Raw genomic sequence first — 57171 nt, forward strand, 5'->3', positions numbered from 1 at the left:
GGTGGGGGAGTGTTAAATTGTGGGAGACTCAGGTGGGGTGGGGGAGTGTTAAATTGTGGGAGGGTCAGGTGGGGTGGGGGAGTGTAAAATTGTGGGAGACTCAGGTGGGGTGGGGGAGTGTAAAATTGTGGGAGGGTCAGGTGGGGGGGAGTGTAAAATTGTGGGAGACTCAGGTGGGGTGGGGGAGTGTAAAATTGTGGGAGGGTCAGGTGGGGGGGAGTGTAAAATTGTGGGAGGGTCAGGTGGGGGGGAGTGTAAAATTGTGGGAGGGTCAGGTGGGGGGGAGTGTTAAATTGTGGGAGACTCAGGTGGGGTGGGGGAGTGTTAAATTGTGGGAGACTCAGGTGGGGTGGGGGAGTGTTAAATTGTGGGAGGGTCAGGTGGGGTGGGGGAGTGTAAAATTGTGGGAGGGTCAGGTGGGGGGGAGTGTTAAATTGTGGGAGGGTCAGGTGGGGGGAGTGTGATACTGTGGGATGTCAGGGGGGGGTGGGAGTATTAAATTATGAGGACTTCAATTCACTAGATCCGTATTTTGTGTTCAACAGCTCATCATATCTACTGTATAAAAAGACGTAAAGGTAAAGCCTACGGTAGCTATCATACCAGATCCAAATGCCAATGTCGCGCGTGCGACAATCTCATTGGTCTATTTTAGTATGAGCTGGATGGACGCTGTCTCGAGTCCATTTCCCTTCACATGGGAGACAACGATTCGTCACAAGGGGAGATAACTAAAATAGTTGGGACGTAAATAATTTGTTTGTTCTGTGACATCCTCAGCTGTGCCTGGCTGATCAACTTGACCTTCACATTGGAAGCTAAATTGAACACTTTGGGGCGACATTTTTTTTTAAATCGTGGGTATTCCGAAATGTTTTCTAAGATTTCAAATGTTATATCAAGCAGAATTTGGTTGTTGAGTCTCTATTTGTAGTTCAGTGTTTCTTTCAGATCTTTCAGATTTGTTTCTCCGGGGAGCGGGGGGGGGGGGGGTCACTTGAAAGTTCTTGGGGGAGGGGGACAGACACTGATAAAATTATATATCTTATAAATAAATTCTACTTCTATTCTACTCAGTCTTCTGTCCACACATGTAATACATTCAGCCTTATGTCCACGTAGGATATATATATATATATATATATATATATATATATATATATATATATATATATATATATATATATATATATATATATATATATATATATATTGATTTGCTGAAACAATCAGTCACCTACTAGTTACTATGGCAACATTTGAAGACCTAGTACCAAAAAGCCACCTTGTACCAGATGAAGAAAAGATATTTTTTATCACACTGCTCTCGATAACAACCGTGCGCTCGTCGATATTCAAGCTCTCATTAAACTAATGAATCGCGGACATCGTTCACAATCAAATCTCCATTAGCCGATAACAAGAGCGGGGGGGGGGGGGGGGGGTACTGTTGCTTAATTAACCACACGTGCATTTTTTTACCATGACCACATTAAATACAGGCGTGATTCAGTTCAAGAACTAAATACACATGTGGATCAGGTCAAGACACATTAAATACACATGTGGTTCATGTCAAGACTCACATTAAATACAGGTGTGGTTCATGTCAAGACTCACATTAAATACATGTGGTTCATGTCAAGACTCACATTAAATACAGGTGTGGTTCATGTCAAGACTCACATTAAATACATGTGTGGTTCATGTCAAGACTCACATTAAATACATGTGTGGTTCATGTCAAGACTCACATTAAATACATGTGTGGTTCATGTCAAGACTCACATTAAATACACATGTGGTTCATGTCAAGACTCACATTAAATACATGTGTGGTTCATGTCAAGACTCACATTAAATACACATGTGGTTCATGTCAAGACTCACATTAAATACAGGTGTGGTTCATGTCAAGACTCACATTAAATACATGTGTGGTTCAGGTCAAGACTCACATTAAATACATGTGTGGTTCATGTCAAGACTCACATTAAATACATGTGTGGTTCATGTCAAGACTCACATTAAATACATGTGTGGTTCATGTCAAGACTCACATTAAATACAGGTGTGGTTCATGTCAAGACTCACATTAAATACATGTGTGGTTCATGTCAAGACTCACATTAAATACAGGTGTGGTTCTGGTTAAGAATTTGACGAAGCTTGAAATTCGCTGGCTCAAGACAGTTAGTCTATGTAAGTGCTCCTAACTTTGATAGGCCTTGATAATCTGTACTAGCAACACATGAACTAATGAGTGCATTTAAAATCCCCTCTATTTTCCAGCGTAACTGAACAACGAAATGAAGCGAATGTTAAGAAGCCGGAAATTTAGAAACTGTCTAGCTTTCAGAATGTTGATACCAGTCATCTTATCACGTGACATAACTGCCACAAAACTACATTAACAAAAATAAATTGAAATTGATGACATAACCAATCGTATAGCTGACCCTTTGCAAAAGTTGACAAAAACTTTTGGCAATTTCAAAATGATTGGATAAAAGTAGTAAGCCACTGGAATAAAAACATATTTTCCTAAACCTTTTGTTGAGTTTTGCAAACATTAAAAGTCTGACTGGTAGACAGGAAGAACAAAATGTAGTTCGACACGGGATGTTTCCTGGACAATGATACTTGAAACATCTGAGGGAGGTAAACAATAGTAAGTATTTATTTTACATGCCAATTTACGTTTTTCTTCATAAAGGCGGGATGTCTGAACGAAACACAGGATCTGACACATGCAAACACTACAACAAGAGGTTTACATGCGCATTAGAACAGGACCACTAACATGTACACAACAGGACCACTAACATGTGGACAACAACAGGACCACTACCATGTACACAACAACAGGACCACTAACATGTACACAACAACAGGACCACCAACATGTACACAACAACAGGACCACTACCATGTACACAACAACACGACCACTAACATGTACACAACAACAGGACCACCAACATGTACACAACAACAGGACCACTACCATGTACACAACAACAGGACCAATAACATGTACACAACAACAGGACCACTAACATGTACACAACAACACGACCACTCACTTGTACACAACAACAGGACCACTAACATGTACACAACAACAGGACCACTAACATGTACACTACAACAGGACCACTAACATGTACACAACAACAGGACCACTAACATGTACACAACAACAGGAGCACTCACATGTGGACAACAACAGGACCACTACCATGTACACAACAACAGGACCAATAACATGTACACAACAACAGGACCACTAACATGTACACAACAACAGGACCACCAACATGTACACAACAACAGGACCACTACCATGTGGACAACAACAGGACCACTAACATGTACACAACACCAGGACCACTACCATGTACACAACAACAGGACCACTACCATGTTGACAACAACAGGACCACTAACATGTACACAACAACAGGACCACTACCATGTACACAACAACAGGACCACCAACATGTACACAACAACAGGACCACTACCATGTGGACAACAACAGGACCACTAACATGTACACAACAACAGGACCACTAACATGTACACAACAACAGGACCACCAACATGTACACAACAACAGGACCACTACCATGTGGACAACAACAGGACCACTAACATGTACACAACAACAGGACCACTACCATGTACACAACAACAGGACCACCAACATGTACACAACAACAGGACCACTACCATGTGGACAACAACAGGACCACTAACTTGTACACAACAACAGGACCACTAACATGTACACAACAACAGGACCACCAACATGTACACAACAACAGGACCACTAACATGTACACAACAACAGGACCACCAACATGTACACAACAACAGGACCACCAACATGTACACAACAGGACCACTAACATGTGGACAACAACAGGACCACTAGCATGTGGACAACAACAGGACCACCAACATGTACACAGCAACACGACCACTCACTTGTACCCAACAACAGGACCACTAACATGTACACAACAACAGGACCACTCACATGTGGACAACAACAGGACCACTACCATGTACACAACAACAAGACCACTACCATGTGGACAACAACAGGACCACTAACATTTCCACAACAACAGGACCACTACCATGTACACAACAACAGGACCACTACCATGTACACAATAACAGGACCACTAACATGTACACAACAACAGGACCACTAACATGTACACATCCATAACCTTATTGTACCCGTGACATGAGCCAACTTATCACCTAACGATTCTACACCGCCCCTCCCCCACCCTTCGATCCATGTCACTGCCCAGCCCACGGTCCTAGAGAATGGCCGCCTCCACACACAACGGTCACAGAGTCACTCGTCGCTCACCATCAGTTCCCCGTCACCGCACGTTCACATAACAAAGCGAGGTGGTTGTGTACTCGCTCAGCTGTGGTTAGCACGCTGTTGGCCAGCAGGAATTTTACGACAATTTTAATGTCAACACGTTGTTTAAATAGACAGTTTTTTATTGAACTTTTTAAATGGTGTTCTTGTGTACAACAGTAAAAACGTTGAAAACTTTGACGTGATACACCATTTACGTAGGATGTGTGCAATATATCATGTGTTTGCGGTGAGTTTTATATTTTTCTCATGTTGTACTTATTATTCAGTACTTATTTAGGTAGAACATTCAAAATACAGGAAGTATCATAACTGATTTAAAAGCACGTACACACACACAAACATATATATATATATATATATATATACACACCTACCATTTGTGATTATCACCGTTTTATACATCGAGATCTGTTTTAATGATCTCGGCATATGAAGGGATAGTTTGGTCAACATTTTACCCAGCCGTCCTTGTTTCCTTAACGTAAGTCAGGTACCCAATCACAGCTGGGTGGATTCAGTTACGTCATACAGATACGAACTCGGGATGCGAACTCGTGACTTCCGAGATGGGGTTCGTGAGCTCTACCCCCCGACCACTCAGTCACCTCAAGCAAAAAATAGTAATTTTATGCTCCGTCGATTTTTACACAACATATCTCGAACCATATTCTTTTGATATTCGTACAAAAACGTCTCTATTGATATATATCATACATCACGTCTGTTGTCTATCTAATATACATGATATCTGATTTATATCCATCACACGTCTGTTATCTTTATATCATACATCACGTCTTATATCTATCATACATCACGTCTTATATCTAACATACATTTTTCTAATATGTCATTCATCATATCATATATAATCTCTAATGATATCAACACACCCCATATTTTAAACCTCCTGTCCTATCTTAACTCGATTCAGACAAATCTATGTTTACAAATCTTCATTAAAGTTAGCTTCATTCATTGAATTAGGATCCTAAAATCTCCAGTAAAGCTAGTTTCAAGCCATAGAATTAGGATCCTAAAATCTCCAGGAAAGTTAGCTTCATTTATAGAATTAGGATCCTAAAATCTCCAGTAAAGCTAGTTTCAAGCCATAGAATTAGGATCCTAAAATCTCCAGTAAAGCTAGTTTCAAACCATAGAATTAGGATCCTAAAATCCCCAGTAAAACTAGTTTCAAGCCATAGAATTACAATCCTAAAATCTCCAGTAAAGCTAGTTTCAAGCCATAGAATTAGGATCCTAAAATCCCCAGTAAAGCTAGTTTCAGGCCATAGAATTAGAATCCTAAAATCTCCAGTAAAGCTAGTTTCAAGCCATAGAATTAGGATCCTGAAATCTCCAGTAAAGCTAGTTTCTAACCATAGAATTAGGATCCTGAAATCTCCATTAAAGCTAGTTTCTAACCATAGAATTAGGATCCTAAAATCTCCAGTAAAGCTAGTTTCTAACCATAGAATTAGGATCCTGAAATCTCCATTAAAGCTAGTTTCTAACCATAGAATTAGGATCCTAAAATCTCCAGTAAAGCTAGTTTCAAGCCATAGAATTAGAATCCTAAAATCTCCAGTAAAGCTAGTTTCAGGCCATAGAATTAGAATCCTAAAATCTCCAGTAAAGCTAGTTTCTAACCATAGAATTAGGATCCTGAAATCTCCAGTAAAGCTAATTTCAAGCCATAGAATTAGAATCCTAAAATCTCCAGTAAAGCTAGTTTCAGGCCATAGAATTAGAATCCTAAAATCTCCAGTAAAGCTAGTTTCAGGCCATAGAATTAGAATCCTTCTTTACACAAGCCCTAACCTAGCAAGTTTTGACCTGTAGCATCAGAATCCTCGTATATCCAATACATTTTTTAACCAAACATTGTTGTGGGCGCTCACAAAAAACGTTCTGTTCACCCAGCTCGCTGTTGAATACAAGGCTGTTTGTATACGTCTTCTCTCTTTAGAAAAACAGATCAACAAAAGGGTTTATAAAAAACGCAATGGAACTTTTAGGGTTTGAAAAGTTTCTTTTATAAACTCTTTCAAAGCAAGAAATTTAAAATGCTCTTCAACGACAGCTTTAACTTCAGTTTAGTATCGATCTCCAGATGGAGCAGTTTAACTAGAGTATCGATGTAGATTTGTAACTGTTTAAACTATAGATCGATGTAGATTTTTAGTAGTATAGATTACAGTATCGATATAAATTTGTAGAAGCTTAAACTAGAGAATCTATGTAGACTTGTAGCAGAATAAAGTACAGTATCGATATAGATTTATAGCATAATAAATTTAAGTATCGATCTAGATTTGTAGCTGTGTTTAGTATCAATTCAACGTTGTTTTTTTTTGTTTAGAAAGGTTAGATTTAATGTGTGATTATTTAAATGCCTGATATTGGTGAATCATTTGAACTTTTTCAAATGTTACTCGATTTAACATATGAAAAGTTCAACAAAAAAAAAACAACTTAAAATGCATTAGCTTAGACCTGAATCACAAACAAAGCCATTTTGCCAATAAATGATATAGATGGTCGACATCAAGTATAAAGACATCACCGCTAAAAGTTGGACATATTTAATACAAAAACATCATCAGAACATACCATCAGACATCTCTACCACCCACATTTCTAAAATAGCCACATATTCCTTCTAGTTCGAGCATTTTTTACTTCTCACTCTTCTTTTTGTTATTACACGACCAAACTTTTCCCATACCACCTTACTCTTTGCTGATTACCTTACACTTTTTCACCCAATATTTTACAGTTTCACCCAATATTTTACAGTTCGACCCAACATTTTACAGTTTCACCCAATAGTTTACAGTTTCACCCAATAGTTTACAGTTTCACTCTATATTTTACAGTTTCACTCTATATTTTACAGTTTCACCCAATATTTTACAGTTTCACCCAAAATTTTACAGTTTCAATCAATATTTTACAGTTTCACCCAATATTTTACAGTTTCACTCAATATTTTACAGTTTCACCCAATATTTTACAGTTTCACTCAATATTTTACAGTTTCACCCAATATTTTACAGTTTCACCCAATATTTTACAGTTTCACTCAATATTTTACAGTTTCACCCAATATTTTACAGTTTCACCCAAAATTTTACAGCTTCAATCAATATTTTACAGTTTCACCCAATATTTTACAGTTTCACTCAATATTTTACAGTTTCACCCAATATTTTACAGTTTCACTCAATATTTTACAGTTTCACCCAATATTTTACAGTTTCACCCAATATTTTACAGTTTCACTCAATATTTTACAGTTTCATCCAATGTTTTACAGTTTCACCCAAAATTTTACAGTTTCACCCAATATTTTACAGTTTCACCCAAAATTTTACAGTTTCACCCAATATTTTAAAGTTTCACCCAAAATTTTACAGTTTCACCCAATATTTTACAGTTTCACTCAATATTTTACAGTTTCATCCAATGTTTTACAGTTTCACCCAAAATTTTACAGTTTCACCCAATATTTTACAGTTTCACCCAAAATTTTACAGTTTCACTCAATATTTTACAGTTTCACCCAATATTTTACAGTTTCACTCAATATTTTACAGTTTCATCCAATATTTTACAGTTTTAACAATATTTTAGCAGATATTAAAATGAATAAATTGCTAATGTGATTACCCGCCTAGAGTGCCAAGTATGTTGAAATGTGCGTGTGATAAATGATATCAATATGCTGGAGCCGCGCCTTACATGATTGAGTGGAGGAAATCTAGAGCCGCTTGTCTGTTGTAGGGCTGCTAGAGAACGGATTAAAGCAGTTGGTGAGGATCTGATTATTGTCTGCTTCACTAAACCTCAAATTAAAAACAACTTTCTACAGGTACAGCACAATTTCTTTGTTGGCATATTGCGTTGTCAGTAATGTTTGTAGGCAGTAGGGTGGCTGGGTTGGTTAAATGGTTTTGGGGTGGTTGGGGACGTCCGTTTGGGGTGGTTGTGGACGTCGGTTTGGGGTGGTTGGGTACGTCGGTTTGGGGTGGTTGGGGACGTCGGTTTGGGGTGGTTGGGTATGTCGGTTTGGGGTGGTTGTGGACGTCGGTTTGGGGTGGTTGTGGACGTCGGTTTGGGGTGGTTGTGGACGTCGGTTTGGGGTGGTTGGGGACGTCGGTTTGGGGTGGTTGGGGACGTCGGTTTGGGGTGGTTGTGGATGTGAGTGTGGGGTGGTTGTGGATGTCGGTTTGGGGTGGTTGGGGACGTCGGTTTGGGGTGGTTGTGGACGTGAGTGTGGGGTGGTTGTGGATGTTGGTTTGGGATGGTTGGGGACGTCGGTTTGGGGTGGTTGTGGATGTTGGTTTGGGATGGTTGTGGACGTGAGTGTGGGGTGGTTGGGGACGTCGGTTTGGGGTGGTTGTGGACGTGAGTGTGGGGTGGTTGGGGACGTCGGTTTGGGGTGGTTGTGGACGTGAGTGTGGGGTGGTTGGGGACTTTTTTTTTGGGGTGGTTGTGGATGTTGGTTTGGGGTGGTTGTGGACGTGAGTGTGGGGTGGTTGGGGACGTCGGTTTGGGGTGGTTGTGGATGTTGGTTTGGGATGGTTGTGGACGTGAGTGTGGGGTGGTTGGGGACGTCGGTTTGGGGTGGTTGTGGACGTGAGTGTGGGGTGGTTGGGGACGTCGGTTTGGGGTGGTTGTGGATGTGAGTGTGGGGTGGTTGTGGATGTTGGTTTGGGATGGTTGGGGACGTCGGTTTGGGGTGGTTGTGGATGTTGGTTTGGGATGGTTGTGGACGTGAGTGTGGGGTGGTTGGGGACGTCGGTTTGGGGTGGTTGTGGACGTGAGTGTGGGGTGGTTGGGGACGTCGGTTTGGGGTGGTTGTGGACGTGAGTGTGGGGTGGTTGGGGACTTTTTTTTTGGGGTGGTTGTGGACGTGAGTGTGGGGTGGTTGGGGACTTTTTTTTTGGGGTGGTTGTGGATGTTGGTTTGGGATGGTTGGGGACGTCGGTTTGGGGTGGTTGGGGACGTCGGTTTGGGGTGGTTGAGGACTTGGGTTTGGGGTGGTTGGGTACGTTGGTTTGGGGTGGTTGGGGACGTCGGTTTGGGGTGGTTGTGGACGTGAGTGTGGGGTGGTTGTGGATGTTGGTTTGGGATGGTTGGGGACGTCAGTTTGGGGTGGTTGGGGACGTCGGTTTGGGGGGGGGTGTGGTTTTGGGGTAGTTGGTCTTGGGTTGGAGGTAATTGGGGACGTCAGTTTGGGGTGGTTGTAGACATGGGTTTGGGGTGGTTGGGACTTGGGTTTGGGGTGGCGATTATTTAACGCGGGTTGAATATGTGGTGATGGGTGTGGCTTTCTGCTCACAGTCCGATATTTTCACAATCTTTTCTTTGACTAAATTCTAATTAAAGACGGAAATAAAAAATAAAGGCATATTCGAATGTAGAAACACATTTCTAACTATTCACCCGGAAAAGTGTTTATGGTTGTGCCGAGAAGGCATAAAAACAATGACGTCACATGTAGTTTAAACTGCGGAAAGTCAACAAAACTAATGGCGTCAGCTTCCAATTTTAGAATATGAAGAAATGAATTATTTCATTAAATTTTGGTTTAGATCTATAGATCTACATATCAAGTCGTACGCTCTGAAATGTATACTATTTCTCGGCTAAAAGTAATTCAAATTTTATTTTTATTTTTTTTTTTTTTTTATTTTTTTTTTTTTTTCTCTCTCTTTTTTTTTTTTTTGCCTCAGACATGTAATTTACAGCGTCAGTTGTGTGTGTTCGCTTTAGTATTACAGTTTTCATCACCGGCTTGTGAGGACTGACACAGATTTACAATAGTAATATTTCTTTCTTACTTGTAGCCTACTTTCATTCATTTAAGATGGTTTACTTATACATAGATCTAATACAAAACGTCTAAATATAAAGAAAAAAATATTTAAAAACCACGTTAAAAAACTACATAAATACCATTGAACAGCCGGGTTTTTAATTATTTAAGTCTCTTAATCAGTGTTGCATTTAATATGGTATTGTGTTGATTAATAATGTATATAATTTGGTTTTTCTGTTATGTATTGTTAGCCTGTGTTATTTTAAATGTGTCAGATTTTTCGCTAATATGGATCAACATGTTATAAAGCACAATGCGTTTGACCAATAACTATTTTGTAAACCATTTTTCTCAAACGAGTATAACATTAAAATATATAGGCCTATAATTTACGTGTAACGGGTACCGACGGCTAGTAGTTACATAATGGCTGGGTATATTTTACTTTCTCGTATATACGAAGAATTGAGAAAGTCTTGTAATCGTGCAAAAAAAAATCGAGATTTTTACAAATCTCGACGTTTTACACCTCACTGATACGGAAAAACATAATTTTGCAATCTTGTCCGTATGTCTGTGTGTCTGTCTGTCTGTCTGTCTGTCTGTGTGTAAACACGATAACTTGAGTACCGTTACAGCTAGGTTGATGAAATTTCATATATATATCAAAATCGTAGATCCGTATCAACTTTTGAGCGATTTTCGATAACCGGAAGTGGTACTTTTTCTACTTTGAATTTTTCAAAAGCCTGTAATTTGAGTACTATTTCAGATAGATAAATGAAATTTCACAGGTAAGTAAAAATCTAATTCTCTACCTTCTGTCAAATTTTGAGCAATTTCCGTTGAACGGAAGTGCTATTTTACACTATTTCCGATTTCTCATAAATCGCATGTAAATTTATAAAGTACTAATAACATTGCGCACTATTATGCACATTTTGTTTTGGCATTCGCTTGGTGCGCTATTCTTTTTTCTATGAGATTCTATTCTATTTTTAAAAGTTTAAGTAATTAAAAATCATGTCTATATTCCAAGTTATATAAGAATATTCGAGAAAGTTTAGGGGAGATCACTCCTGGTTTATTTTCCTTCTTTTTTCTGCTTACAATAAAGCTTGTTATTTTTTAAAGTTTGTAGATGCATTATTATAATATATTTATATTTTTGTAATACATTTTCAACAGTCGTTTAATGGAACGAGTTAACGGAGAGTTGAAAAAAATGAATCTTTTATCTAAGATTTTTAATACATTTTAAGGTTATATGCATATGTTAGATTATCAAATGGCGAAGAGAATTTTAAATCCCACCCTCAGATGCTGTGGTATCGAACGCATCTTTTCGCTCAATTCAATATTTCAAAATATGATTGATATTGTTTTTCTGACTAGTATCGATGTTACATGAACTCCTCGATACTCAAGTATCGAGAGCTTCATACAATTTGTGCCTGTTGAAGAACTGAAGGCTCTGCCCTAATCTTTTAACTCCCTTGACTAGTATCGATATAGTCCACGACCTCTCCGATACTCAAGTATCGAGAGCTTCATACAGTTTGTGCCTGTTGAAGAACTGAAGGCTCTGCCCTAATCTTTTAACTCCCTTGACTAGTATCGATATAGTCCACGACCTCTCCGATACTCAAGTATCGAGAGCTTCATAGAATTTGTGCCTGTTGAAGAACTGAAGGCTCTGGTCTAATCTTTTAACTTGACTAGTATCGATATAGTCCACGACCTCTCCGATACTCAAGTATCGAAAGCTTCCCACGATGCTTGCCTGTGGAAGAACTGAAGGCTCTGGCCTAATCTTTTAATTCCCTTGTACATTACAGAGTGCTGAAGAGTTGGCCACAGTTCCCTCCCCTTCTAGCCTCTGTCATTTCTCAAGAATATTTAGAGGGAAAACCATTAGCCGTCCAAGACTGTAAAAAACGGAGCGATAAAAAATAGAATGTGCATCATTAAAACAGGATGTGTCCCCGCCGGATTCTACTTGCTACTACTTGGGTTTCCTAAACCATCATGGCGTCGTCTGATGGGGTAGCCATAAAACCATCTTGGTCTGAAGTTCTGATTTAGATGGTAGCCTTAATACCATCTTGGTCTGAAGTTCTGATTTAGATGGTAGCCTTAATACCATCTTGGTCTGAAGGTCTGATTTAGATGGTAGCCTTAATACCATCTTGGTCTGAAGGTCTGATTTAGATGGTAGCCTTAATACCATCTTATTCGTAAGGTCTGATTTAGATGGCCTGAAGTTCTAATGTAGACGTTAGCCCTAAAACGATCTGGATGCCGTCCAGGCATGTTTAAAAACTAGAGATGTAAAAACTGTGGAAGAAGTTAAAATTGTTTTGGTTTTTATTTTCACTTACTCAAAAAGAAAACGAAATTACACTACTTTATAGTTTATCGAACATTTCCACGCAGATACAGGCGATAAAATGAGGTAGTAGTGCACAGTTCAGATAAATGCGTCTCCTGAAAACGGACTAAAAAGGCTCTGTATCTTTCTCACACTTGGTTGTAATCCCACACACTTCACCTGGTATGGGTGGTAGTTCTTCTGTGGTGTTGTGACTGTGATGTTGGGACTAATGTTGTGACTGTGATTTTGTGACTGATGTTGTGACTGTGATGTTGTGCCTGTGATGTTATGACTAATGTTGTGACTGTGATGTTGTGACTGATGTTGTGACTGTGAAGATGTGATTGTGATGTTGTGACTGTGATGTTGTGACTGTGGTGTTGTGACTGTGATGTTGTAACTGTGATGTTGTGACTGTGATGTTGTGACTGTGATGTTGTAACTGTGATGTTGTGACTGTGATGTTGTGACTGTGATGTTGTGACTGTGATGTTGTAACTGTGATGTTGTGACTGTGATGTTGTAACTGTGATGTTGTGACTGTGATTTTGTGACTGATGTTGTGACTGTGATGTTGTGCCTGTGATGTTATGACTAATGTTCTGACTGTGATGTTGTGACTGTGATGTCGTAACTGTCATGTTGTGACTGTGATGTTGTGACTGTGATGTTGTGACTGTGATGTTGTAACTGTGATGTTGTGACTGTGATATTGTGACTGTGATGTTGTGACGGATATTCTGACTGTGATGTTGTGGCTGTGATGTTGTAACTTATGTTCTGACTGATATTGTGACTATGACGTTGTGACTGTGATGTTGTGACTGTGATGTTGTGAATGTTCTTGAAAAATTACTTCATCTTGATATAATTCTAGACGAGTTGCGTCAACGATCTTAGTTAACAAAATTGTCAAACAAATAAAAACATGCAACGAAAGGAAACACAATTTAGATAGCTTGCTTTAATTGCACAAATCTTAATGTTTTAAAACTTTTTTTCTCAAATTATTTAGCAATGGGAAAATTCTTAAATTTTTTCAGATTTTAAAGTGGAATTAATGTAAAGAAAAAGTAAAATCAAATACTTATGAAGGTTTTGCCATATCCAGATCTGTATGTGGTTTCTCATGGCGCCTACATACATGTATGTAATAGTCAAGGGTGCTAACAAATGTGGTTATAGTGTTAGTTGATATCTAGTGTTTCCACGTGTGGTTGTGGTTGATATCGCATGTTTCCACATGTGGTTTCACCACTTACAGGATGCACTATTCTCTGACGTATCGATCATGCTTTCATTGATTACCGGCTGTTAGCTCAATGACAATGATACCCCTGAGCCTTCTATATCAGGATTCAGTCATCGATTGAACAACGCTTCATGTTTTAGTTATCGATTATTTTACTTATTAATCCATACCAGACACAACAGAAGAGTATTGATCATAATTTACATCTAAGACCAATTTAACAGACGACAGTAAAGATCTTGTTTTCGTAAATCAACAATTTAACAGACGACAGTAAAGATCTTGTTTTCGTAAATCAACAATTTAACAGACGACAGTAAAGATCTTATTTTCGTAAATCAACAATTTAACAGACGACAGTAAAGATCTTGTCTACGTAAATCAACAATTTAACAGACGACAGTAAAGATCTTGTCTACGTAAATCAACAATTTAACAGACGACAGTAAAGGTCTTGTTTTCGTAAATCAACAATTTAACATTCAGGTAGAGAATCACATCTTCTTTCCCACCAATGCAACACTGAATGAGTTAATTAAAAATTACTGTGTCTAGAAGGTTCAATTTCAGCCAAAAACAGTTTGTTTTCTTAACCATTTCCATGAGCGTTAATTTTTTCTTGAATTTTACCCCTTTGAACATCTATTATACTAACACTATCTAACTAACGTAACTAACAAACTCTATTACACCAACACCCTGTAACTAGTAAAAGAATTTACACCAACACCATGTAACTAACAACATCAATTACACCAACACCATGTAGTAACAAAGTCTATTACACTAACACAATATAACTAACAAACTCCATTACATAAACACCATGTAACTAACACAATCTATCAAACTAACACCATGTAACTAACAAATGCATTACACCAACACCATGTAACTATTAAAATATTTTACACCAACACCATGTGATTTAGCTAACAAAACACCTGTTAATCCCTTTCTTGATCTAAACACGTCACTCTTTTGTGGATAATGCTTAGGTTTTTTCTAGAAGCGTCTTGTCCAAGTTAATTAGGAACGCTTCATTGTGATTGGCCTACACTTGTAGAGCTAGTTAAGGACAGTCGGCCTTTTGGCAGTCGGCCTTTTTAACAGTCAGCCTTTTGACAGTCGGCCTTTTGGAAGTCGGCCTTTTGACAGTCGGCCTTTTGATTGTCGGCCTTTTGGAAGTCGGCCTTTTGACAGTCGGCCTTTTGACAACCTGTTATAAGACAGGCACGTGATCTTAATGACTAATGTTGGTCTTGTATTACTCTCCTCCCTCTCCCCCACCCTCCACCATAACCGACACCTGTTTATGCTGTAGGTACTTTTAGAACTTTGTATGAACTTGATAAAATGTTTTTCATACTGCTGGAAGAAGAGATGATTGCCCTTTGGATAATTCACGAATGTTCACAGTCACCAAGTAGAAAACCTTTTAACCGAGGGTAAATCAATGATTCGCATTTGTTTAGTTTGGTCTAACAACCGAAATAATGGCGGTAACAGCCGTCTAGCTCCCCATCTCCCCCATGCTGGAGATATAATTGCTCCGGCATAATGCCCCAGAATGATTGCTCTATTGATTATTGTGTCACTTAAAATACTTTAAATTGTAACCGAAAAACTCGACGGCTCAAATAAAATGACACGTTCATCGCCATTGATGAAAATTACATTTTTAGTAACCTAATTTTATCTTGGTCGTTTTATAGACACGCGGGTGCACACTTTAAAGTCTTGTGAAATATTGTTGTACTGTCAACTTTTTAAAACTGTATTAAATAATGCTCATAGAATGACTCGAATGAAAATAACATTTTTGTGTCGTGTTTGACTTGATATTTTCCCTGCTACAGTTTAAAGTTCAGTGTTTGTTCTGTACAGCGTATAATCTGAAATTTTAAATAATTGATTTGTACCTGTCAGTCTGAAGTCGATAGCTATAAATATTTATAAATACTACAAACTAGAGGCTTGTGACATCTCATTATAAACATACCAACAGATCACGTGACGTGTCACGTCGTATTACACACATACCAACTACATCACATAACGAGTCACGTCGTGTTTCACAAAAACCAACAGATCACGTAACGAGTCACGTCGTGTTACACACATACCAACTACATCACGTAAGGTGTCACGTCGTGTTACACACATACCAACTACATCACGTAAGGTGTCACGTCGTGTTACACACATACCAACCACATCAGATGACATGTTACGTCGTGTTACACACATACCAACTACATCATGTAACGTGTCACGTCGTGTTACACACATACCAACTACATCATGTAACGTGTCACGTCGTGTTACACACATACCAACAGATCACGTGACATGTCACGTCGTGTTACACACATACCAACAGATCACGTGACGTGTCACGTCGTGTTACACACATACCAACAGATCACGTGACGTGTCACGTCGTGTTACACACATACCAACCACATCACATAACGAGTCACGTCGTGTTACACACATACCAACCACATCACGTGACGTGTCACGTCGTGTTACACACATACCAACCACATCACGTGACGTGTCACGTCGTGTTACACACATACCAACCACATCATGTAACTTATCACGTCGTGTTACACATACCAACCACATCATGTAACGTGTCACGTCGTGTTACACACATACCAACCACATCACGTAAGGTGTCACGTCGTGTTACACACATACCAACCACATCACGTAAGGTGTCACGTAAGGTGTCACGTCATGTTACACACATACCAACCACATCACGTGACGTGTCACGTCGTGTTACACACATACCAACCACATCACGTGACGTGACACGTCGTGTTACACACATACCAACCACATCACATAAAGAGTCACGTCGTGTTACACACATACCAACCACATCACGTGACGTGTCACGTCGTGTTACACACATACCAACCACATCACATAAAGAGTCACGTCGTGTTACACACATACCAACTACATCACGTAAGGTGTCACGTCGTGTTACACACATACCAACTACATCACGTAAGGTGTCACGTCGTGTTACACACATACCAACCACATCACATAAAGAGTCACGTCGTGTTACACACATACCAACTACATCACGTAAGGTGTCACGTCGTGTTACACACATACCAACCACATCACATAAAGAGTCACGTCGTGTTACACACATACCAACTACATCACGTAACGTGTCACGTCGTGTTACACACATACCAACCACATCACGTGACGTTTCACGTCGTGTTACACACATACCAACCACATCACATAAAGCGTCACGTCGTGTTACACACATACCAACTACATCACGTAACGTGTCACGTCGTGTTACACACATACCAACCACATCACGTGACGTTTCACGTCGTGTTACACACATACCAACCACATCACATAAAGAGTCACGTCGTGTTACACACATACCAACTACATCACGTAAGGTGTCACGTCGTGTTACACACATACAAAAAGATCACATAAAGAGTCACGTCGTGTTACACACATACCAACCACATCACGTAAGGTGTCACGTCGTGTTACACACATACTAACAGATCACGTGTCGTGTCACGTCTTATTACACATACACCAAGGTGATGACATGAACAAAATTAGATCTAGTGTAAATTCGATCGCTGCTTCAACCAGAAGGTTTTAACTAACTGAACTGATAGCCAAAAGATTCCGTTGTAGTGAAATTTTTTACCTGACAGGTTGTATGTCGGTACAGCTGCATAGGTCAACCAGGTGACAGTAAAACTTTAAGCTGTGATAAAATCAAATACGTCACTGTTTTATATGACATCATGTGATAAAATCAAATATGTCACTGTTTTATATGACATCATGTGATAAAATCAAATATGTCACTGTTTTATATGACATCATGAGATAAAATCAAATCTGTCACTGTTTTATATGACATCATGTGATAAAATCAAATCTGTCACTGTTTTATATGACATCATGTGATAAAATCAAATACGTCACTGTTTTATATGACATCATGTGATAAAATCAAATCTGTCACTGTTTTATATGACATCATGTGTTAAAATCAAATATGTCACTGTTTTATATGACTGCAGGTGACGAAATAATAAAAAAAAACAACCTCCACAATGACTGACGTGTCATGAAGTCTTTAGACAACGATTTTGCCCAACGGCCGCTTTGTGAGGCTTCACACCCCGATGACGTCACGACGGAAGAGGAAAGGCGAGATGACGTAGCTGTTCTGTCCAGCGAAAACGGTCTGACTGCCAGCCGGCCTTTACACGGTAACTATCTGTTTGTAGTGACGTTTTGAACTGACCACAACTTCAGTGTAACTACCACTGGTCAGTACTTGAATATAACGACCACTGGAAAAAAATCACTAAGTCAATAAAGTCTACAATCACTAAGTCACAATCACTAAGTCAACAATCACTAAGGGGTCATCCATAAATGACGTCACACTCGTAGGGGGGAGGGGGGGTCCGTAATTTTGTGACGATGTGTGATTAGGGGGAGGGGGGGGGGGGGGTTCAGATGTTGCGACGTCACATTTTTGCATTATAAAAAAGCAATGTTAGAAAACGAATTTTAGACGTTATTTCGCGTTTTAGATAACTGTTTTAATAAATTGTAATAGTTTAGACAAGATTTTGGAAAAATATCGATGTTTTAAAAAAATTCAACTGCAATTTTGAGGGGGGTTGTAGGTTGAGGTGTGACGTCATTTTAGGGGGGGGGTCTGACTTTTTGTGACGACGTGTGACGGAGGGGAGGGGGGGAGGTAAAAATCGTCAAAAAAAGCGTGACGTCATTTATGGATGACCCCTAAGTCACAATCACTAAGTCAACAATCACTAAGTCAACAATCACTAAGTCAGCAGTCATAAAAGTCAACAATCACTAAGTCAACAATCACTAAGTCAACAATCCCCCTGTATGAACCAGCTACCCCATCAATGTATAGCTCTCTAAACGACCGTCTCGTTACCTCTGGAATGGCCGTCCAATTAGAAGCCATTTCTTCCTCCATCTGATGGTGAATCAATGAGTCTCGATCGCAGGGAGGTAACTACAACTTATTTCATTTGCTCCCATCGATCAGAGAGTGGGAATCGATCTGACATTAGTGCTGTTCTATATCCTCATTAGCTATTGATTAGTATCGATTGTTTGTTAAACGATTCGAGAGTCTTAGAATAAACCAAACAGACAGACCATTTTAGCATGAAATCAGACATAAACAAACTGACTGCAAAGTCAAACAGACTATTTCAAGCATGAAATCAAATACAAACAGTCTGCAAAACTAATACACAGACCATCAAGCATCAATCAAATATTAACACATTTTGCAACGCCAAACTGACAGGTTTGACTAGATCTAAAGTCTGCTACGGTACAGGTAGATAGGAGGCGAGCAAAGGTCAATCAGTTGTATTGCAGATTTCCAACCTTTTAATCATGGTATGGACGTACGTGTTAGCTATAATACAAGTTGACATAACTGCTCACTTCAATAAATTTCTTAGAACCGACTAGAGGATAGAGACATACCTGCTCACTTCAATAGATTTCTTAAAACCTGCTACAGGATAGAGATATAACTGCTCACTTCAATAAATTTCTTAGAACCGACTAGAGGATAGAGACATACCTGCTCACTTCAATAGATTTCTTATAAGGAGAAGAATAATTTTAAAACATGTTCAAATGTAATTAGGCAAGAATATACATAAAGACGTTTTAATTGTTCTTCGACTAATACTAAAATTACCTGCTTAAAGTTATTTTAAGTGTCCATGTGCTAATGATATTTCTTGTTATTTATCATGTGATTAATTCCCCTGTCCTCTATCTAACCATCCAGGCAAGAGGTCGCTGTATCTGGTACACCAAAGACTGCCGAAACTCAACTGTCGCTGGAGGCAGGGGGCTGTTCTAGGGCTGGGGATACTTCTGACTATTGTAGCCTTGACCTTGGTGGTGGTCGGCGCGGTTAGGTCAAGGGAACACTCCACCCTCAAATTTATTCATGTGAGTCGTTTTTAGCATTTCAGATAAATCATGTACGTAGTGCGCATAGTACGGACACAACACTGAAGACACGTCATAATGTCCACATACAATACAGTATGACACGTCATAATGTCCACATACAACACAGTTGACACGTCATAATGTCCACATACAACACAGTAGACACGTCATAATGTCCACATACAATACAGTAGACACGTCATAATGTCCACATACAACACAGTAGACACGTCATAATGTCCACATACAACACAGTAGACACGTCATAATGTCCACATACAACACAGTTGACACGTCATAATGTCCACATACAACACAGTAGACACGTCATAATGTCCACATACAACACAGTAGACACGTCATAATGTCCACATACAACACAGTTGACACGTCATAATGTCCACATACAACACGGTAGACACGTCATAATGTCCACATACAACACAGTAGACACGTCATAATGTCCACATACAACACAGTAGACACGTCATAATGTCTACATACAACACAGTTGACATGTCATAATGTCTACATACAACACAGTAGACACGTCATAATGTCCACATACAACACAGTAGACACGTCATAATGTCCACATAGAACAGACACGTCATAATGTCCACATACAACACAGTAGACACGTCATAATGTCCACATACAACACAGTAGACACGTCATAATGTCCACATACAACACAGTAGACACGTCATAATGTCCACATACAACACAGTAGATACGTCATAATGTCCACATACAACACAGTAGACACGTCATAATGTCCACATACAACACAGTAGACACGTCATAATGTCCACATACAACACAGTAGACACGTCATAATGTCCACATACAACACAGTAGACACGTCATAATGTCCACATACAACACAGTAGACACGTCATAATGTCCACATACAACATGCAGTCTATGAAGCAGTAGGTGTGTCTGTCGAAAATCACCGAATGACACCAAACACTTGGATTGATGGCATCTAGAACTGTTTATTTCTGAAAATATTTCTAAAGACTGAGGTTATGGACGTTGTACGCCCCCTGTCAGTCAAACTTAGTTTTTACTCAAATACTCTCATCTACGCTCGTGTGTTTTTGACCTCTAAACGATCGATGCACTTTGTATTTGGCATTATATGTATGGCAACCTTTTGAACAGCTCCATAATGTATGTGCTGTTAAAGAAGAAATATGGGTGTTGAGGTGAGTGGGAGTAATGTGTTATAGTTGGAATAAAGTGGGATATTGGGAGTAATGTGGGAAAGTGGGAGTGTAGTGGGATAGGTTGAGTAAAGTTGTGGAGTTAAGAAGGATGTGAGAGGGAAAAGAGATAGTGGTAGTTAACAGTTAATATGAGGAAAAAAGGGATAGTGGAAGGAAGGAGGGCAATGGTGAAAGCTACTGGGTTAAGATGGATGAAATTGTGAGTAGCAGAAAAAGTACATGAAAAAAAAATGAAACATATTCATAAAAAATACCGCCCTGAAATGCCTTGACCTTTATCATACACAAATTACGTTACGAATTTAGATCCTTCGTGAGAAAATATGCGGCCCTAGGCCACATGGTACTAGCTCGTCTGGCTTTTCTCGTCCTCGGGGGGTGGGAGCTCTGAGTACACAGGCTAATAATTGGACGGTATCGGGCCAATGTTCCAGAGAAATTTGATTGGGATCTTAGGTTCAAGCAGATCCGCGTCTAATGTGATTCTCGTTTAGTCAATACAGGGCTAGTCTGGTACTAGGGTATCATTATTGGTGGGGTGGTATGATGGGTATAGGGGATAACCAGGGGTGTTAAGGGGTGTATAGGGGGTGTTAAGGGGTGTATAGGGGGTGACTAGGGGTGTTAAGGGGTGTATAGTGGGTGTTAAGGGGTGTATAGTGGGTGTTAAGGGGTGTATAGTGGGTGACATGGGGTGTTTAGGGGTGTATAGTGGGTGTTAAGGGGTGTATAGTGGATGACCAGGGGTGTATAGTGGGTGTTAAGAGGTGTATAGTGGGTGTTAAGGGGTGTATAGTGAGTGTTAAGGGGTGTATAGTAGGTGTTAAGGGGTGTATAGTGGATGACTTGGGGTGTTAAGGGGTGTATAGTGGATGTTAAGGGGTGTATAGTGGGTGTTAAGGGGTGTATAGTGGATGACTTGGGGTGTTAATGGGTGTATAGTGGATGAATTGGGGTGTTAAGGGGTGTATAGTGGGTGTTAAGGGGTGTATAGTGGGTGTTAAGGGATGTATATTGGGTGTTAAGGGGTGTATAGTGGGTGTTAAGGGGTGTATAGTGGGTGTTAAGGGGTGTATAGTGGATGAATTGGGGTGTTAAGGGGTGTATAGTGGGTGTTAAGGGGTGTATAGTGGGTGTTAAGGGGTGTATAGTGGATGACTTGGGGTGTTAAGGGGTGTATAGTGGATGACTTGGGGTGTTAAGGGGTGTATAGTGGGTGTTAAAGGGTGTATAGTGGGTGACATGGGGTGTTTAGGGGTGTATAGTGGGTGTTAAGGGGTGTATAGTGGGTGTTCAGGGGTGTAGAATGAGCGACCAGGGGTGTTAAGGGGTGTATAACTAGTGTTAAAGGGTGTATAGTGGGTGACATGGGGTGTTTAGGGGTGTATAGTGGGTGTTAAGGGGTGTATAGTGGGTGTTCAGATGTGTATAATGAGTGACCAGGGGTGTTAAGGGGTGTCAAGAGTCCAGCCGGTGTGTTTGTTGCAGCCATGTTAGATACAATGACCAGGAGTTGAGTGAAAAAACAAAAGAATGAATTCAACTCTAGGTCCATGTTTGGTTTGTCATATCAGAGCGAAATGTGTTTTTGTAATTGTGCCTGTCTTGTCACCAGGTGAAGCAGCCAATAGACCTTAAAGCTCTGATGTATTTAGGAGACGAAAACTTTACCTTTGGTGAGTCCATCTTACATTAAAAACATTGGTCTGTCAAGCTTTTATGAAACGCCTTTGATAAGTCAAAATTTCAACAACTGGGTTACACTAGGTGACACCATCCAAAGGTTGGGGGGGGGGGGTGTCAGCCCGATTCTTTTAACGTCACGTAATAACCGGCCATAACATAAACCACGCTAGAGGTCAGTTTTCCTGACATAACGTAAAAACTGGCTTTAACATAAACCACGCCACATTTAATTTGTTCCAACTTCACGTAATAACCGGCCATAACATAAACCACGCTAGAGGTCAGTTTTCCTGACATAACGTAAAAACTTGCTTTAACATAAACCACACCACATTTAATTTTTCCCATCTTCACGTAATAACCGGCCTTAGAAGATACAAACCTACTGGAATACATACTAGGTTTACATAAATAGAAACGCCATTAAATTCCATTAAATAATTTTTTATTTGAGGAACATTGAAGTATATTCAACAAGACTAATTGATCGAACCAATGTTAAACGATCGATTACTATGATTGATTACATTAAATTTAATGCATTCCTGTCAAATGTAATCAGGCAGAAAAAAAACGCTTATTTCTTTTATAAGTTTAATTGAAACAAAAAGAAAAACAAAAATAAGCCTGCATGATAGAGACCTTTTCTTATGTCAATAGAGAATGTTTATAGGGGTAGGATTCGAGAATATTCGAGCTGTCTCCAATTGTGGCGACATATGAGTGAGTTGAGTTGTGTTGGGTCCTCGTTTGTACAACATATAACAGACCTGGTCCATATTACACTATGTAATACATACACAAACATACACATTACACATTATACACAACATTTCTTCTCTCTTTTTTCCCTCTCCCATATATATATATATATATATATATATATATATATATATATATATATATATATATATATATATATATATATATAGATAGATATATATAGATATATATATATAGATAGATAGATAGATAGATAGATAGATAGATAGATAGATAGATAGATAGATAGATAGATATATATTTATTTATTTATTTATTTATTTATTTATTTATTTATTTATTTATTTATTTATTTATTTATTTATTTATTTAATTTTATTTTTAATTTTATTTTTTTATTTATTCATTTACTTTTATTCATATTATAGTGTGTGTGTGCGTGTGTTCTTACATTTTTGTTATTTGAATTTTTCTCTGTATTTCTGGTCTTACAGTAGGCAAATAACAATTGAAGCACCTTACGTGTCAGACTATCCAGTTAGAAGCAAATCCATACCAAGCCCTGCTACTGCTTAATGAAATTTCCTTTTTATAAAATTCCTCAAGCGTTTGAATCGTTTCCAATCATGACTAGATTCACTGACCCCGAATTTCTCACTTCACAAATTTGATCGCGTGAAATGAATGGTTTTTTTGCGCAATGGTCGGGGTGTATCTGTAGACGTCAGCTAGGGTCATGTGTATCTGTAGACGTCAGCTATGGTCATGTGTATCTGTAGAGGTCAGCTATTGTCATGTGTATCTGTAGACGTCAGCTATGGTCAGGGTGTATCTGTAGACGTCAGCTATGGTCATGTGTAGACGTCAGCTATGGTCATGTGTATCTGTAGAGGTCAGCTATTGTCATGTGTATCTGTAGACGTCAGCTATGGTCATGTGTATCTGTAGACGTCAGCTATGGTCATGTGTAGACGTCAGCTATGGTCATGTGTATCTGTAGACGTTAGCTATGGTCATGTGTAGACGTCAGCTATGGTCATGTGTATCTGTAGAGGTCAGCTATTGTCATGTGTATCTGTAGACATCAGCTATAGTCATGTGTATCTGTAGACGTTAGCTATGGTCATGTGTATCTGTAGACGTCAGCTATGGTCAGCGTGTATCTGTAGACGTTAGCTATGGTAATATATATCTGTAGAAGTCAGCTATAATCTGTGTATATCTGACACATCACGTGAACAATTTGGTTTCGTCCCGTTATGGGACACATACAATGAGGTACTAGAAAAAAGATCTATGGGTTTTTGACCTGATCAATAAATTGAGTATTTCTAAAACTTAAAAATGTTAATTAATCATTTTAGCTCGTTTGTCGTTAAAAAACAACACTGTACCCATCGTATGTGTAAACGTTAAATGACCCATGGTATCTGGCACATATCCCAAAAGTTAACTTGCCCCTTGTACCTGGCGATGTCCCAAAAGTTGAGTTGCCCCTTGTACCTGGCGATGTCCTAAAAGTTGAGTTGCCCCTTGTACCTGGCACATGTCCCAAAAGTTGAGTTGCCCCTTGTACCTGGCACATGTCCCAAAAGTTGAGTTGCCCCTTGTACCTGGCGATGTCCTAAAAGTTGAGTTGCCCCTTGCACTTGGCACATGTCCCAAAAGTTGAGTTTCCCCTTGTACCTGGCACATGTCCCAAAAGTTGAGTTGCCCCTTTTACCTGGCAATGTCCCAAAAGTTGAGTTGCCCCTTGTACCTGGCGATGTCCTAAAAGTTGAGTTACCCCTTGTACCTGGCGATGTCCTAAAAGTTGAGTTACCCCTTGTACCTGGCGATGTCCCAAAAGTTGAGTTGCCCCTTGTACCTGGCAATGTCCTAGAAGTTAAGTTGCACATTGTACCTGGCATTGCCCCCAAAAGTTGAGTTTCCCCTTGTACCTGGCGATGTCCCAAAAGTTAACTTGCCCCTTGTACCTGGCGATGTCCCAAAAGTTGAGTTGCCCCTTGTACCTGGCACATGTCCCAAGAGTTGCCCCTTGTACCTGGCACATGTCCCAAAAGTTAAGTTTCCCCTTGTACCTGGCACATGTCCCAAAAGTTGAGTTGCCCTTGTACCTGGCACATGTCCCAAAAGTTGAGTTGCCCCTTGTACCTGGCACATGTCCCAAAAGTTGAGTTTCCCCTTGTACCTGGCACATGTCCCAAAAGTTGAGTTGCCCCTTGTACCTGGCACATGTCCCAAAAGTTGAGTTGCCCCTTGTACCTGGCACATGTCCCAAAAGTTGAGTTTCCCCTTGTACCTGGCACATGTCCCAAAAGTTGAGTTGCCCCTTGTACCTGGCACATGTCCCAAAAGTTGAGTTGCCCTTGTACCTGGCACATGTCCCAAAGTTGATACAACTCTACCAGACGTGACCTCTACTCCCCACAGCTCAGCTCGTGTCTCTCAGAAACGTTGCAGTAGACAAAAACGCCTTTCAGTCATCCGTGTCAAAACGAGACCAAACGGAAGAAGCACAAGGGCTTGCTGGGCGTGCTGTTGACGGTGACGTCACTTCCTGTTCTGCAACAGGTTATTTAAAACTTTATTATGTATGCAACAGTTAGTAAAACGTTATTATTCGTTTTTTTATTAATTCAAAATGGTAATGTTAAGAACAAAACGTTAAATAGAGTAGCATACACCTCTTAATATAAGCATATTTTTAGCGCAATTTCCATACTGACAATTGTTTTTAATTAGTAATAGGGCTGGCGTATTACAAACAATAGAAGAAAATTGCGTCTGGTCAATTGCTGACCTTTTTTTGTCAAAAATAGCTTTCAGTTGTACGACAAGACTTGGAATTTAAGGACATTTTTGTGTTGGTTAGCGAAATAAAAGCGTTGCCAATAGAGTGTTCAATATATGCTTTAATACTGACCAATGACAAACTCAGGTACAACAAGCATTAATACTGACCAATGACAAACTCAGGTACAACAAGCAAGCTTTACATATTGACCAATCATAAACCTATCAATGTCTGGTTAATTGACAGGTCTAGAGCGGTCGCCTGTTTGGTTTGTTGACTTGCAGTCTGTCAAGGTTGTGAGGAGTGTCCGCATTCTAGGCAGCAGTGTCAACAGTAAGTAGGCAATAATATATGTGTACACAGTATGTAGGCAATACCATAAAACAAATATAATTTTTTATAATTGTAAGCTCTTAAATGCACATAAAATAATTTAAAATTCGTTCTTAAATACAAAACATTTTTTAAAATAACGTATTAAAGAACTGAAAGACTTTTTATTTCTGTTTATTTAGTGCATTTGATAGCTAATTATACCGTTTTCAAATTATTCTTTTTTCTTTTTATTCTTCTTTCTTTTATTCTTTTTACTAATTCACTCCTCGTGAAATGGACACCACATAGGACTAAAATATTTGCTATAAAACCGGATCATTAGCTTGTGACCACTAAAAGGCAATTTTCAGGGGGTGTATATCGTCACGTCCAGTCAAGCATGACATTATGTGCACTAGTCAACTCATGTCACGTCCAGTCGAGCGTGACATTATGTCACGTCCAGGCTTGTGTCAATATGTCTGCACTAGTCATGTGTGTAAAAAAATCTGTTACATGATGTTACACCCATATCACCAGAGCTACATGATATCCAAGTGTACGTCAGCCCACTGAGTAACGTGACCACGGAGACACAGAGGTGTGGTCAGCTGGGGGAGGAGGCCAAACTCACGGAGGCAAGGGTCGCCTGTGATCCTCCTCTACAGGGCAGGTGAGTGGCTCTAAAGAGAGGGGGTGGGGTGGTGTTGGTGCATCTTGTGTTGGTACATTGAGGGTGAACATGGAAGATAAAACTAACATGTATGTTACATGGTCAACATATGTCATCCAAACCTTCTATGGAACACAAAGGTAACACAGAACACCTCCTCAACCCCACAGGACCCCCCCCCCCCCCACACCCTGCAGGAACCCCCTCCCCCACCCCACCCTGCAGGAGACCTCCCCAGCAATACAGGAAAACACAACCCTACAGAACCCCCTCCCCCACCCCACAGGAACCCCCCCCCCCACCCTGCAGGAGAAATCCCCAGCAATACAGGAAAACACAACCCTACAGAACACCTCCCCCACCCCACCTGCAGGAAAACCCCAGCCTACAAGAAAACTCCCCCACCCCACAGGAAACCCCCTATCGGTTAACGAGACGGCATGCACACGCCAAAAACATTTCCTTTCATGCCAAAATCGATGAGTTGTGTTTGATTGAATTCGGAAATTGGCTGTTGCTTCAAAGGTTTCCGATGACGTGGAATTGGGGTCACATTCTCGCCGTAGGAATTTTTTCAAGGATAAAATAATAGCTTCCAGTTTCATAGGCATAAGGTCAATGTGTTGGGGTGGGTATGTTGGGGCGTCAATGATAAAATAATAGCTTCCAGTATCATAGACATAAGTTCATCTATGTTGGGGTGGGTATGTTGGGGCGTCTAGACATGAGGTAATGTGTGTTGGGGTGGGTATGGTGTTAGGGGGGGGGGGAGGTTATTACAGTAATATTACACCAACATTTTATTTCTCTCGTTAATTTTTTTCTGTTTCGCCTAAAACCATTCTCTTATGGTCAAACGAAGCGACCCTTAGCATCCAAATTTACAAGTATTATATATGTTACGGTCAAAGCCCGCATTGGCCGGCAAATGTACGCATTGGCCGGCTCTCTTGGCCAAAGCCCGAAGAACTTAGGACTAAGAGCGTATTACGTACATTGGTCGGCCATTGTGCACACTGGCCGGGATGTCCTGGCCCAGGTCCTATCTAGACTAAGTTGTGATCGCCTTTTCATTATACTGGGTGCAGTTTCATTGTGAGTAACGTATTGTTTGGCTCTTGTTTGGATAGCATTCTTTATGCAATGCGACATGGACTAAAAGGACCGTCAGATCAAGAGACAGACATACCAGATGGCTGTCAAAAGAAAAAAAAAATGTAAATCCATGTTAGTAGATGGGCTACAACCATCGCATCTTCACAATCAGTGGCGTAGCCGGGGGGGGGGGGGTTGGTTAGGGGGGTCAGACCCCCCCCCCCCCATAGACCCCTCGGTAGATACATAAAGGTTGAGCGAAAGTCTAATAGGGGGTGCAAATGAAAAGTTTGAGGGGGGGGGGGTGCAAAAGTTTGAGGGGGGGGGACGCAAATGAAAAGTTTGTCCTCGGGGGCCTGGGAGGGACGCTACGCCTCTGATATATACATTTATAATGCGGAAAAAAATTTAACCCCCCCCCCCCCCCCCATGAGACGATCCTGGCTACGCCACTGTTCACAATCATTGACCGGCGGCCAAGGCTACACTCGCTGCAATTGCACAACCCAGTGCACAACCAAGTGTTGTGTTGACTAATAATGTAGGCTATATAATTTGGTTTAATTTTTCTAATAGGTATTGGTAGCCTATGTTATTTTAAATGTGTCGGATTTTTAACTATTAAGTTATATCTTTGCTTTGTCACAAATATTTTAGCGTGTAGTAAAGCACATAGCGTTTTAATAAAAATATTTTTCTCAAACAAGTATAACATAATATAAGCCTATAGTTCATATGTTACGGGTACCGACAGCTAGTTTTAAGAATAAATAATGTCTACGTTCTAGACATTCTGCTATTGTGTTTTTTGTTCTGTCAAAGTTATAAATAAAGATAGGAAACAATAGAAAGTAAGACGGAGTAATGATTATAGATTAATCTCCCTTTAAAACCGGCAGCCATTGAGATGTAGATGGCGCAGCATTGAATGGATTCCCAGAACTTTCAGTGTGGCCATGAACGTGACTGTTTCATCTCTTGATCACACCATCAAATTCACGTACCACAGTATACAGGGTTCTCATCTGCTCAACTTACACTGCTTAAACTAATTATCTCCCCTGAATTAGATTTAATTATTCTAGTTATTTTATTTTGGCTAGATAAAAAGAAACAAGAAAGAATCTAATAATGTATGAAACAGCACATGCGATCAGCTTACTGTAGCTATAAATGTCACCTGTTTATCACAATGATTCAAAATTTTAATTATCTAAAAATCGGGCTTTAGAACAACATATCTTGTACTCATCTGTCATTAGCCTCTAACTTAATCCTCCTACTTTAGCCTGTGACTTTAGCCTGTTACTTTAGCCTGTGGCTTTAGCCTGTGACTTTAGCCTGTGACTTTAGCCTGTGACTTTAGCCCCTGTCGTTAGCCTGCCAGCCACTAAATTAAGATCTGAAAATTGTTTTCCACAGGTACGTCATAATCCAACTCCAGACACGGTCAGACACGTACGAGAGTCTGGTCCTGTGTGAGGTCATGGTTTTCCTCTAGTCCTGTGTGAGGTCATGGTTTTCCTATGTGAGGTCATGGTTTTCCTGTAGTCCTGTGTGAGGTCATGGTTTTCCTGTAGACCTGTGTGAGGTCATGGTTCTCCTGTAGTCCTGTGTGAGGTCATGGTTTTCCTGTAGTCCTGTGTGAGGTCATGGTTTTCCTGTAGTCCAGTGTGAGGTCATGGTTTTCCTGTAGTCCTGTGTGAGGTCATGGTTTTCCTGTAGTCCTGTGTGAGGTCATGGTTTTCCTGTAGTCCTGTGTGAGGTCATGGTTTTCCTGTAGTCCTGTGTGAGGTCATGGTTTTCCTGTAGTCCTGTGTGAGGTCATGGTTTTCCTCTAGTCCTGTGTGAGGTCATGGTTTTCCTCTAGTCCTGTGTGAGGTCATGGTTTTCCTCTAGTCCTGTGTGAGGTCATGGTTTTCCTCTAGTCCTGTGTGAGGTCATGGTTTTCCTCTAGTCCTGTGTGAGGTCATGGTTTTCCTGTAGTTCTGTGTGAGGTCATGGTTTTCCTGTAGTCCTGTGTGAGGTCATGGTTTTCCTGTATTCCTGTGTGAGGTTCTCGGTTTCATATAGAAATGCATCTAGAAATAAACTTTTACTAGACAACAGCAGAGAAAACTGATACCAGCTATAGATTGTGAAATACTTTTGTTTTGCTGGAGGCACACAATGACCTTCACTGAATGTATTCTATTGTTCTTGCTGTTGTTGTTTGTTTATTTGAAGAATTTAATTTGAATGAACAGAAAATCATATAATATCATGTTATGTGTACTGGTGAATATAGAGCAATAACAGTCTTGGTGCCAATTTTTGTGGATTTTTACAAGCATGTTTCAATACAATGTCTTTGTATATATATATATATATATATATATATATATATATATATATATATATATATATATATATATGTGTGTGTGTGTGTGTGTATATGTGTGTGTATGTGTGTGTGTGTGTATGTGAATGTTTGTAAGTGTGTTGTGTGTGATTTTTTTTAATTACCTGCGGGTATTTAAGTATGAGAGCATGTAAGGGTATGTGGACAAATACATAAGTTGACGTCACTAATACTAGCTCTGTAAAAAAAAAAAGACATGAAAATTGTACAAACTTGAAGTTATGAAATACTTTGTTTTATTTAACAAAACTAAAACACTTGCCACCTCTTGATGTGATTTATAGTTTGTATATATTAGCTTGAATTATTGGCATCATTCTGTTAACATACGTTCATAGGACATGTTAACATTGAAGGTGGATAACCTCAGTCTCGCTGGTACATTAGTCCTACATCAGCCCTACATCAGTCCTACATGTCCTACATCAGTCCTACATCAGCCCTACATGTCCTACATCAGTCCTACATGTCCTACATCAGTCCTACATCAGTCCTACATCAGCCCTACATGTCCTACATCAGTCCTACATGTCCTACATTAGTCCTACATCAGCCCTACATCAGTCCTACATGTCCTACATCAGTCATACATGTCCTACATCAGTCCTACATCAGTCCTACATCAGTCCTACATCAGTCCTACATCAGTCGTACACCAGTCCTACATCAGTCCTACATCAGTCCTACATGTCCTACATCAGTCCTACATCAGTCCTACATGTCCTACATCAGTCCTACTTCAGCCCTACATGTCCTACATCAGTCCTACATGTCCTACATCAGTCCTACATCAGTCCTACATCAGTCCTACATGTCCTACATCAGTCCTACATCAGTCCTACATCAGTCCTACATCAGTCCTACATCAGTCCTACACCAGTCCTACATCAGTCCTACATCAGTCCTACATGTCCTACATCAGTCCTACATCAGTCCTACATGTCCTACATCAGTCCTACTTCAGCCCTACATGTCCTACATCAGTCCTACATGTCCTACATGTCCTACATCAGCCCTACATCAGCCCTACATCAGTCCTACATCAGCCCTACATGTCCTACATCAGTCCTACATCAGTCCTACATCAGTCCTACATCTGTTCTACATCAGTCCTACATCAGTCCTACATGTCCTACATCAGTACTACATCAGCCCTACATCAGTCCTATATCAGTCCTATATCAGGCCTACATGTCCTACATTAGTCCTACATCAGTCCTACATCAGTCCTACATCAGTCCTACATCAGTCCTACATCAGTCCTACATGTCCTACATCAGTCCTACATCAGTCCTACATCAGTCCTACATCAGTCCTACATCAGTCCTACATCAGTCCTACACCAGTCCTACATCAGTCCTACATCAGCCCTACGTCCTACATCAGTCCTACATCAGTCCTACATCAGTCCTACATCAGTCCTACATCAGTCCTACATCAGTCCTTCATCAGTCCTACATCAGTCCTACATCTGTCCTACATCAGTCCTACATGTCCTATATCAGTCCTACATGTCCTACATCAGCCCTACATATCCTACATTTCCTATTTATCCTTATTGCAGTTGAAGATATATTTTTATGTCATCCACCTATTGGTCTCTAAATGCTTTCAAATATTGACAGACACGCACAGTGGGTACGCGGAGCTTTGACCACAGGTGTTTTGACCACAGGTGTTTTGACCACAGGTGGTTTGACCACAGGTGCTTTGATCACAGGTGGTTTGACCAGAGGTGGTTTGACCATAGGTGGTTTGATTACAGGTGGTTTGGCCACAGGTGGTTTGACCACAGGTGGTTTGACCACAGGTGGTTTGACCACAGGTGCTTTGTCCCAACTAAACATGGATCAAACAATTATTATGAACATTTCTTGATGCCCGTGTAACAGGCTGCTGCCTCCATCTTGGCCGGCCATCCGTAAGGTCCATTAGGCTGGGCTGAAAGTGGAGTATGAAACAAGTTACGATATACGTATCGCTGTTCGTTGTCTTGTCTCATGTAACAGTCCGAGGTGTTACACAATCGTTTCAAGTGTTGTTAGACCCCATGCCAGCAATGAACCACTACAACAAGGTAGTGATAAGGTAGTGACAGGTATTAACAAACTTCCAACACATTTACACAAATACTTCCAACACATTTACACAAATACTTCCAACACATTTACACAAATACTTCCAACCCATTTTGACACATACTTCCAACACATTTACACACGAGCTCATCAATTCTGTGGTCACAGCGAACCCTACAAGCTAGATTTCTCTTTAACGTGCTATCAACCAAAACATTATTGGTATTGACATTTTCAGAAGATAGGAACTCAAATGAAAATTGTGATCATTAATTGTATTAATTGCTAAATTAATTAAAACTAAATAACAGTTTATTATTTTTTTAAAGTGTAAAAACCATCAACAGACTAAGTTGATGTGATCAATATTCAGCTGTGGTCAAACCACCCGTGGTCAATTCCCCACTGTGGTTAAATACCCTGTGGTCAATTCCCCACTGTGGTTAAATACCCTGTGGTCAATTCCCCACTGTGGTTAAATACCCTGTGGTCAATTCCCCACTGTGGTTAAATACCCTGTGGTCAATTCCCCACTGTGGTTAAATACCCTGTGGTCAATTCCCCACTGTGGTTAAATACCCTGTGGTCAATTCCCCACTGTGGTTAAATACCCTGTGGTCAATTCCCCCACTATAGTTAAACCACATGTGGTCTGTTGTGGTCAAATCGTATGTGGTTAAAGCATCTCTAACCGCCTATTTGACATTTGACCAACAGCTTTTAAAACACATTACGAACATTTGACCAATAGCTTGTAAAACACATTACGAACATTTGACCAATAGCTTGTAAAACACATTACGAACATTTGACCAATAGCTTGTAAAACACATTACGAACATCTGTATTTCTCATTCATTATTTACACATTCCTGGTCGACAATGTAGTCGAGTGTTTTGTTTTTAATTGAAATAAATTAATTAACACCTAAACCTCTGTTGTTGTGTGTGTGTGTTTTTTTTCAAAGAATGACGGACATTTGGATGTAATTATCATCTTACTGTGGATGTAGTGTAGTGGGTCTTAAAACTTCTGCCTAATTTCTAACTTATCTGTCGACCACTTCATAGATAATATAGAAAAAAGTAATTCAAATCAGTTTAGTAGAAATATAAAAAAAAACATTTTAAAAAAAATGGAACCTGTCTGAAATGCCCATGGAATTTTTTTAAGAACTAAATTGAAGCTCCTAAAGAAAGACCTATAAACACAATATCTTTAAACACTATATGTAGCAAATGATTCATCACTCTGTGAAATAATCTGATTATTTCATAATAATCTGATTATTGGGACTGGCTTTAGTACTCAGGTCAAGAATAATTTGTTTTCCAAAAAAAGAGTTGGCCAAGTATTGAAGGTATTGGGACAGAGGTTTTAAAAAAATGTTGGCCAAGTATTGAAGGTATTGTGACAGAGGTTTTAAAAAAGTTGGCCAAGTATTGAAGGTATTGGGACAGAGGTTTTAAGAAAATGTGGCCAAGTATTGAAGGTATTGTGACAGAGGTTTTAAGAAAATGTGGCCAAGTATTGAAGGTATTGGGACAGGTTTTAAGAAAATGTGGCCAAGTATTGAAGGTATTGGGACAGGTTTTAAGAAAATGTGGCCAAGTATTGAAGGTATTGGGACAGAGGTTTTAAGAAAATGATCCTGAAATTGAATTGAGAGAGAGCTGTTCTAAATGAATTAGAGAAGGATGGCCTGATGAGCAGAAAGGTCAGTCTGGAGATGGGCGTGTTGTTTCAAAGATTTTTTTTCTCCCTCCCAGGTTCCCGTGGAGAGTGAAACAGCATATTAGACCGTTAGAAAAAAAATCGATTACAATTTGTTTCGGCCAAACAAAAAAAACGGAAAGGAAAAACCTTGGTCACAATTGTATGAGCTGCTGGCGCTATTTCAAAGCTCAACCTAAGAATTGCGCTTTAAACTTGAATACGTATCATAAGCATTCATTGATCGCTACTGTTTTGCTGCATCGAATTCACTCGCGTGTCGAAGTATGAACTGTTTAAAATGCGTCACATAAAGGTCACCCCAACCACGTACGTCAATTTAAAGAGCTCGAACTGTCTAAACGAATGATTTAGCATTATACCAATCTAGAAAAAAAAATCTCACCATTTTTACTTTCTCGTATATACGAAGTAGGCTATAGAGAAAGTCTTGTAATCGTGCAAAAAAAAAAATCGAGATTTTTACAAATCTCGACGTTTTACACCTCACTGATACGGAAAAACATAATTTTGCAATCTTGTCCGTATGTCTGTGTGTCTGTCTGTGTGTCTGTGTGTCTGTCTGTCTGTCTGTCTGTCCGTGTGTAAACACGATAACTTGAGTACCGTTACAGCTTCGTTGATGAAATTTCATATATAAGTATTTTATCGAAATCGTACATCCGTATCAACTTTTGAGCGATTTCCGATAACCGGAAGAGGTACTTTTCCCACTTTGAATTTTTCAAAAGCCTATAACTTGAGTACTATTTCAGATAGATAAATGAAATTTCACATGTAAGTAAAAGATCTAATTCTCTACCTTCTGTTAAATTTTGAGTAATTTCCGTTGACTGGAAGTAGTAATTTACGCTACTTCCGATTTCTCAAAAAACTAATATAAATTTTAAAAGTACTAATAATATTGCGCACCATTATGCGCTTTTTTATTTGGCGTTCACTTGGTGTGCAATTAATTTGTCTACGAGATTTTATTCTATTTTTAAAACTTAAAGTATTTAAAATGGATTAAAAATCATGTCTATAGCCCGAGTTCCCAACCCCTGTTATTTTATATAAGAATATTCGAGAAAGTTTAGGGGAGATCACTCCCGGTTTATTAACCAAATAATTACAATGTAATTTAAATTCATTGCATCCGTGATTTCTAAGCAATTCTAAGACGTTAAAATAAGAAAACTAGCACTAAAATAAAGAAAGAGTTTTGAGCATTGTAAGGTGTTGCATAACATCAAGAGGTGTGAGAATTGTAAGGTGTTGTATCAGAGTTGTGAGAATTGTAAGGTGTTGCATCACATCAAGAGGTGTGAGAATTGTAAGGTGTTGCATCACATCAAGAGGTGTGAGAATTGTAAGGTGTTGTATCAGAGTTGTGAGAATTGTAAGGTGTTGCATCACATCAAGAGGTGTGAGAATTGTAAGGTGTTGCATCACATCAAGAGGTGTGAGAATTGTATCAGAGTTAGGTCGGCGTGGTCGAGTCGGTAAAGCTCATGGTTGCTAAACCGAAAAGTCTCGAGTTCGAACCCTCGGGCAGATGAGGCTCGTTAGCTGGGGACAGCCACTCTTCTAGCAGAGACAACTCCAAAATTAAACAACTGCTGCCTTGTAGTTTGTTCTTGGTTGGACAAAGGCTATGGAAGCAAATCCAAAAAGAAAAGCAGGCTGAAATCGGAGTCAATGGCCTCAATGGCGCATAACCAGTTGACACGTAACGCTTAATTGTGTTGGAGGCGTGGTCGAGTCGGCAAAAAGCTCATGGTTGATAAATTCGAACAAAGTCTCGAGTTCAAACCCACTGGCAGATAAATCTCGATCCCCTTCAACACTAATAATTAAGAACGAAGAAGAAGAAGAAGAAGAAGTATCAGAGTTGTGAGAATTGTAAGGTGTTGTATCAGAGTTGTGAGAATTGTAAGGTGTTGTATCACATAAAGAGTTGTGAGAATCGTAAGGTGTTGTATCACATCAAGAGGTGTGAGAATTGTAAGGTGTTGTATCACATAAAGAGGTGTGAGAATTGTAAGGTGTTGTATCACATAAAGAGGTGTGAGAATTGTAAGGTGTTGTATCACATCAAGAGTTTGAGTACAATAGGTGAGAAAAAAATACGATAATAAAATTTGCATTCCTAAACAAAATGTTCAACTAAGTTTGCCATCATTGTAATTAACTTTAATTTTCTAAGTTTTAAATATTCCGTTATATAAAAGGTTACTCCAATGATACATTTGAATTATTTAAAAATATAATGGTGAAAGCGTTACTTGATTTTAGGAACTCAGACTTATTCTAGAGTAAACATATTGTCTAGCATAAGGCTAAAGATATATCCATAAGTGTGTAGCTTAAGGCTAACATTACAATCGACGTGTATTGTAGCATAAGTGTACAAGTACACCTAGAAGTAAATTTGAAGGATTCATGCTGGGGACAATTACCGCACGACACTGACAAAAGCTGTTGAAAGATTTTGGCGTCTGCAATTATCTCGAGTAAATCTCATCATATCTGGTCTGGCGGGCATCCGGCCACGTGACGTGTGAGACCAGGATAGCGGAAGTCTGGAGGCAGCAATAGAAGTATGATGGAGCCAATGGTAGGAGATGGCAGCAATAGAAGTATGATGTAGCCAATGGTAGTTGTAGATGGCAGCAATAGAAGTATGATGGAGCCAATGGTAGGAGATGGCAGCAATAGAAGTATGATGTAGCCAATGGTAGTTGTAGATGGCAGCAATAGAAGTATGATGTAGCCAATGGTAGTTGTAGATGGCAGCAATAGAAGTATGATGTAGCCAATGGTAGTTGTAGATGGCAGCAATAGAAGTATGATGGAGCCAATGTTAGTTGTAGATGGCAGCAATAGAAGTATGATGTAGCCAATGGTAGTTGTAGATGGCAGCAATAGAAGTATGATGGAGCCAATGGTAGGAGATGGCAGCAATAGAAGTATGATAGAGCCAATGTTAGTTGTAGATGGCAGCAATAGAAGTATGATAGAGCCAATGGTAGGAGATGGCAGCAATAGAAGTATGATGGAGCCAATGGTAGCTGTAGATGGCAGCAATAGAAGTATGATGTAGCCAATGTTAGTTGTAGATGGCAGCAATAGAAGTATGATGGAGCCAATGGTAGCTGTAGATGGCAGCAATAGAAGTATGATGTAGCCAATGTTAGTTGTAGATGGCAGCAATAGAAGTATGATGTAGCCAATGGTAGTTGTAGATGGCAGCAGTAGAAGTATGATGTAGCCGATGGTAGTTGTAGATGGCAGCAATAGAAGTATGATAGAGCCAATGTTAGTTGTAGATGGCAGCAATAGAAGTATGATGTAGCCAATGGTAGTTGTAGATGGCAGCAATAGAAGTATGATGTAGCCAATGTTAGTTGTAGATGGCAGCAATAGAAGTATGATAGAGCCAATGTTAGTTGTAGATGGCAGCAATAGAAGTATGATAGAGCCAATGGTAGGAGATGGCAGCAATAGAAGTATGATAGAGCCAATGGTAGCTGTAGATGGCAGCAATAGAAGTATGATAGAGCCAATGGTAGCTGTAGATGGCAGCAATAGAAGTATGATGGAGCCAATGGTAGGAGATGGCAGCAATAGAAGTATGATAGAGCCAATGGTAGGAGATGGCAGCAATAGAAGTATGATGGAGCCAATGGTAGGAGATGGCAGCAATAGAAGTATGATAGAGCCAATGGTAGCTGTAGATGGCAGCAATAGAAGTATGATGGAGCCAATGGTAGGAGATGGCAGCAATAGAAGTATGATAGAGCCAATGGTAGGAGATGGCAGCAATAGAAGTATGATGGAGCCAATGGTAGGAGATGGCAGCAATAGAAGTATGATAGAGCCAATGGTAGTTGTAGATGGCAGCAATAGAAGTATGATGTAGCCAATGGTAGGAGATGGCAGCAATAGAAGTATGATGTAGCCAATGGTAGTTGTAGATGGCAGCAATAGAAGTATGATGGCACTGGTAGGTAGATCAAGCTAAAGACTAGGTAAATAAATATGACATCTATGTGGGGGGGGGCGGCACTGGTAAGTAGATCAAGCTACAGACTGGTTGATGAATTTGACATCTATGGGGGTGGGGGGGGGGCACTGGTAGGTAGATCAAGCTACAGGCTAGGTAAATAAATATGACATCTAAATGGGGGGGGGGCACTGTTTGGTAGATGAATGTGACATCTAAGGGGGGGGGACTGGTAGCAGAGGCGTAGAGAGGGGGTGGGTGGGCGGAGGGTGCGGACCGCACCGGGTAACACCATTTAGGGGGGGGGGGGTGACACCAAGGCAAAAAATAGCAAAATATATAGAGAAAAACTTGAGAGGGTTGCAAATCGAAAGTTTGAGGGAGGGGGGTACAAATCGGAAGTTTGAGAGGGGGGAGGTGCAAATCAAAAGTTTGAGAGGGGGTGCAAATCGAAAATTTGAAATTTTGTTCCCGGGAAGGGTTGCTATGCCTCTGGGAATGACATCATTCAGTGCCGCACCGGGTGACACCCGACCTCGCTACGCCACTGACTGGTAGGTAAATCAAGCTACAGGCTGAGTTGATGAATGTGACATATATGGGGGGAGCACTGGTAGGTAGATCAAGCTACAGGCTAGGTAAATAAATGTGACATCTAAGATGGGGCACTGGTAGATAGATCAGGCTAAAGACTGTGTAGATGAATGTGACATCTGAGGTGGGGGGGGGGGGCACTGGTGGGTAGATCAAGTGTATGAGACAGGAGTATGTCACACAACTTATGTGTTACAAGTGTATGTCACAAATCTCTCTATGTCACACATCTCTCTATGTCACACATCTATCTATGTCACACATCTGTGTATGTCGCACATCTCTTTATGTCACACATCTCTTTATGTCACACATCTCTCTATGTCAAACATCTCTTTATGTCACACATCTCTTTATGTCACACATCTCTTTATGTCACACATCTCTCTATGTCACATATCTGTCTATGTCACACATCTATGTATGTCGCACATCTCTTTATGTCACACATCTCTCTATGTCACACATCTCTCTATGTCAAACATCTCTTTATGTCACACATCTCTTTATGTCACACATCTGTGTATGTCACACATCTCTTTATGTCACACATCTCTTTATGTCACACATCTCTTTATGTCACACATCTCTCTATGTCACACATCTCTCTATGTCACACATCTGTCTATGTCACACATCTATGTATGTCGCACATCTCTTTATGTCACACATCTCTCTATGTCACACATCTCTTTATGTCACACATCTCTCTATGTCACACATCTCTCTATGTCACACATCTGTTTATGTCACACATCTCTCTATGTCACACATCTCTTTATGTCACACATCTCTCTATGTCACACATCTCTCTATGTCACACATCTCTCTATGTCACACATCTCTCTATGTCACACATCTGTTTATGTCACACATCTCTTTATGTCACACATCTCTCTATGTCACACATCTCTCTATGTCACACATCTCTCTATGTCACACATCTCTCTATGTCACACATCTCTCTATGTCACAAATCTCTCTATGTCACACATCTCTCTATGTCACACATCTCTCTATGTCACACATCTCTCTATGTCACACATCTCTCTATGTCACACATCTCTCTATGTCACACTTCTCTCTATGTCACACATCTCTCTATGTCACACATCTGTTTATGTCACACATCTCTCTATGTCACACATCTCTTTATGTCACACATCTCTCTATGTCACACATCTCTCTATGTCACACATCTCTCTATGTCACACATCTCTCTATGTCACACATCTGTTTATGTCACACATCTCTCTATGTCACACATCTCTCTATGTCACACATCTCTCTATGTCACACATCTCTCTATGTCACACATCTCTCTATGTCACACATCTCTCTATGTCACACATCTCTCTATGTCACAAATCTCTCTATGTCACACATCTCTCTATGTCACACATCTCTCTATGTCACACTTCTCTCTATGTCACACATCTCTCTATGTCACACATCTCTCTATGTCACACATCTCTCTATGTCACACATCTCTCTATGTCACACATCTCTCTATTTCACACATCTCTCTATGTCACACATCTCTCTATGTCACACATCTCTCTATGTCACACATCTCTCTGTCACACATCTCTCTGTCACACATCTCTCTATGTCACACATCTCTCTATGTCACACATCTATCTATGTCACATATCTGTGTATGTCACACATCTGTGTATGTTTCACATCTGTCTATGTCACAAATCTCTTTACGTCACAAATCTCTCTATGTCACACATCTCTTTATGTCACACATATCTCTATGTCACAAATCTCTTTATGTCACACATCTCTCTATGTCCCAAATCTCTCTATGTCACACATCTCTCTATGTCACACCTCTCTCTATGTCACACATCTCTTTATGTCACACACCTCTCTGTCACACATCTCCTTATGTCACACATCTCTCTGTCACACATCTCTTTATGTCACACATCTCTCTATGTCACACATCTCTCTATGTCACACATCTATCTATGTCACACATCTGTTTATGTCACACATCTCTCTGTCACACATCTGTGTATGTCACACATCTCTCTATGTCACACATCTCTCTATGTCACACATCTATCTATGTCACACATCTGTTTATGTCACACATCTCTCTAGGTCACACATCTCTCTATGTCACACATCTCTCTACGTCACACATCTCTCTATGTCACACATCTCTCTATGTCACACATCTATCTATGTCACACATCTCTTTATGTCACACATCTCTCTGTCACACATCTCTTTATGTCACACATCTCTCTGTCACACATCTATCTATGTCACACATCTCTTTATGTCACACATCTCTCTATGTCACACATCTCTCTATGTCACACATCTGTGCATGTCACACATCTCTCTATGTCACACATCTCTCTATGTCACACATCTCTCTATGTCACACATCTCTCTATGTCACACATCTGTCTATGTCACACATCTATGTATGTCGCACATCTCTTTATGTCACACATCTCTCTATGTCACACATCTCTTTATGTCACACATCTCTCTATGTCACACATCTCTCTATGTCACACATCTGTTTATGTCACACATCTCTCTATGTCACACATCTCTCTATGTCACACATCTCTTTATGTCACACATCTCTCTGTCACACATCTCTTTATGTCACACATCTCTCTGTCACACATCTCTCTATGTCACACATCTCTTTATGTCACACATCTCTCTATGTCACACATCTCTCTATGTCACACATCTGTGCATGTCACACATCTCTCTATGTCACACATCTCTCTATGTCACACATCTGTGCATGTCACACATCTCTCTATGTCACACATCTCTCTATGTCACACATCTCTCTATGTCACACATCTCTCTATGTCACACATCTCTCTATGTCACACATCTCTCTATTTCACACATCTCTCTATGTCACACATCCCGGTGTATTCCCCATTATTGTAGAACTGTACGTCATACAATTGAGATATGAGAATTTGCCAACAGCCCTGTCAAAGACAATCAATACCCCTTGGCTAATCTTGTTTAGAGGAAAAGCTTGTTTACCATGAAACTAAAAGGAAACTTCTTCCCGAAATCTAAGGGAAAGAAACCACATTCTACAGAATAACTCGATTGGATTTTCTCAAAGCGATGCAGCAGCATCTAGCAGCAGCCCGGCCAACATAGCTAATTTCATTAATCAAGAGCAGCATCTAGCTGCAGCCCGGCCAACATAGCTAATTTCATTAATCAAGAGCAGCATCTAGCTGCAGCCCGGCCAACATAGCTAATTTCATTAATCAAGAGCAGCATCTAGCTGCAGCCCGGCCAACATAGCTAATTTCATTAATCAAGAGCAGCATCTAGCTGCAGCCCGGCCAACATAGCTAATTTCATTAATCAAGGCATCTGTCTGGTGACATTCAAGTTTGCGTTATTCGACGGACGGACGCTTATAGCATTCGACGGACGCTTATAACATTCAGGGACGCTTATAACATTCAGGGACGCTTATAACATTCGACGGACTGACGCTTATAACATTCGACGGACGGACGCTTATAACATTCAGGGACGCTTATAACATTCAGGGACGCTTATAACATTCAGGGACGCTTATTACATTCAACAGACAGACGCTTATAACATTCAGGGACGCTTATAATATTCGATGGACGGATGCTTATAACATTTATGGACGCTTATAACATTCAAACCAGACTAAAAACTGGCAAGTGGAGCTAAAACCGTGTCATATTTTTTTAAATAGAAATAGCTCTATACCTACTATATTTAAAAAAAAATAGATATAGCTCTAGATCTATCACATTTTTAAAAAACAGATATAGCTCTAAATCTACTATATTTTAAAAAAAATTATTTGATAAATAAAATTTAAAAGTAGTTTTAAAGTACTTCACAAGTGCACAATGTTTTATATGTTGTTGGTGTTCTGCGTTCACATAAGGATTTTCATATATAAAAAAACTTTTGCAAAATAATTATTTTTAAAGATCCGGATAACTAGACTTTATGCTCGCCAAAGATCTATGTTGAGCTGGTCAAATATTATAATAAGAACTTTTTAGAGTTTTAAACTGCTATTTTGATATTGTCAACATTTGTAGAAAGAATAAACGCCAGCAAAAATGACTTTTTACGTTACGAATCTTTATTCAAAGTAGGGGAATTAGTTTTCTAGATAAACCTTACATTATTTTGTTCATTTTACAATTAAATAATCGACGTGAGTCAAACCGTCAATCAAACTAAACATAGTTTTTAGAGAAGTTGACATGTAACTTCAAATCAATTGGAGCTGTAGTTGACAATCCTTAACCCTCTTTCTCTGATAGATGTGATGAGTTCACACATCCTTAACCCCCCCCACCCACCCACCCACCATCTTCGATAGACGTGAAGTCACACATCCTTAACCCTCTCCCTCTGATAGACTTGATGAGGTCGCACATCTTTTAACCCTCCCCTCCCCATATTGAAGAGAAATCCAATTGGACGAGTAGGACTTGAACAGCCCTGTAGTTATCGAGCGTCTCCATACGCTGACAGTCGCAGGTTCACATCGATTTTTGAAATCTTTCAATTATCCTCAAAATCTTTTGGGAGCTAATGTGACAGGTAGGTTTTGGGAGAATCTCTCCATTTCCTCTCAGATTAGAGCCATACTGGAGGGGAAATTTAACAACATACAAACGTCAAGAATATGACGTTTTTATGAGTACACTTCGACTCAAACCTCCCACCCCCCCAGGCACACACACACACTCACACTCACACACACACACACACACAGATATAAACATTTGAATAGAAATAAATGTTATACTTCTGTATATGTTCTTGTCAAAAAAAATCGACAAAAATAAAATCAAAGGGTAAAAGAAACCTTAAATACCACCAAATTATAAAATAATTTTACATAATATGATCTGTTTGAATGTCATACATATCTGTTGAATTGTCCTAATGTGACAACTGTTGAAATGTCCCACTAGGACATTGGTTGAAATGTCTTGATGTGACATCTGTTGAAATGTCGCATTACGACATCTGTTCAAATGTCCCACTATGACAGCTGTTGAAATGTCCCATTACGACATCTGTTGAAATGTCCTAATATGACATCTGTTGAAATGTCCCAATATGACATATGTTCAAATGTCCCACTAGGACATCTGTTGAAATGTCGCATTACGACATCTGTTTAAATGTCCCACTATGAGATCTGTTGAAATGGCCCATTACGACATCTGTTGAAATGTCCTAATATGACATCTGTTGAAATGTCCCAATATGACATCTGTTGGAATGTCCCACTAGGACATCTGTTGGAATGTCCCACTATGACATCTGTTGAACTGTCCTAATGTGACATCTGTTGAAATGTCCCACTAGGACATCTGTTGAAATGTCTCACTAGGACATCTGTTGAAATGTCCCACTAGGACATCTGTTGAAATGTCCCACTAGGACATCTGTTGAAATGTCCTAATATGAAATCTGTTGAAATGTCCTTATATGACATCTGTTGAAATGTCCCACTATGACATTTGATGAAATGTCCCACTAGGACATCTGTTGAAATGTCCCACTAGGACATCTGTTGTAATGTCCCACTAGGACATCTGTTGAAATATCCAAATATGAAATTTGTTGAAATGTCCTTATATGGCATCTGTTGGAATGTCCCACCAGGACTTCTGTTGAATTGTCCTAATTTGACATCTATCCCACTAGGACGCCCCCTGTACACTGCTGGTAGAAGTTACCCCCCGCCCTAGGGGTGGCCTGGTCTGCTGTGCTGGGACGGGCTTGACACAAGCAGGAAACATTTTCTGGAATGTCGTCCTGTACTTGGAGCTCATGTTGTAGTAGAGCACCAGCGTGATGCTGGCGTTGAACGAGTGCAGCAGGAAGCCGAACGACCACGCGGCGTGGAAGACATTCGCTTGTTTACCGGAAATGGTAAAGTCCGGCAGAATGGAGGAGACGATGGAACACGTGACAGCAGGGGTGTAGCAGACGATGAGAACCGAGGCCACCACGATGACCATTCGGACCGTGTTCTTCTCGCGCTTGGACATGGGCTCGTCCTGACCTTTGTCAAACGTGGACTTTTTACGCCACTCAGATTTCTGTTTGAGTTTGATGATTAAAATACTCGTGAAGATAATGACCGACCCAAAGGCTATGAGAGCGAGGGATGCCTGGAACTGGTACAACAAATTCTGTATCACCATCTTGTTGCTCTTATAGGTTATACCCAGCAATGTCCGGTTTTTGTCCGGATAACCGTGCCAGGAGAAATATGTGGAGAAATACAAGGGGAGCAGCGAGCCAATGTTGATGGCCCATATAAACACAATGACCGCGCACGTACGACGGAACGTGACGATTTGCTTGATCTTGAGCGGCAGCACGATAGACAGACACCGCTCTGCTGTGATGTACACAGTCGTGTAGCCGGTGATCCGGACCAACACGGCGTTAGGCCAACCGGCAGTCAAGTACTGGACCTCCATGAAATCAACCGGCAGATTCAAGAGGTCGACATAGGGGTTCAGACAAAAGTTGTGCCACAGTTGGGTCAGCAGACCCAGGAAGTCGGAGATGCACAAGGCAAAAAAACTGACGTTGGATGAATGTCGCAGGCCCTGTTTGAGGAAGATGGACATGTTGATGACATTGGAGCCCATCCCAACTAGGCACAGGCCACTGCTCATGATCACATGGTTGATCAGTATAAACATTTTGGCGCCATCTTCGCTTAACATCACCCATGATTCCTCTCCTTCACTGGCATTTACTCCAACCTCGTCACTCTGGTTGCCGAGAAAATGTCTGTCAGTCAAATTTTGTATAGGTAAAAACCTCTCCATATTTTGATTTTTGATATGTTGATCAATAAATTATTTCTTATAAACTATAATTTTATCTCAGATATTTCATTTAAAATGCATGTTATGACATCGTGTCAACCAAAGTGTTGGGTATTGTTTATCTGGGGGGAAAAAAGATATTTTATAAAATATTTTTAAAATATTTATTTTTACCAATTTCTTTGCGAATTTACAAAACAAAGCACAGCCAGAAACATATTATCTTCTATGTGTCAAAAAATCTATTTTTTTTTCTTCACACAAATCATCACGACTCAGCAACAGAAAAGTTTTCAACAACTTTTATCAAAGACCTAATAATTTTTATAGTCCTGTAATCAAAAGTGCGACCATAAAATACATTTTAAATACTGATGTTAATTAATTAGAAAGCTTATTAACCAAACTGCATGAGTTCCAAACTCATCGCATCAATAAATACAGAGAATTTTTTAGAGTATGTATGTTTATGATATATATCCCGTTCGTGCCCAAGATACATGGAGCAGATGAAGTAGAGTTCAACTGCTTCAGAGACTTTGGCATATAAAGGGATAGAGTTGTCAGCACTATGCCCAGCAGCCTTTGTTTCCCTAATATGAGTTCCCATGAGAGCAGGGTGAACTCAGGGACGCACCACTAAATTGAACCCGGATTATATCATAAATGATAAGCATACATACTTTTTTTTAAAAATGCTGTGTCTTATAGTTTGTCTTAGAATTATTCTTTTTTCTACTTTAAAAAACTTACTTCACAGTTCCTAAGGCTAATTTAATGAAAAAAAAATTGACTGAATCAAATTCTCCGCGGCTGAAACCCTTCATACTATTCACATTCAAACGCCGTATTTGATCCGGTTTATATTTATTTGGTTTTCTTACACTGCATAACCCCTCCCCCCCCCCCCCTGCATCAATAAACATTTTCAAACGAAAGCTGACTGTTTGTCAGAAATTCATTACATTTAATTGCATGATAAACTTTAACTACTTATATTTTGATTACTGTGTCAAATAAAATTACAGATCGAATCTCATTTATCATTAACTTAAATCAATAGACATGAAAACTATCCGGAGAGGTCTTGTTGATTGGTGACGTAGCAATTGGAGCCGGGGTGGGTTGTATCCGCCCCTGGTGGGGCCACGTGCCCTGTCAATGTCCGCCTGTACACGCATAATGCGGGAGTTCACTAATAGCCCCACGAGGTAACCACTTCAATTATATTTTTCAGCTAGCAATTTGTTCTGGCCAATTTTACCATTTTAGTGAAAGATCGGATTTAGTTTAATGTTTAAATTGCTAGTGGCTTCAGGCGAAGATGTCAGGTAACTAGAAATATTGGCGTCACAATGCTGACTCCCAGTCATGTGATTTTTTCCCCAAGCGGTGATTACTCACTCTCGTGTAGAGACTTTTGTCGTTATAATGTGCATTTAATCCGTTTTAATATGGTAACAGATGTGTATATTAATCTTGACATATTTCCCAGCCTCCAGAAGTACGAAGAATTTCTATATAACAAAAAGTGCTATTTTTTTTTTAAATTAGCGGTGTTTTAGGTACTTATTAAACCTGCTCACTAAAACATAAAGAGATCATCCGTTTAAAGGAATGACAAAATGTATCCATTTAAATTGTACCTGAATTTTCTTCTCGTGAAAAGTGTCGTTTAACAATTTTCTAAACTTGATCTCACCCTGATATATAGATCTAGTAGTATTCAAATCAGATTACAGAATACGTTCTTAGTGTACACAAGTTTGTTTACACCGGAAACAAATCTGTATCACATGATTATCATTCAGTTTTATTTTTGACAGTGTTGGAACTAAATTAAACAATTCAACAGCAGCTGTGAAATCCTAATTATTCAAAGAAGACAGCCAATGGAATTAGTGTCCTTTAATACAAATGGCGCTTATATCCCCTTCCAAAAGTTTCATCATTACAGTCTGTGTCTTCTACGTAGCCACCGTTGCTTCAAAATTGTTACACAACTTTTATCCACATCAAATACCACTGACCAGTGGTCAAACAGAAAAGAAGAAAATTCGTATACTTATCATATGTGACAGTACTTGTCGCTTCAGAAACAAAAATTTTTTCATCAATAATTTGACACTGAAGATTTTTATTGTCGACATTTTAGTGGACACTTTAGATCTACAGAGGAAAATTTCTCTCTGACGCGGGGATGTTTAACATCAGACTTGGAACATTCTTTCTCTGAAACTTCTTGTTGCTGTATCGAAAGTCTTGAAAGTGTTGAAAGCCAAAGGCAATAGTAAAAACACATTGTTAGACTTTTTTTAAAGATTTATATTTTCTGTAAAGTGGGAGAAAAATAGGATTATCGCTGAGTTTAGATGACTATTGAGATGTAACATTGGTAATTATGTTGGTGATCAGGGGTCTTAAAGTATGAATTATTATGGTTTTACAGTCTTGTATTTGACCTGCGTAATGTCTGTTGTTCCTCCGTTTGGTTGTTTGTGTTGTGAGACTGGTTGATGTTTGTGTTGTGAGAAATTTTGATGTTTGTATTGTGACACTGTTTGATGTTTGTGTTGTGAGACTGGTTGATGTTTGTGTTGTGACACTGTTTGATGTTTGTGTTGTGAGACTGGTTGATGTAATTGTTGTGAGACTGGTTTCAAAAGTTACAATGTAAATTGATACAACATAAATAGTACATGAAAAATGCGTGCAATGTATTTGTTTTAATTCAAACACACACTTAATCCAAAAGGAAAAAATCTGAACAACGACAAGAAAGGTATAATATAAAGTTTATTTATAGCTGTCGTCGAGGGCATCATGTGATTAGCAAGCTCTATTGATGACAACAGCTTTATCTGACTCTACAACCACACCACTACCAGCTGCACACACCCGAGATCTGTAAGAGATGTATATTTTGGTTTAGAATGGTATAATTACATCACACATGAGATCTGTAAGAGAAGTCATTTGGTTTAGAATGTTATAATTACATCACACATGAGATCTGTAAGAGAAGTCATTTGGTTTAGAATGTTATAATTACATCACACATGAGATCTGTAAGAGAAGTCATTTGGTTTGGAATGGTATAATTACATCACACATGAGATCTGTAAGAGAAGTCATTTGGTTTAGAATGGTATAATTACATCACACATGAGATCTGTAAGAGCAGTCATTTGGTTTAGAATGGTATAATTACCTTGAAGTTAGTTTTGGCAATTAAAAAAGTGACAAAACTGATAACGTAAAAGGATGAAATATGAACATAAAACTCTTCAACCTACGGTGAGTGAGTGAAGATAAAACTCACTCAACAGACGGTGAGTGAATGAATATAAAACTCACTCAAACTACGGTGAGTGAATGAAGATAAAACTCAACCTACGGTGAGTGAATGAAGATAAAACTCACTCAACCGACGGTGAGTGAATGAAGATAAAATTCAACAGACGGTGATTGAATGAAGAAAAAACTCACTCAACAGACGGTGAGTGAATGAAGATAAAACTCACTCAACCTACGGTGAGTGAATGAAGATAAAACTCAACCTACGGTGAGTGAATGAAGATAAAACTCACTCAACAGACGGTGAGTGAATGAAGATAAAACTCACTCAATCTACGGTGAGTGAATGAAGATAAAACTCAACCTACGGTGAGTGAATTAAGATAAAACTCACTCACCCTACGGTGAGTGAATGAAGATAAAACTCACTCAATCTACGGTGAGTGAATGAAGATAAAACTCAACCTACGGTGAGTGAATGAAGATAAAACTCACTCAAACTACGGTAAGTGAATGAAGATAAAACTCTACCGACGGTGAGTGAATGAAGATAAAACTCAACCAACGGTGAGTGAATGAAGATAAAACTCACTCAACGCCCGCTTCCTGCCGCTTGACGTCCACCTCCTGTAGATAAATCTTAGAGCTGGTCAAGCCAAGGATGTCCCAGTCAAGTGGATTCAACAGAGATACTGTGTGCATGTATATCACCATTATATTTCGGATGTTGCCGATGTCATTTGGTGTTGCCACCTGAAACGTGTGGACACTTCCGGGTTCAAAGTTGATGGCGCTAAAATAATCACAAGATAACTATCTTCAAGACGAAAATTATCATTTAAAGATACTACTGACTTAAATGCATGTCTAAGGCTAATAATTCTCTATGTCTGAGCTCACCAAATAGGACATCTGTTTAATTTTTGGTAATTATAATAGCATAGTTACTGACCCTGCATTGAGCTGAACCCTGTTTGTCGACCCTTTGTCCCCATTGATGACAACAGCAACAGCGCCTTTTGTTGTTTGTCCAACATTGGGTTGTAGTTTCAGTGTCACGTCCAAATGGAATTCTGTCACAACAAAAGTTGGGCTTTAAAATCTGCTGTGTGCAGGCTCGTATTTTCTATGACAGGTTTTAGAGTGTCAGCTATAGGAACATTCGACACGAGCTGGTTGTATGTAGATAAACTTACGACACGAGATAGTTGTATGAAGATAAACTTACGACAGAACGGCTGGTGATTGGCTGTATGAAGATAAACTTACGACAGAACGGCTGGTGATTGGCTGTATGAAGATAAACTTACGACAGAACGGCTGGTGATTGGCTGTATGAAGATAAACTTACGACAGAACGGCTGGTGATTGGCTGTATGAAGATAAACTTACGACAGAACGGCTGGTGATTGGCTGTATGAAGATAAACTTACGACAGAACGGCTGGTGATTGGCTGTATGAAGATAAACTTACGACAGAACGGCTGGTGATTGGCTGTATGAAGATAAACTTACGACAGAACGGCTGGTGATTGGCTGTATGAAGATAAACTTACGACAGAACGGCTGGTGATTGGCTGTATGAAGATAAACTTACGATAGAACGGCTGGTGATTGGCTGTATGAAGATAAACTTACGACAGAACGGCTGGTGATTGGCTGTATGAAGATAAACTTACGACAGAACGGCTGGTGATTGGCTGTATGAAGATAAACTTACGACAGAACGGCTGGTGATTGGCTGTATGAAGATAAACTTACGACAGAACGGCTGGTGATTGGCTGTATGAAGATAAACTTACGACAGAACGGCTGGTGATTGGCTGTATGAAGATAAACTTACGACAGAACGGCTGGTGATTGGCTGTATGAAGATAAACTTACGACAGAACGGCTGGTGATTGGCTGTATGAAGATAAACTTACGACAGAACGGCTGGTGATTGGCTGTATGAAGATAAACTTTTCTGTACGACCCCCGGGCTGGGATGTTCCTGTCTGCGTGTAGACCCATAAAAGAGCAGCCGGCGGTACCACATGTATTACATTTGCCGTTCTAGAAAAAACAAATTTTAAAAAGTTTCCCCTATAACTCAGTGATTATTAATATCAAACTTAAAACAAACTTGGCATAATTAGGCCATGTGGTTTAGAAAGTAGATTTTTATTAAATTATTTTACAGGTAAAGTTTTGAGTACAGTTAACTTCAAAGTGAGAAAAGCGTTTATCGAGTTCCTGTAGGCCAATAAATATTAGGATAACTAAAGTGAAACTTTGGATTAAAAATTTAGGTTAGATGAACATGTGAAACTTTGGATTAAAAATTTAGGCTTCATGAAAAGGTGAAACTTTGGATTAAAAATTTAGACTTGATGAAAATGTGAAACTTAGGATTAAAAATTTAAGGCTTGATGAAATGTGAAACTTCGGATTAAAAATGTAGGCTTGATGAAAATGTGAAACTTAGGATTAAAAATTTAAGGCTTGATGAAATGTGAAACTTCGGATTAAAAATTTAGGCTTGATGAAAATTATTGAAATGTGGGATTCAGAGCAAGCAAATATATTTTTTAAGTTCACTGAAATTCCGAATTTTATAATATTGATTCTAAAAATATTAAATGACTTTATTTTTTCCAGACTTCAGTTTTTTAAATTATTTTTTAAGGTCGCTATGGAGGCTAAATTGACAACAAACACAATTTGTATCCATGTCAACAATAATAATTGAACACGTTCCGTCAAATTCGTTTGGGAACTTTTTGTCAAATTAAAAAAGAAAACTGTTTCGGGGATTATTCAAGTCTTATAAAATATGATAATGAAAGTTAAAATTACAATGGTCTACCAGGTAGACGATTGTAATTTTAGACTCTACCTCAAAGTCATCCTCGTTGTTACAAGTATAGCCCATGAATGGACAGTCCGACTTGACACTCTCAATGAAGAAATGGACGGCACGGAAATGGTTGCAAGCAACTACTTCAGTAGTACCTGGTATAAAAAGCTGTGTTCATTCCATTCAGTTAAATATAATTAGTTATTTAACGTAAACCTGACTAAATCATGCGCTTTTTATACAACTTTTAAAAAAGATAATTTAAAAAATAAGTTTTGTAGGCATGGAGTTTAGGAGGAAGATAATGTCAGCGGAATACCAAAACAATGGTCAATATCTAGTGCTACTATTTAAAGAACCAGTTCGTACCTTGCACCAAACCCCACTCGGCGATGTTGGTGAAAGGGTTTCTTGTACAGCCCGGCTGGTCGTGGCCAGAGTTAGGGTAGAAGTCAATGTCAGCCACTGCCTGCTTCATGCCCAGACCTGCAGCAGCAAATACAAGATATTGGTCAATGGTGTATCATAGGTGGCTTGCTGTTGTAGATAGAACATGAGAGGGACGCCCACAACATGGGGGACAACCATACATAGGACTTTTTTTTTTAATCTGATGTATCAAAACTTTCTTTCGTATAAAAAAGAAGGACTAAAAAAACAAAACATGACGTTCCCTTAACCAAAGCAATTTCTATGATATGTTTTTCAAGTATTTACAAGCGGCAAATCGACCCGCTTTTGTCTACGGTAGACAGGATTAATTAAAATAAATGACTCGGTTTTTTGTATGAGGTGTACGGCTGGATCATTGGTAATTGTATGATAAACAATATGAACTGAACTCCTGCCCCCACAACAGACCTAAATAAATGAGTTTCTCGGCATCTGTGTGCATGGCGTCAACAAAAACAGCATCAGTTGGATCAAGTCTGACAGCTGGGTCGGTGTTCTCAAAGTATGGGCCTGCTGGGTCCAGACCTACAGGAAGAAACAGTTATTGGCAGCAGTGTCAAGTTTGTGTTTCTAGAATGGTCATCTCATTTAGAATGGGAATAACTAGAGTAGGCAAGCAGTGTAAAGTTTGTGTTTCTAGAATGATCATCTCATTTAGAATGGGAATAACTAGAGTAGGCAAGCAGTGTAAAGTTTGTGTTTCTAGAATGGTCATCTCATTTAGAATGGGAATAACTAGAGTAGGCAAGCAGTGTAAAGTTTGTGTTTCTAGAATGATGATCTCATTTAGAATGGGAATAACTAGAGTAGGCAAGCAGTGTAAAGTTTGTGTTTCTAGAATGATCATCTCATTTAGAATGGGAATAACTAGAGTAGGCAAGCAGTGTCAAGTCTGTGTTTCTAGAATAATCATCTCATTTAGAATGGGAATAACTAGAGTAGGCAAGCAGTGTCAAGTCTGTGTTTCTAGAATAATCATCTCATTTAGAATGGGAATAACTAGAGTAGGCAAGCAGTGTAAAGTTTGTGTTTCTAGAATAATCATCTCATTTAGAATGGGAATAACTAGAGTAGGCAATCAGTGTAAAGTTTGTGTTTCTAGAATAATCATCTCATTTAGAATGGGAATAACTAGAGTAGGCAAGCAGTGAAAAGTTTGTGTTTCTAGAATGATCATCTCATTTAGAATGGGAATAACTAGAGTAGGCAAGCAGTGTAAAGTTTGTGTTTCTAGAATGATCATCTTATTTAGAATGGGAATAACTAGAGTAGGCAAGCAGTGTAAAGTTTGTGTTTCTAGAATGATCATCTTATTTAGAATGTGAATAACACCAATGAGAAGAAGTAAACTGTGTAAAGTTTGTGTTTCTAGAATGATAATCTCATTTAGAATGTGAATAACACCAATGAAAAGAGGCAAACAGAACCCACCTGTAATCCTGATAACACCGATGAGAAGAGGTAAACAGAACCCACCTGTAATCCTGATAACACCAATGAAAAGAGGTCAACAGAACCAACCTGTAATCCTGATAACACCAATGAGAAGAGGTAAACAGAACCCACCTGTAATCCTGATAACACCAATGAAAAGAGGTAAACAGAACCCACCTGTAATCCTGATAACACCAATGAAAAGAGGTAAACAGAACCCACCTGTAATCCTGCCGAGCCCTGGGATCCTCTCACCAGCGTAACCTGAGATGTGGGAGCCCAGACTGTGGCCAATGATGTGGAAATCTGCAGCCGTCACATTTTTTGTTTTCTGTGGCAATTCAGTGGGAGTGATGAGTGACGTAGCAATGGTGAGTGACGTGAAGTTGATGAGTGACGTAGCATTGGTGGGTGACGTGGAGGAGATGAGTGACGTAGCATTGGTGAGTGACGTGGAGGAGATGAGTGACGTAGCAATGGTGAGTGACGTGAAGTTGATGAGTGATGTAGCATTTATGTGTGACGTGGAAGTGATGAGTTTCGCAGCATTGGTGAGTGACGTGGAGGAAATGAGTGACGTAGCAATGGTGAGTGACGTGGAGGTGATGAGTGACGTAGCAATGGTGAGTGACGTGAAGTTGATGAGTGATGTAGCATTTATGTGTGACGTGGAGGTGATGAGTTTCGCAGCATTGGTGAGTGACGTGGAGGAGATGAGTGACGTAGCAATGGTGAGTGACGTGGAGGTGATTAGTGACTTGGAATGGATTAGTCTTCAACGTACGATCAGCTGGTTGACCAACAAGCCTATCTGAGCGCCAACGATCCTTGTGTTGGCTGTAGCTTGGGTGTACGGGAACAGATTGCCCTTGGACCAGTCCACGACTATTACATTGTAGTCTCCTTGATTCAGCAATGCCGCCGTCAAATCCTAAAAATGTTTCACTGTCATAAATTTTGGTTAGGCCAAATCCTTATATTTCTCATTAATTCTAATTAGAAATTGGAGATAAGAACACAAACAATAAACATAATAGATATTTTTCATGTATGGTTTAAACCTTATTTCTTTAATTTAAAACTGAGCCCAATTATTTGATAATGTCCCCTATTTCAAATAAAACTACTTCACTGTCAGAATTGGATTACGACTTAGCTTCTAAAGGACAAGTGAGGTATATGTAAATTCTTGTAAAAATAAGTCTTGTTCTATAAAAACAATAGCTGCCCAGGAGTTAGTAAGGGACACAACTCAGCCACCTTGGTCCAGCTGGTGAGGAAGGGACTGTCCAGAAAGCCGTGGACGAGAATCTTGGTGTTTCTGGGCTTGAAGTTGGTCAATACTGAGCCAGCTGATGTGAAGTGGAGGGCGTCCAACACCTGGGGGTTGAGCTTGGACTCACGGGAATACAGCCTGAAGATTGTGCTGGGGAAACATCAAATACAGCCTGAAGATTGTGCTAGGGAAACATCAAATACAGCCTGAAGATTGTGCTGGGGAAACATCAAAAACATAAGAAGGGAAACAACTAAGTTAATACTTTTTGCATAAAAGTCTAAGCACGGTTAATTCCTTTGTTTACTCAAAAATTTAAAAAATTTCCTTATTTTTATTGTGGGCCTCTTTGGGGGTAAACATTGATTTTTTTTTCTCAAAAACTTAATCTGTAGTATTCTCATTAACTCAACAAAGTTTGATTGTGATAGAATGCATAAACGACAAAAAACATAAATTCAGCTATATATGTATAGATAGATATATAGATAAAGATATAGGTGTTGATAAGATCGCCATCTTACGGAAGGGGACGGGAGGGTGTAGGAGGGTTTAACTTTTTGTGATCCCTAATTAGGATTTAAATTTGTTGCACTGTGACCACAATGCCAAAGACAAGTTCGTGTAATGAGTAATTAGCAGTGTGCTTAAATATAAATTTTATTTATTGCTTAATCAGTAACGGCGATTACAAAACAATTAAAGTATTAATTTTTTTTAAACTTAAGAAAAACGCGGCGAGCATTTGAAAGTAATCAATGTAACCTGTATGCCCTCGTTAGAGATTCACTAGACTTTTGATCAGGGGAAATAATTCAACTTGGGTTTTCATGTTTTGAAGAGTTTAAATGTTTTGTATTCATTTTAGTTATTGTCCTCAATGAAATTTTCATAATTGCATTAATTTAATATTTTAATACTCATACATAAAAGCTAACAGCTGCATCGGTGCAGATCTTGAAAAATCAGAATATAATGAACTAAATGTGAAGGCATAAAAACCTCGAGTAGAGTAGTTAATTACTTGGAAAATTACTGCGAAAAATAACTTGCACAACATAGGGAAAAATTGTCTGTGGCGACTAAACAAAAGTTACCTACCCAACTTTCTGTGGCGACTAAACAAAAGTTACCTACCCAACTTTCTGTGGCGACTAAACAAAAGTTACCTACCCAACTTTCTGTGGCGACTAAACAAAAGTTACCTACCCAACTTTCTGTGGCGACTAAACAAAAGTTACCTACCCAACTTCCTGTGGCGACTAAACAAAAGTTACCTACCCAACTTTCTGTGGCGACTAAACAAAAGTTACCTACCCAACTTTCTGTGGCGACTAAACAAAAGTTACCTACCCAACTTTGTGTGGCGACTAAACAAAAGTTACCTACCGAACTTTCTGTGGCGACTGAACAAAAGTTACCTACCCAACTTTCTGTGGCGACTAAACAAAAGTTACCTACCCAACTTTCTGTGGCGACTAAACAAAAGTTACCTACCCAACTTTCTGTGGCGACTAAACAAAAGTTACCTACCCAACTTTCTGTGGCGACTCGGGCACTACTGTAAGTGGCCTCTGTGGCGAGTAAGCAAAAGGTCCTTCGTTAGCAAAACACCCAACATCCGGGTAGCAAGCGACCTCTCCTGTGGAAAATATCAGGTGTTTTTGTGTCCAAGAGCATTAAGAGACAAAAAGTAAAAAAACTTGAGTCTCTGTACGTCAAAAAACCTGACTGTGGGAACTTCTGTAGAAGGTGCAAA

At 39.5% G+C, this 57171-nt stretch overlaps 2 protein-coding genes across 2 annotated transcripts in view; one reads left to right on the forward strand and one right to left on the reverse strand.

Moving 5' to 3' along the window:
• Positions 1-4442: 4442 nt before the first annotated feature.
• LOC131949450 (uncharacterized) lies at positions 4443-30286 on the forward strand. The gene is made up of 8 exons (XM_059311359.1): positions 4443-4640; positions 17968-18159; positions 19746-19912; positions 22766-22826; positions 25993-26133; positions 26603-26689; positions 27212-27344; positions 29862-30286. Exons 2-8 carry the CDS (start codon positions 18015-18017, stop codon positions 29938-29940), a joined length of 813 nt encoding a protein of 270 aa, XP_059167342.1. The 5' UTR covers positions 4443-4640; positions 17968-18014; the 3' UTR covers positions 29941-30286.
• An 18605-nt stretch (positions 30287-48891) lies between these two features.
• LOC131949461 (pancreatic triacylglycerol lipase) overlaps positions 48892-57171 on the reverse strand; it is an 8804-nt gene continuing 524 nt past the window's right edge. The window contains exons 2-12 of the mRNA XM_059311370.1: positions 56946-57054; positions 55397-55562; positions 54921-55067; positions 54359-54467; positions 53111-53227; positions 52619-52735; positions 52289-52404; positions 51336-51465; positions 50363-50483; positions 50003-50203; positions 48892-49018 (exon numbers count right to left, since the gene is read on the reverse strand). Of these exons, the coding sequence (XP_059167353.1) occupies positions 48943-49018; positions 50003-50203; positions 50363-50483; positions 51336-51465; positions 52289-52404; positions 52619-52735; positions 53111-53227; positions 54359-54467; positions 54921-55067; positions 55397-55562; positions 56946-57054 (1409 nt within the window). The 3' untranslated portion in view covers positions 48892-48942. The remainder of the gene's footprint in view (positions 49019-50002; positions 50204-50362; positions 50484-51335; positions 51466-52288; positions 52405-52618; positions 52736-53110; positions 53228-54358; positions 54468-54920; positions 55068-55396; positions 55563-56945; positions 57055-57171) is intronic.

The sequence above is a fragment of the Physella acuta genome, unplaced genomic scaffold (genome assembly GCF_028476545.2).
Source record: "Physella acuta isolate Inbredline_101_S28 unplaced genomic scaffold, ASM2847654v3 ptg000061l, whole genome shotgun sequence".
NCBI lineage: Eukaryota > Metazoa > Mollusca > Gastropoda > Physidae > Physella > Physella acuta.

Excerpts from the sequence above, each read along its gene's own strand:
- LOC131949450 (XM_059311359.1), top strand. The coding sequence starts at position 18,015 with ATGAAGTCTTTAGACAACGATTTTGCCCAACGGCCGCTTTGTGAGGCT. Across the intron at positions 26,690-27,211 it reads TCTAGGCAGCAGTGTCAACA|AGCTACATGATATCCAAGTG; the intron begins GTAAGTAGGCAA and ends CCATATCACCAG. Across the intron at positions 27,345-29,861 it reads GATCCTCCTCTACAGGGCAG|GTACGTCATAATCCAACTCC; the intron begins GTGAGTGGCTCT and ends TGTTTTCCACAG.